This window comes from Dryobates pubescens, chromosome 24 (genome assembly GCF_014839835.1).
Source record: "Dryobates pubescens isolate bDryPub1 chromosome 24, bDryPub1.pri, whole genome shotgun sequence".
Taxonomy (NCBI): domain Eukaryota; kingdom Metazoa; phylum Chordata; class Aves; order Piciformes; family Picidae; genus Dryobates; species Dryobates pubescens.
In genome coordinates, this window is record NC_071635.1 from 7302409 (window position 1) to 7374497 (window position 72089).

At 43.1% G+C, this 72089-nt stretch overlaps 1 protein-coding gene across 1 annotated transcript; it reads right to left on the reverse strand.

Moving 5' to 3' along the window:
- Nucleotides 1-5888: 5888 nt before the first annotated feature.
- Nucleotides 5889-50152, reverse strand: ANKRD50 (ankyrin repeat domain containing 50). Its single transcript, XM_009895948.2, has 4 exons — nucleotides 49651-50152; nucleotides 26619-26848; nucleotides 11451-14998; nucleotides 5889-8007 (listed from the first exon to the last, which is right to left on the reverse strand). The coding sequence occupies exons 1-3, from the start codon at nucleotides 50127-50129 to the stop codon at nucleotides 11454-11456; spliced, it is 4254 nt and encodes a 1417-aa protein (XP_009894250.1). The 5' UTR covers nucleotides 50130-50152; the 3' UTR covers nucleotides 5889-8007; nucleotides 11451-11453.
- Nucleotides 50153-72089: the final 21937 nt, after the last annotated feature.

Here is a 72089-nt window from a genome sequence, read left to right on the forward strand (position 1 = left end):
ACACAACTCCCCAAACAAACTCAAAACTCCACCAGCTTATTATGTTTTGTCCCCCAGACTCTGCTGTCTGGAATCTTGGATCTTGAATTAATCAAGAAATCTTTAATGCCATCAGGAACGAGGAGATTCCTTTGCTCCTGTAATAAAGCCTCCAAGCATCTTCCAGGGAATGTCTAAAAATTTCCTGTCCTCTCCAGCAGTTCCCAATTAGACTTTCTCAATACAGAGCACCAGAACAAGAGGACACAGTCTCAAGCTGCACCAGGGGAGGTTTAGACTGGATGTTGGGAAGAAATTCTTCATAGAGAGAGTGATTAGCCATTGGAATGGTCTGGCCAGGGAGGTGGTGAGTTGATTAGATAGTGTTGGATGATGGGTTGGACACGATGATCTTGAAGGTCTCTTCCAAACTGGTCCCTTCTCGTCTCGTCTCTTCTCTTCTTCTTCTCTTCTCTTCCATTCCCTTTTCTCTTCTCTCCTCTTCCCTCTTCTCTTCCCTTTTCTCTTCTCTCCTCTTCTCTTCCCTCTTCTCTTCCCTTCCCTTCTCTCTTCTCTTCTCTTCCCTTCTCTTCTCTTCTCCTGTTTCTGTTCTATTCTATTCTATCTAGAAATAGACATGCTCATCACCATTCTAGTAATGAAAAAACAACAAAACAACAACAACAAAAAAGAAGGAAATGGTCAAATGAAACATTGTGAATTTCCACTTTCACTCCCCCTGCCTCAGCACTTCTGCTACACCTCTCACAGGCTAACTCTACCTTTTTTTTTGGGGTGTAGTTTCACCTCTCTTGCATGCAGAAAAGAAAAAGACCAAATTTATCATCCTATGTGCAGGTGCTGCTCCCCAGCAGGAAGCATTTATGATCTGCTCCAGGTTTGTAATGTGCAAAACCTAAATTAGAAATCCAACCATATCTTGAAATCAAATCATAGTCCAACTGCCAGGCTTTGAGTGGAGAAACTGCAGTAGGTGGCTGGGACAGCTTTCAAACATTGTGCATTTTTATTTGCTCTCAAACCAACTCATGAATCAAAAATTTCGAGCCACTGCCTTCTCCAGCTGAAATTCTGGAGTTGCAGTTTCCATGCTTTTTTGATTTGCAAATGCCTAAGGCCCCTTTATGAATTCCAGTCATTCTGGATTTTTTTTTTTGTTACATTTTTATGAATCCCTTAAAAATTCATTCATGATTCATGAGGGTATTGCAGACTAGAGTTGGGAAAACACAGTGCATGGGGCAATGGCTTGCCCACGTTACATGAATCAGACTTCTCATCTTAACTCTGTGACCCTACCAGCATTTAAAAGCCAAAATAGTAATAAAATTACTAAACAGACTGAGAAGATGATTTTTGAAACCTGGGATACTTAGCACAGAGCAGCAGCAAGTCAGCAGAACCTCTGTAGCAGACTTACGTGCAGCAAGGCAGGGGAGACCTGAAAGGTGGTTGTAGCCAGGAGGTGGTTGGTCTCTTCCCCCAGGCAACCAGCACCAGAACAAGAGGACACAGTCTCAAGCTGCACCAGGGGAAGTTTAGGCTTGAGGTGAGGAGAAAGTTGGTCACAGAGAGAGTTGTTAACCATCAGAATGTGCTGCCCAGGGAGGTGGTGGAGTCACTGTCCCTGGAGGTGTTCAAGAGGGGACTGGATGTGGCACTTGGTGCCATGGTGTAGTAGTCATGAGGTGTTGGGTGACAGGTTGGACTTGATGATCTTTGAGGTCTTTTCCAACCTTATTGATTCTATGAGTCTATGTTTCTATTCTGAACACCATGGCTGACTTGGAAGCTGAAGAGTTTAGTCCCCCACAAACAAGTTAGTCAACTGGGTTGTGAAACTATTTTCTTCATGGGGTTTCTTGCAAAGAATAAATATTTCTTCCCAGAGAGAGCAGATTCTGTTCTGAATTAATACAGCCCTTCAGCAAAGATCAGCCCTTACTTGAAACACTCATCTCCCTGGTAAAACCAGCAGCACTGGGTCAGCTCCCCTCACCCTTCTGCAGTGGGCTGTGGGGAATTTAAGCTTAAAGTCTGTATTGTTTCAGCTGAAAGAAACCAAAGATAACCACTTTAAATCTTCCAGATTTGGAGAAGTGACAATTGTACTTCTGATTAGCTCTATCTGGCACAGCCATTTCCTGCATCACAGAACAGTTTGGATTGGAAGTGATCTTTGAGATTATCTAGTTCCACCCCCTGCCATGAGCAAAGACACTAGACCAGGCTGCTCAAAGTGCCATCCAGCCTGGTCTTGAACACTTCCAGGGAGAGGGCACCCCCAACCTGTCCCTGTGTCTCACCACTCTCACAGTAAAGAACTCCATCTTTACATCTGATTTAAATTTACTCCTCCTCATCTCCCAGTTTTTCAAGGACATGCAGAAACAATGGTCAAAGCCACTGTAGCTCTAGCAGCTAAATGATGGAGCAAGCCCCAAAAGTCAACTGCCAAGCAGACTGGGGAGTCCAAGATGAAAAAGGTCCCCAAACAAATCACAAACTCCACAAAACACAAACTCTTCCATCAGAAACAGCTGCAGGATGCAAACTAAATTCCTGAAGATGAAAGACAAATCCAGTACATGAAGGGGACCTCCAAAAATGCTGGGAAAGAACTTTCACAAGCGTTTCACAAGGGTTTGTAGTGACTGGATGAGAGGGAATGGATTTAAGCCTGAGGAAGGTAGATTTAGACTGGCTATAAAGAAGAACTTCTTTACAGTGAGGATGGTGTGACAATGAAACAGATTGCCCAGGGAGCTCACGGTTGCTCCCTCCCTGGAGGTGTCCTAGGCCAAGATTAGAGAGGAGGAAGAGAGGAGGAAGAGAGGAGGAAGAGAGGAGGAAGAGAGGAGGAAGAGAGGAGGAAGAGAGGAGGAAGAGAGGAGGAAGAGAGGAGGAAGAGAGGAGGAAGAGAGGAGGAAGAGAGGAGGAAGAGAGGAGGAAGAGAGGAGGAAGAGAGGAGGAAGAGAGGAGGAAGAGAGGAGGATTAACTAGGTTGGAAAAGACCTGTGAGATCATCGAGTCCAACCAATCATCTAACACCATCTAATCAACTAAACCATGGCACCAAGTGCCCCATCCAGTCTCTTCCTAAGCAACCTGGCCTAGTGAAGAGTGTCCCTGCCATGAGGTTGGAACTAGATGATCTTCAAGGCCCCTTCCAACCTAAACCATTCTATGAACCTATTAAGATTTGACCACAGCAGTCCATTAGGAATTGCATTTCTCTAGTCTAAATCCTACCTGCAATTGCAGTTCTGTGACTTGGCTGGACTGAGACACACTTAGAAACATCAAAGGAAGAAGAGCAAATTAGATTTCCATTCCAAAGGTCAATTTGTTTTCTACCACTGACATACAAATGTGAAGGCTTCTCTAATACGATGATTTGCCAAGTTGATTTCTCAGTCCCATCCCCTTTGTAGCATACAACGATCAGGATTTAGCTCAACGCCAAATGCTTGTCGCTCTCTCTCAAAAGGCCTCCAACTGCAGAGCTTCAGCTCCCCGTGCCAACTCGTCCCAGCTTTCTTTTGGACAACCCCTGTAATACACATGCCAAATTGCTGTAGAGGTCTCAGAGAAGATGTGAGGCATTATTCAAGGCGACTGTTTATATTCCATCGAATGAGAGATTAAAAGCAGGTGTTGCATAATTTTATTGCAATTTTGTTACAGTGATTAGCTGCAGAAAAGGTCTCGGAACCGCTGGAGAGCTTACTCAAAGATTAATTCAGGGAGAAGTGTTCTTTGCCTCAATGAAAAATAGCCACTGAACTGGTGCCATTTCACAGTTTGTTATTTCAGACATGAAGAGTTCAACAAAAGAGGATCAATAATTACTGTGAGAAACCACAGGAACAGACAGAAAACAAGTCGACAGCTACTGGCAATTTTGTCTGTCCCTCTCCTCATCTTAGGAATCAGTCCAGCCATGAGCACCGACAGCTGGAAGCAACATTGAGCCAGAACACATGGAGGTAAACCTGAACCAGCACATGCAGCAGGTACAGCCAAGCAATCCCTTCACACTCAGCAACTCTCTGCAGAGAAATCCCCATGGGTATGTGATGGAGAGCAGGAGTGAGTCAGTGGGGCAAACAGGATTATTGCCATGACTGGAAAACTCCTCTCCCCCACTTTGTTTTTAATCACAAGAAAAACGAGAAGCAACCATGATCGAATGAGCTTCTGCTTACACTGAAAATCCTGCAGAGAAACACTGATCAAATAGATAATTGAAAAAAAAAAGTATCATTTGCAGTTCAAAAGAGCTTAGAATTTGGAACTGATTTGCCCTCATGGGCTATACAGCCTGTAATGGTCATCTGAAACCAAAGAATGTGCAGCAAACTTTCTCCTGCAGCTGCTCAGGGCTGATTCAGATCAACGTGACTCGGATCAACGAGGTCAGTGATGAGCTGGGTCACAGGAATTAATATTTTGCCAGCCAAGACTGCCCACTGGACACATACCTTGTGTTCTACTGAGTCCTACACCAACATTTAATGAAGTCTAATAACCTTTTTCCCCCCCCGAGATGTCCCAGGAAACGAGGTAGCAAAATGAAAACAAGTTAGATGGCTGCTGAAAAGCAAATATATTTATTACGCACTTTCATATACACAGGGATTTTTGCTTAATATAATACAAGGAATAAAATAAACATTTTACAATGTGAAATTCATTCAATGTACATTAAAGGCTATTTACAACCCACTCCAGGAAGAGGAGAAAAAAACAAACCAAAACAACAAACCAAAACAACAAACAAACCCAACAGTCAGTCTGCAAACCGAGTTAACTGAGGAGTTCAGATGGGGAGTATTAAGCATAACAGACATTTGCATAGCAGAGTAACTGATGAGGGGGGAAAATACCTTTTCGTGTTTTAAATAGATGCTAATGGTTTCAATACTGATCACTGAGAAGGCAAAAAAAAAAACAACAAATGCATCAGTTGTGCCTCTGTCTCTCGATGCATTTCTCTTCTGAGGAGGTTTTCCACCTGCAGACAGTATTGACAGCCCTGTCCGCACAAGTCTTCTCCCCTAGCTCTCCCATCAAGAATTTTACGTGTCTTGTGGAGATGACCGTGGAAGGACCAGTGAAAGGGGATTCATGGATTATTCTGTGTTGCTTGGGGTTTAATCTTGGGGTTGTTTTTTTCAGGTTTTGAAAACTGTTATGCTGCCAGGAGAAACCGTGCTGAGTCACAGCTATGCAACTCCATTCACCTCCACTTGACTGTACAGATGGGAAAGAGCAGAGCAGGACAGAGCAAATAACCGGGGCGGGGAGGGGGGAACAGCAACTTCTCTTGGTATGCAAAACTCTCACAAATGATGGTACTAAAAAATAAAATAAAAAATAATCTCATACAACAGCAATGTGGAATTACACAGACCTTCAGGCAACCAGCACCAGAACAAGAGGACACAGTCTCAAGCTGTGCCAGGGGAGATTTAGGTTGGATGTTAGGAAGAAGTTCTTCATAGAAAGAGTGATTGGCCATTGGAATGGGCTGCCCAGGGAGGTGGTGGAGTCACCATCCCTGGAGGTGTTTAGGAAGAGATTAGAGTTGATTAGATAGTGTTGGATGATAGGTTGGACTCGATGATCTCAAAGGTCTCTTCCAACCTGGTTAATTCTATTCTATTCAGGTGTTTTATGCAGCAAATGTTGCAAAGCAATTCGTGCTCTGTTCTGAAGTGATACTCAGAATCTGTAAGAACTGCCCTTCTGAAAACATTTCCAACAGGTCTACTTCTTTCTGCTGATTTGGATGGAAGGTTTCCCCCAGCAACTGTTTCAACTGTATACACTATTCACACAAAACCCATCAGGCTATCTCTAAGATGTGGCCCCTTGCAAAGCCGGCCATGGTTCTATATCCTCTGCCCACAAGGTGCAATTAATAACAGCACAATAAAATTAAATAAATACAATCCCAATGACAGTCAAGGTCAGCAGAACAAGGTCAGCATTCAGGGATCCCTTTCTACAGAACAAAACATACACCTAGGAACATAGGGAAGCTGCGTTGCTTGCACAGTATTGCAAACGTACTGCCACTTGAGGTTTGGAACAAGTCTGGCTGAGAACATTTTGGTGCTTTCTCTTCACTGAGCCACTAACCCTCTTAAGGCCATTCTGCCAGCCTCCTGTTGTGTTTATTTTATAATTGTCCCACAGGGACAAGAAATTCAATACGTGAAACGTTCAGAATAATCAATATTGCCATGTGTCAACTCGTAACATCTAATTCTACTATGTGCTGAATGCCTGACTAGGAAGAAAAAAAGTCTTTTTACATTTAGTAACAAGCAAGTAAGAAGGGAGGTGCAAGGTATTAAAACAAAGCAACAAAACCCAAATGTTCTGATGATTGTTAATCATAGTAACAAGACACAGAGCCCTTCAGTGCCTCAGAATATGCACTGCATCTACATCCAGGGGCCATTTATCAAAGATGAAGGATAGCCATACATTTAATTAATCCTCTATGAAAAATAACCTCAGCTTTCTCTCATCTGACCTGTGGAACAGTCAGAGTTGGAGTAAGAAAAAGATGAAATCCGGGTCTTTAGAAGAAATACTCACATACAAAAATAGGCTCACTTTCTAAAGAGCAAGGCTGTGTAATGGTGAAGAGTAGAATATAGCTCGCATTCAGAGGAGAAAATAACCCACTTGTTTCATTTTATCACTTGCAGAGCTGTGCAAGTAAGATGTGCACAAAGGAAAAATTCATACTGTTCACTTTCACAACAATGGCCTTGATTTTGCTCTCTTTTGTAGAAGTCAAATTCTTCTGCTGTGAGAGTGGGAAACCAGCTTTCCATTACCCGTAGATGGGACTATCCAGACTGCCAGCTAACTGTGCTCCAGGTACAGAGATACTTACACTGGCTCTACCTAACCCATCTGAAGCAGTAACCACATTCATACAAGTTTGTGCTTTAAAGAATTATTGTCTCAGGACGGGGCTAACTCAGTAATCTCTGTACTCCCCAGACAAGGGTTTTACTAGTAGTTTGCTCTTCCACTGTACTCTCACTACAAATTCTCTCAGCCTCATTAACAAAGCATCTGCATCTTCCATGGTTTTACTGATATGTTCAGTACAGTCTTTTTGCCTTGGAAAAAAAGAAAAAGCTGTTTCTAACATATAAAGGTATACATGAAAGCAGGATCAGACCTTTTACTTTAGCACCTAAAACATACCCATATTATGTTACCTCATCATTGTAACAATAATGGAGGCGACTTAAGATCAAGTGTCCAAGAGCAAATCTGCCTGTCGCTTTCAGTGGTCACCACCTGCCATCCAGATTTGGTGCTGTAGTACCAGAGAGTGGATTTTGCCTCTAAAAGAAATCCCAAAGATACTGCAGATACTTGCAGTCCAACCCCTTTGCCACCACTGAACAGCTATTACACAGACAGAACACACAAGTACAGTATTTATAAAATACTGCTACCAGACTTGAATCTCTGGAGAGAACTTTTAAGTACACAGGGAACTGACCATACATTACAACAATGCAAATGTGACAAACTGTTTGCTTGTTTTCTTTAGCCACAGGAAAATAAATACAAAAAGCACTGCCTTTCCATACACAGTTCACTGTGGCACATGCACCTCTGCCAAGCGTTCTGGAATAGGATGTCAGAATTCCTTGCTCTTACCGTGTTCAGCTGTTGTCAAGGAAATACAGCATGGATCTTTCTGCAGTTGTAACCAAAAAAAAAAAAGTGCTCATTCTGTGTATTAAATACAAAGTACACAAAACAAATTGTTGAAGCACAGAGGGTTATACTGAGAAGGCAGCCTGAAAATGTAGGCACGTTACAGTAATTAAGGTAACTGTACTGTGGTAATCACATTCTTGAATTTCTAGGTGGACTAATGCAAGCATTGTTTGCTTCCATCCCAGCCAGCTGATGAATCATTCAGAAGAGAAGAGCTTCTGGTCGTAGCATCGTGGAGTTGGCCTAAAAGCACAAAATAAAAACACTTGAGTGGTTTTTTTAATGCTCTGTAATATGAACAAGCAGTGTCAGAAAGAGAGCTACAGCGGTTCTAATTACAGTTAAAAGCACACAATATACTGATGATTACAAGTTTTTCCCTGCCTAACTCAAATCCCGTGACTGATTCCTAGCGTGCTCTCTCTCTCCCATCCAAAGCAGTTAGGTCCCCACAGCAGGAATGCTTCCCAAAGAGAGCACGGAAGCAGCAGCCAGGGAAGGAAAGCTACTCCTCAGGTGCTCCAGTAGAGTATTTCTGAAGCGTTTCTCCACAGGTGACTACTTTGTTCACTGGTCAGGGAAATTACTGGGCTTTTGTGCTCAATACTTGGCAAAAAGGGAGGTGAATTATAGCCTTTGCCAAGTAATCCATAATCCACACCAAATGGTTTTAAACTTCCATATTTAAAATGAAGCTATGCCAAATCATTAGAGAAAAAGCAGAAGAAGCCATTTAGTTATCCACCACCTCATGTGCTTAGCCACTTGCAAAACCCAAGCATTTCACTGAGAAAACTCCTGAAGTTTCAAATAAAGCATACATTTACTCCACTTTATATTTTTAAGCTCAGCAAAGATGGAAAACTCATCACAACCAATCCTTTGACAGCAGGTCAGGTCAAGTCAATGCATTCCAGGTCAGAACCGTAAGAGAGACTTACATGAAAGCGTAACATGAAAGCAAGCACTGAGCATCAGGTGAAGGTACAGAAGAGTTAGGAAATACAGTTCTTAATTATACATTTGAATGCTTTATGACGGCTGGGAAAAAAACATTACAAACTGATTTAAATCCTGTTCGGACATGATGTAGAACTGTGAGACTCTCAAGCTCTTTCATGAAGATTTAGGGCCAATTATCATAGAATCATAGAATCAATAAGGCTGGAAAAGACTTCAGAGATCATCAAACCCAACCTGTCACCCAACACCTCATGACTACTAAACCATGGCACCAAGTGCCATGTCCAGTCCCCTCTTGAACACCTCCAGGGACGTTGACTCCACCACCTCCCTGGGCAGCACATTCCAATGGCTAACAATTCTCTCTGGGAAGAACTTTCTCCTCACCTCAAGCCTAAACTTCCCCTGGTGCAGCTTGAGACTGTGTCCTCTTGTTCTGGTGCTGGCTGCCTGGGAGAAGAGAGCAGCTCCCTCCTGGCTGCAACCACCCTTCAGGTAGTTGTAGACAGCAATAAGGTCTGCCCTGAGCCTCCTCTTCTCCAGGCTAAACAATCCCAGCTGCCTCAGCCTCTCCTCATAGGGCTTATGCTTGAGGCATCTCCCCAGCCTCGTTGCCCTTCTGTGGACACATTCAAGAGTCTCAATGTCCTTCTTCTCTCACATGCTTGCTTCTCTCTGTGCCTGCTCCTGTTGCCCTGCCTCTTTTTTGCCTGCCCTACAGCTCCTCTGAGCCTTTGCTAATGATTGCATTTTACAGATGTGGAGGGTGTAGTGTGGAGCTTTTTGAAGCGTTAAAATATCTGCAACAATCAAAATTCCAACCACAAGGAAAGATCTCAGAGCTCTGCATGATATTCTGACACTCTGCACTTCACACCTAGGCGGATGCTCTCCATCTAGTGAGACGCATTCCATTTCCAGGATGGTTTGGGAAAAACCTTGTCTGTCTGTTTTCTGGCAAGTGAAAAGCTCCCATTTGTGGATTCTGCACCACCTGCACATGTCCTAGAAACCTGCAGTCTTTGATGACTTGCAGCAGAACTGAGTCAGCTAGAGAGGATGTTCTTGTTCCAGCGAGAGGCAGCCCGAGCTGTCAGAAAGGCAGCATTTGCACAAACAAAAAATGTGGATAGAAAGAAATGAAGAAGCAATAAGAGCTGTGCATAAATTTCATAAAGATGCTGCTTCTTTGAAATTCAAATCAAAAATATATTAATTATTAACACATCCCTGATATTCCAAAAAAGATAAACCTCCTGAAAGAGGGAGAAAAATAGTTCTCTCTTAGCTGAGTCACTGACAACTCAGGTCTGAAAAAACTACATAAAATCCCTTTTTTTTTCATCCTAAAATTCAGCATGGGAGAGAAAGTAAGAGCTCTCAATGAATCCCTCTGATTCACAACTACAGAATGGTCATAACTGATAACATAACATTGATTAGAATAGAATAGAATAGACATTGCTGGGTAGGCATCTCCCACAGTAATGTATTTGGTGTGTATGCACAGTGAATGTAAATTAATAGTAGAATAGAATAGAACAGAATAGAATAAACCAGGTTGGAAAAGATCTTTGAGATCATCAAGTCCAACCTCTCACCCAACACTATCTGATCAAGTAAACCATGGCACCAAGCACCCCATCCAGTCTCTTCCTAAACACCTCCAGTGATGGTGACTCCACCACCCTGGGCAGCACATTCCAAAGGCCAATTACTCTTTCTACGAAGGACAACTTCCTCACCTCCAGCCTAAAGCTCCCCTGGTGCAGCTTGAGACTGTGTCCTCTTGTTCTGGTGCTGGTTGCCTGGGAGAAGAGAGCAGCTCCCACCTGGCTACAACCTCCCTTCAGGTAGTTGTAGACAGCAATAAGGTCTGCCCTGAGCCTCCTCTTCTCCAGGCTAACCAACCCCAGCTCCCTCAGCCTCTTGCTTTGAGGAATGCCACCTCTTTTACAGGATGGTCACTTCTCCAGTAACAGAAATATCAAAGCTTGAGCATTTTAAGCTTTTAACTTGTAAATCATTATGCTGCTGAGATTTTGCCTTTGAAATCCAAATTCGCAAAAGCAGTTGCTGGTAATTTAAAAGAATCTTCTGAAGCTTCCTGTAAAAGAAAAACCCAAACATTTTACTAAATAATGAAATAACTACTGTATCTGAAAATAGCACAAATTCAAATTCCCAACTGCCTTGATGCTTGAAGGGAAAATTGCAAATCAATGGCCACTGGAATGGGCTGCCCAGGGAGGTGCTGGAGTCACCATCACTGGAGGTGTTTAGGAAGAGACTGGATGGGGCCCTTGGTGCCATGGTTCAGTTGATTAGATGGTGTTGGATGACAGGTTGGACTTGAAGACCTCGAAGGTCTTTCCCAACTCGGTCCATTCCATTCCATTCCATTCCATTCCATTCCATTCCATTCATCTGTGATTTGAACATTACATGAAACTTGCTTCTTTATTCAGTCACCTACCAAAGACAGTGAGGTACAAGTTGAGCAGCCAGAATTCAACTGAAAATATGAGGGTGAGCCAATCCCTCTACAACTGACACTTCTAAATGACAACAAGACAAGTACTTGTCAGGTTAAAATTTTACCATTCATGGTTTTCATTAAGAAAGGATTTGGGTTAAATAACAACGAAATGCAATTTTAGCATATTTAACATGCACAGGATGGAAACAGAAGCAGTTGCTCCCACTGTGTCTGGAAAGGTTACCTTTTATAATGGTGTTTCCTTCTTGTAGTTGAAACTTGGGTCGCTACCTTCAATCTGCAATTTTAAGGCTTGCTTAAGGCTGAGTTCTGTCTCTGCGGGAGGATAACCCTCTAGAACCTCCTGGTGCCCTCTGTCCTGCACTGTGCGTGGGACGGAAACCCTACCGAGGAAAACCTGATTGCTCTGAAGATGGTAATTTGGATTTGTCATGATTCCATTTCTCTTTTTCTGTTCTCCACCCTGTTGGTGAATCAGGAACTGCTGCTGAGATCGACCAACTTCTTGCTGAGCTGGGGGGACCAAAATTTTGCACTGTGTCTCTGTGGGCATTGATTTAAGTGGCACACCTGTCCCGGATTTGGCAATAGGTACTCGTTTATCAAACTGAGTCATTTCATACTCTAACACTTTTGGTTGGGAGGAACTGCTTTGTTTTATTTTTCTCCCAGCTGACCCAGACTTGCTGGAGTTGTCCGTTTTCCCCCCTTTGTTAGCTTTAGTCGATTTTAAGCTAGGCTTTACTTGGCTCCACTCAAACTCACTGCTCGGTGAATTATGATTTTGACTTAGGGAATGAGTTGTGGAGGAAGGAGAAACGATAGACTGCCTACTCCTGCTGCGTGGTAGGGAATGCTGCTGGATTTGCTCGGTGAACGACAGGCTGTGGAAGCTATCGATGGGCACTGTCTGAGCGGTCGCTGTTGAGGACGTGGTGCGGAGAGAGGAGTTTTTGGAACTTTTCAGGGAGTTATTTGATAAAGATGATTTCTGACGGTCAACTGTGGAATCAGGAGACTCCGAAGGAGAACTGAAGGCGTGAGCAGGTCCGTTAGATAAGCCACGCATACTAGGCTGCATATCCCCACCAGTGCTCCCTGAACTATTGGACTTCATTGTCAGTGACTGCATTTTAGAGGAGACTGACTGCAAGGGTTTTTGCTCCATGGTGTGGACTGGAGATGGAGTGCAACCATTCAGAGTAGACGCACCGTATTTTTCCAGTAATTTGATAATCTGAGAGTGTCCGTTTTTAGCCGCAACGCGCATAGCGGTGCGCCCAAACTGGTCAGCGTGATTTGGATCAGCACCATGCTCTAGCAATATTTGGACAACGTCAATGTGCCCTTCTTGGGCTGCAATGCAGAGTCCAGTAGCACCTTGATTACATGTATGGTCAACCAGAGCTCCATGCTCAATGAGAAGCTGCACTACTTTCACGTGACCTTGCCATGCAGCAGACTGCAGAGCAGATCTCTTCTCATTGTCGGCAGCATTCACATCAGCATGGTATGTTATCAGCACCTGTACCATCTCCACGTGGCCCTGCCAGCAGGAAACATGGAGTGCTGTTCTTCCTTCAGCATCACTTGCTTCTACGTTTGCACCATTTTCTAAAAAATACTCAGCCATTGTAAGCTGGTTTTCTAATGCTAAGATGTAAAGTGTTGGCCGCCCATCAGCATCTTTGTAGTTTACATCTGCTCCGTGGCTGAGCAGTAGCTCAACTATATCTCTGTGACCTTCTAAAGCAGCAACCCGGAGAGCGTTTCTCCCATCATAGCCTCTCTGATCAATGTTGGATTTGTTTTCCAGTAATATCTGCACACAATCATAGTGACCTTCTTGTGCAGCTAATATGAAAGGTATACGTCCATCGTTATCAATTTCATTTGTTCTAGCACCTTGTTCTATAAGAGCTTCACAGATCAACCTGTGACCTTCAAAAGCTGCCATATGCAAAGGTGTCCAGCCTGCATCATCTCTATGATTTTCATCTAGCCCCCTGTCCAGCAGAGTCCGTACTACTTCAACATTGCCTTGTGCAGAGGCTATGCTCAGAACTGTTCTCCCTTCACTATCAATGCTATCAACAGCTGCACCCCAAAATAAAAGAGTATTTACAACCGAAGCGTGGCCCATGGAGGCTGCTGCTAGAAGCGGTGTACGGCCATTGTTGTCTGTATGATCAACATCAGCTCCTCCTTCTAGAAGCAGATCAACAACATCTACATGTCCTTCATAAGCAGCTACCAGCAGCGGAGTCATGCCATCCTTATCGCAATGGTCAACTTCAGCACCACGGTCAATTAGAAGACTAACCACTGAGGCATGGCCCTTGCTGGCCGGCACACAAAGCGCAGCGACGGACAGTGCAGTCCTTCCATCTACATCCTCGTGGTTTACCTCTGCACCATGATCCAGCAGGTGCTCCACGATCTCTTTGTGCCCCATGTACGCGGCTGCGATCAAAGCCGTCCTGCCCTCATTATCAGCTTTATTCACCTCAGCACCGTGTTGAAGCAGATTCAGCACAATATCTTCGTGTCCTCCCCAGGCTGCTGCTCTCAGGGCCGTGCGACTGTCGGCATCTGCGCAGTCCACTTTGACTCCAGCGTAAAGCAGAGCGGAGACCACCTCGGTGTGCCCACCCCAGGCTGCGGACCGCAGAGCCGTCCAGCCGTCATGATCCGTATGGTTGACATTAGCCCCACATCCAATCAAGCAGTTGACGACCTTGGTATGTCCCTGCCGAGCAGCTAAGGTAAGTGCTGTTTGCCCATGAGTATCTTCGATCTCTAGATCTGCTCCCCTGGAGACCAGCAAGTTCACAACATCAAGATTGCCACTGTAGGCTGCGTTGGCCAGGAGCGTTCTCCCGTTGGAATCACACTGGTTCACCGACGCGCCGTTGTCTAACAAGGTGCGGATGGAATCCTCTCTCTCCAGAGCCTGCCGAACGATGCAAGACGTGCGGTCATCTTCACTGTTGACGTGGGCACCGGCTTTGACCAGCAGCTGTAACACTTCTTGTTCCTTAGGAATTAAGGTTGACAGGGAGTCTTTGACAGGTGTGCCGTTCCAGATCATCCACAAAGCCAGCTCGGAAGTCTCTAACTGCAAATTTGAATTAATTAGGTGCAAGGCAAACTCTTGAGCTTCTAAGGGCGTTAAATCCTTTGCTCGGCAGGTGTAACTCATGGCCAGCATCCTGTGTCCCTCTGCTGCATTACACAAGTATTTCTGAGTACAGTGCTTCACATCCAGCAACCACTCTGCAAAGCTGTAGTGGAACAAGATTTTTGTATTTCCAAGCCCATCCACAAGGACTTTTGAGAGGACATCCAACTTGCGCTGAAAGTCTTCCATCGTCAGCGTCATATTTTTGGTCCACACTGCATGATACAATTCTGTGGTGGTTAGCGGCCTACAGGCTGCAAGGATGACATTGAGAATAGGCTGGACTTTGGCAAACTGTTTTCTCACAAAAAGTCTCTGGCAGAGCCAGAGGTAGAGGCCGTTCAACGTGCCCGGAATATCACGGATCTCTCGCAACATAATAAAGTTCTCCACGACTCCATCGAGGACACGTTCCAGATACAAAAAGCAGCCGCTGCTTTTGATGTGAAGCTGGTTCAGCATTTCTGCAGTTTCTTTTGTGAGGTGTTGCCGCAGTGCCTCTTCCTGGTCTAAGCGATGAAGAATGTATTGCTGCACATCTTTCACTATGTAAGCCTTCCGGAGATCATCCAGACTGATTTTCCGAAAACCTGTGAAAAAGAGGGGAGAAACCTGTTAGCAATTTAAACCCAGTTTCACTTAATGCTAAAAAAGAGAATTAAATGTAAGACAGACATTGCTGGGTAGGCAACTTCCACAGTAATGTATTTGGTGTGTATGCACAGTGAATGTAAATTAATAGTAGAGTAGGAGTAGAGGTAGCATTAACCAGGTTGGAAGAGACCTTTGAGATTGAGTCCAACCTATCATCCAACGCTATCTAATCAACTAAACCGTGGCACCAAGCTCCCCATCCAATCTCTTCCTAAACACCTCCAGGGATGGTGATTCCACCACCTCCCTGGGCAGCACATTCCGATGGTCAATCACTCTTTCTATGAAGAACTTCTTCCTAGCATCCAGCCTAAACCTCCCCTGGCACAGCTTGAGACTGTGTCCTCTTGTCCTGGTGCTGGTTGCCTGGGAGAAGAGACCATCCCCCACCTGGCTACAACCTCCCTTCAGGTAGTTGTAGACAGCAATAAGGTTTGCCCTGAGCCTCCTCTTCTCCAGGCTAAGCAACCCCAGCTCCCTCAGCCTCTCCTCATAGGGCTTGTGCTCCAAACCCCTAATAGCTGAGAACTTTGGTAATAGATGTTTTTGTCTACTGCAAGAAGCAAACATGCTACTAACGAAGAGCAGAGGGATGGAGGACCTTCCCCAGGAACAGATTGTGAGAGTTGGGGCTGTTCAGCCTGAAGAAATGAAGGCTATGGGGAGGTCCTAAGATGTACTTGAAGGGCGTCTGCCAGAAAGCCCTAAGGGGCTTTTTACAAGGGCTTGTAGTGATAAGGACAAGAGGGAATGGATTGAAGCCTGAGGAGGGTAGGTTTAGACTGGATATTAGGAAGAAATTATTTACAGTGAGGGTGATGAGACTTTGGAACAGGTTTGCCCAGGGAAGTCATGAATGTCCCCTCCCTGAAGGTGTTCAAGGCCAGGTTGGATGGGGCCTTGAGCAATGCAGTCTATGTGAAGGTGTCCCGGCCCATGAGGGGGTGTTGGAATTAGATGACCTTTAAGATCTCTCCCAAGTTCAACCATTCTATGAATCTCTAAATCTATGAAAAGGTCAAAAAGAATTAAATAACTTTGAACCAGGCATTGTGACTTGGACAATACTTAACACCTAAGCAAAACCACCACAATTGCAACCAAAATAAGACTATTAAGTATTATTATATTATTCAAGGAATGATCCCTTCTCCAATGTGGTTAACAGTAGAATTCCAAATAATTTTCAGCTATTTGGATTGAGACAACTATTCCATTAATATAATTACAGAAGAGGTTATTCACACCTGCTGCATATGCATGATGCAATCAAATAAATTACTTCATCTTGGTCACCTTAGTTTCTTTTAAAAGCTTTTAAGATATAGGAGAGGGAGAGAGACTCAACAACAGTTTTACACATCTTAACATCTCTGTGCACTGAACATTGCCTACTTTTTTTTCAAGACTGAATTTCAGATAAAAAGCCCAGTTCTTTTTATGTGCCACATCATATAAGGAAACAGGTTTTCCCACAGTCATACAATCTCATTGTTTCTCCAGCCTGTTTACACTTCAGAGAAAGAAGGGAAATCACTCCATACACACACCGTGTCTACCTCCTCCCTACACATGCACACCCCATCCCCAAAGCAAACAGCGCCATTCTCAGCAACACTTGTGAAAAAGTCCCTAGGACAACCTCTGTGGCCACAAGGCTCTCAAGCAAAAGGCAGAATGAAGATACAGCTGTGTGGATGACCCAGCTATGTCTGTCATTTAAAGCACTTGCTTTGGTAGTGTAAAGTCAAGCATCTGATGAGGATCTACCCTCTGTGATTAATGACACATTATACTGCTTGAACACTACTTTTCCAGAAGCTATGGGAAAACCACAAACGTCACAGACACAGCAGCTCAAACTGCCACGTTTTAGGCCAGAACTGTGCCTCACCTCTCCAGGGCCAGGCTGCAATGCTCCTCCAGTGCAGCAGATTGCACACATTTCCTTACAATCAGCTCAGCTAGTTGTAAGAGCCGCCCCCAGCAAGGCTTTTCAAACTAATCCAGTTACTAACCTCCAGACTATACTGAAGAAAAAGCAAGCAGAGAGCAATGCATTCAATGTCACAGTGGCCCCATCTCCACAGAACAAAGAATTTTAAGGGAGACTCTGAAAAATGTTGCTTTCAGATTTGTGCTTTTATTGCAGTTAAGCATTCTGCTTATCAGACCACTTGTCTGTGAGGTTGTTCTGACTGAGAATTCAGCTTGATAACAACAGAGCTGTGCGTTTTGTTCCCAAGCATTTTCAACAGAGGTTCTGAATGTCACACTAAGCTCGCTGTTAATTGTTTAGTCTCCATGGGCATTGTGCAAACACAGCAGACTAGAACTGAGGGGCAAACTATGGCAGTGTTACTAAAATACTTCTGCTTCCATTATTCTGGTAGCATTACAAATCTAACATGACTAAATCAACAGAATACCTAAACCAAAACCAAACCATGGTTATTCCAAAATTCATCACCAGCTAGAACACCTTTACATAGTTCCACCTTGGGTTAAGGCTTCACTAACGAGACTCTCTACTTGAAGATGTTTGAGTAAGACCAAAATAATTATTTTGGGGGAGGATCTTTCCTTATCCACAGGGGTCCTGTTTTTTCCCCCCTTCATTCTCTCAAAAGAAAGCCAGAACCACCTTTATCCATCAAAATTTCTCACAGCTTCAAAAAATGTCCCAACCTGACCTGCAGAATGGTTTAGTCTGGAGGAGGCTCAGGGGAGACCTTATTGCTCTCTACAACTACCTGAAGAGAGGATGTAGCCAGGAGGAGGTTGGTCTCTTCTCCCAGGCAACCAGCACCAGAACAAGAGGACACAGTCTCAAGCTGCACCAGGGGAAATTTAGGCTTGAAGTGAGGAGAAAGTTCTTCCCAGAGAGAGTTGTTAGCCATTGGAATGTGCTGCCCAGGGAGGTGGTGGAGTCCCCATCCCTGGAGGTGTTCAAGAGGGGACTGAACGTGGCACTTTGTGCCATGGTTTAGTAGTCATGAAGTGTTGGGTGACAGGTTGGACTTGATGATCTTTGAGGTCTTTTCCAACCTTATTGATTCTATGATTGTAATTCATCAATTCACTATATTTAATGTAGTCAATATATGTTAATATTTGATTAAAATACTCTGTATGTAACTTTACAAAGCCCTTAATTCTTGCACACAAGTCAAAAAAGGAAACTTTGCTGAGTAAGAACAGACAGGGCCTTGCAACTCTGCAGATCCCAGGCCTCTATTTCAAGTACAAGTCTGTTTCTGCATTACTGTAATTCAGAAGATAGAGAAGTGAAAACAGAGGCACTAAACCCAGGGCACTGCACATGCAGCACTGTCATCAGACAAGTATCCCTCTGGGTGTTTCATGTGTGCAGGGAACAGATCTGTTTTGCTCAGTTCAGAGGAAATGCAACTTCTGCATTCACTCACCTTCCAGGTCTTTGAACCTCTCTGCTTCTCCTACTCAGATCTGTACCTGCTGCCAACATTTGGACTCACTGATCTTAAAGGTCTTTTCCAACCTAAATGATTCTATCACCCATCTGAAGAATAGGTACAGAGCTCCACAAAGTCCTTCTCAATGTGTTTAGTCATATGTTACTCTGCTCACAAGATCCCCAGTCGGCACATTAATCCCCTGCTCACATCCTCACACCCAATCCACATCTGCAAATATAAGCCATTTTTAATTAACTTTGGTTTTTCTTTTTTTCCCAGGAATTTTATTTCCCTCATTCAGGCGACCCTGACTGACTCATGTAACAGCAATCCTGAGATTTCAGCTCATGTTCAGTGTTGCCTGACTAATAACTACACTTCACCTCCTCTGACCCCCAGCCTTCACACAAAACCTTGCAGAGTGATAACTGTTTAAGCGTTTCAGCCTCTCTGTGTGCTTCAGAAGCGAAAGATTTGCTTATCTTGCACTGGCCTTTGAACACCATTTTTCATTTTGCTGCCCAAAATGGGTGGCAAAGTGAACAAAACCACTTTGGATGTCACAGAAAGACTCAAGCTCTCAAAAAAAAAGAAGTGAAAAAATACAGGGCTTGTGTATTTGTTTGTTCATTTGGGTCCCCCCCCCCACACACACCTTTTAATGAGGCTGCATTATTATTTTTGTTCCACATCAGGGTTAAAAATACTGCTCTGTTCTGTACTTACCTAAGCACTTCAGACAAGCAAATAAATTTCAGAAGACTTCAGAGCAGTGAATATTCCAGAAGTCAGTGAAACAAATGTATTGGCTGTATGTTCACACAAGCTAAAAATGGCTTAATTTATTTTGCTGCATTTCCAAATATTCCTTGTTAACGAGATTCTCTACCCCACAGCTAAAGGCAAGTTTGCATAGCATGCAGCACACCACACATCCAGGGATAACGCGCTCTCTAAAGGCTGGGATTAACAAACTGCCATTATAACAGACTTCTGAACAGAAATAGGTTGTTAATTTTAACCACTGCACCACACCATCCTATAATAAGCAAATAATTTCAAAAAGGACTTCTGGATGGAATGTGGATTTTAAACCTCAAATTCTTTTTGCTAGCTTGAAGGAGAAGAACAAAGCAGTGGGGTGGTTTTTTTTTTGCCGAGACATCTATCTAAATGAGGTCGTTTTACATTTCCAAACAAAGATCCTGCAAACTTGCTCTTCAACCCCACCAGATACAATAAGTCACTTTCATGCACAAGAAGCACCAAAACATTAAGAGAAAGCTCATTTTGTTTCAGCTGCATTCCCATGAACTATTTAAGCTCAGCAGAACAGGGGTGCAGTAGACAGAACTCAACAGTCCCACGACCCTGCATTTTGCATTGTTAAAATTCTTCTTACAACACATCACTTTCAACCCAATGGGAGCTCCAGTATGGATTTTCCTGATTTATTAAATTCCTGGCAGCTCTGTAAACAAATCAGTTCCAAATGTATTTCTTGGCAAGATCTAGGGTCATTCAAAAGAAAAAGGGGGAAAAAAAAACCCAACCCGAAGTATCTTGGCTATAGACAAACTTCTACAGTATGTCAACCTCTTCAAACTTCAATAGTAAAAAATAAGCCATTAAGTAGTGGGTTCCAGTAAATACCTATCTATAAAATAGATGAAAGTAGCTATTTTTTATAAGATATAAAGTATCTATCTATATCTACCCTATAAAATATCTATTTTCGTACCTTTAAATAAATTGACATAGGTAAATTAGTGAAGTTTTTAATCATAGAATCATAGTATCATAGTATCAGTCAGGGTTGGAAGGGACCACAAGGATCATCTAGTTCCAACACCCCCCTGCCATGGGCAGGGACACCTCACACTACATCAGGCTGGCCAGAGCCTCATCCAGCCTGGGCTTAAAACAGCTCCAGGGATGGGGCCTCAACCACCTCCCTGGACAATCCATTCCAGGGCTTCACCACTCTCACAGTGAAGAACTTCTTCCTCACATCCAGCCTGAATCTCCCCACCTCCAGCTTCATTCCATTCCCCCTAGTCCTATCACTACCTGATATCCTAAGAAGTCCCTCCCCAGCCTTCTTGTAGGCCCCCTTCAGATACTGGAAGGCCGCAATAAGGTCACCTCAGAGCCTTCTTTTCTCCAGACTGAACAGCCCCAACTCTTTCAGTCTGTTAATGCATTTCAGTACATCTCATTTAACTGAACTGTTAACTTCAAGTGATTTAAAACATGGTAATGTTCTGGAATTAGTGATTTCCACTCCTGGTCTAATTAGGTATTTCTAAGGCCATTTATGCACACCTGCTTAAAAAGGATAAACCCTATCCAAGAGAGTCAAATGCCCCTGAAAACTCCAGCAGCACACTTAGCTTTTAGTGCATTAAACACTACAAATGTCACTGAATCTACCCCAGATGCAAAGAGATGCTGAGGCTGAAATCTGCTGCTCTCACTGTTCCGTGTCATTGCCCAGAAGAACATGTAGTTAGATTCACAGGTAATAGCCCATTTAACACAATTTAGTCTTCCCTCTTTAATTACAAAGCAAGTAAGTTAAAAATTCACACACAACTTTTTACTAGGAAATATGAAATTCCACACTATCATGCTTTCAAAGTGGTAATCAGAAGACAGTGGCAGTGTGACGAAAGGAAGCTAATTAAAAGCTCCCTGTTTATTTCCCAAGCTTTCTAAATAATTTTTCCCCCTCCCAAACCTAAACCCAAACAACAAATAAACTTTTTTCAGAGCTTTAACGTTACAGATGTAACTTTTACAACGACACAAATACATGGAAACTGTCTTTTGCAGTGAAAATCCAACCCCCAGAAAGACTCCAAAGTAACATGAAACCACTCAAATCCCGACCTACAATGAAGCAAACAAAAAAATCAGAGCACAACTTAGATCATTTTTTAAGCTATCTCTCTTGAAGTGGTCTCATGCCATTTACTTTCTGGAATGGAAGCTAATGAGAAAAGGTTCTGTTCCAAATCAGGCAACCAATTTGATTTGGGGATTCAGCAATACAGCTGCCTAAGTAGGTTCAATTACCAAACCATGTGAGTTTTCTCAGGTTGCTGGATAGCTGCGTTGTGATCTGTGCTGCATTCTATCTCTCTGAAGTTTTCACATTTTTGCCTTTTAATTTCTGTTTTCAATTACTTCTCTTTCTTTTTCTATGTTAGGAAAGGCTACAAGAAAAGCAACTCTCCACATCTATGCAGAACAGAATAAGCAAACAGCAGAATCTGAGAAAGACTTCTGCTCCCAAGATTTCTAATCCAGAATAAATTTGGATAAATATCAGCTCTTAATTACAGAAAGGTTTGGGTTGGAAGAGACCTTTAAAGATCACCTAGTTCCAACTCCCCTGCCATAGGCACCTCCTACTAGAGCAGGTTGCTCAAGACCCCATCAAACCTGGCTTTGACTACTTCCAGGCTTGAAGCCACCACAGCTTCCTTGGGCAACCTGCTCCAGTGCCTCACCACCCTTGTGGTGAAGAATTTCTGCCTCATGTCTAGTCTAAATCCATTTTCTTCCAGTTTGAAGCCACCACCCCTCCACCTGTAACTCCATGCCTTTGTAAAAAGTCCATCCCCCGCTCTCCTGTAGCCCCCTTCAAATCCTGGTAGGCTGCTCTAAGGTGTCCCCAGAGCCTTCTCTTCTCCAGGCTGAACAACCCCAACTCTCTCAGCCTGTGTTTACAGGAGAGAGCCTTTCCTCCTGCAGTGGAACTTGCACTCCGAGTGATCAAACCAACAAAATGTCTGGCTGTCTGGAACTGAATGACAGATAAAAGAAAGAGTGAAAAATGAATGACAGATTGTCTGCTTTTGCCTATGGATAAGAGGGTGAATGGAGCTCAAGCTGCCTCAGACTAAATCGAGGCCTTTCATGTCCACTTTTGATTCTTTTTGTTGCAGTTTCCAGTATCTCTCTGGTATGTAACATTAACTTTATGGAAACTACAGCTCCCTGAGATGTGACATCTGCATGGGTTGTACCACACTGGTGCACTCATGCCTCACACCTTCTGTTTAATTGAGGGGTATAATCAAGCCATAGATACCTGATTTATGTATGTAGCAGGAAAAAAAATAACAAATTAAGTAAATGCCTGTTGCAAAAAGCTTCTTTAAACCAATACATTGAGCCCTTGTACTTTTGCCTATTTACCTTCATGCTGTTGTGAGAAATTCTCTGCTTTACTTGAACTGATCTAAATAAAGGTGCCTGACTTTAAAAGGCCTCAAAGTAATATAATGGATGTTTGAAAAAGGAATTTAGTTTTTTTAAGCACTACTATGCTTTCAAGACTGAGCCTCATTTTAGAAGCAGCATTTTTATTAGCTGAAATATAGAAGAATGAAATGGTTCTCCCAGGTAAAAGGACTTTTTATTTGTTATTTAGAAAGACCAAGGAACTTGTTCTAACATCACAGAGAGGTCGGAAAGACTGTTCAGTGTCAGTGCTTGACCGTAGCCAAACGAGGACAAATGATGTGGGAGATAATGTGGATCATTATGGGTGCAAAACAGAAAATTGTTAAATTCAGGGGGAAATTCTGCAAGAAAAATGAACAGGCCTGATGTGGCAGTTGGTGACAGTTCACATGTAAAAGAAGGCAGGAGGACAGGCATTATTTGCTCCCTTTCTTTTTCACTCAATTGTCTGGCTTTTGCTCGCTGTGGAGGAACACCACAGACTCATGCAGGCATCATTTTACATTTGGTTCATATTTTTGAGGTTTCCTCTGCAGCCACAAGAGGCAAAAACTTTTTTTTCACCCTTTTAATTAATGAAAGCTGAGAATCTGAGTTGGGGGGGTGAGGGGGGAGAAATCTGTAGCACATTGTGCTACTACAGCATCTGGTAATACAGAAGGGCCCAGGACACAAGCTGCAGCAGAAGGAGGCACAACTATTCAACGTTGGTAAATAAGTCATCAACAAAAGCAAAGGAACAAAGAGGACCAGAAGAAACAGCCCTCCCCATTTTCTCATTGTTAGGAGTGGTAGGGATGTTGTATTCACCACTGACAGCATTGAGATGGCAGCAGATGAGAAAGAGTGGACTCTTTTCCATATCATCACTGGATTTGGCTAGAGAGGCCACAGCATGGTTTGGGTTGGACAGGACATTTAAAGGTCATCTAGTCTGACCCCTTTGCAGTCAGCAGGGTTATCTTTAACTAGAGCAGGTTACTCAGAGCCCTGTCCACCCTGGCCTGAAATGTTTCCAGGGATGAGGCATCTACCACCTCTCTGGATAATCTATGCCAGTGTTTCACCACCCTCAGAGTGAAAATTTCTTCTTTGCATCTAGTCTGAATCGCCACTTTTTTACTTTTACAACCATTACCTCATGCTGTCACCACACTCCCAGACAGAGTCCCTCTTCATCTTTCACATAGGCCCCCTTTAGGTACTGAAAGGCTGCAGGCCTCCCCAGAGCCTTCTCTTCTCTAGGCTGAACAACCCAATTCCCTCAGCTTTTCAGAATTCTCATCTGTACTGAACACCCAAAGAAGAGCATCATCAGGACCAGGTTGCAGCAGCAATCTTGCTCCCATTCATTGATAACTCTTTCTGATAAACATGTTTAGAATAGAATAGAATTAACCAGATTGGAAAAGACCTTTGAGATCATCAAGTCCAACCTATCATCTAACACTATCTAATCATCTAATCAAGCTCCCCATCCAATCTCTTCCTAAACACCTCCGGGGATGGTGACTACCACCTCCCTGGGCAGCCCATTCCAATGGCCACTCTCTCTTTCTGTGAAGAACTTCTTCCTAACATCCAGCCTAAACCTCCCCTGGTGCAGCTTGAGACTGTGTCCTCTTGTTCTGGTGCTGGTTGCCTGGGAGAAGAGACCAACCCCCTCCTAGCTACAACCTCCTTTCAGGTAGTTGTAGACAGCAATAAGGTCTGCCTTGAGCCTCCTCTTCTCCAGGCTAAACGACCCCAGCCCCAGCTCCCTCAGCCTCTTCTCACAGGGCTTGTGCTCCAAACCCCTCCCCAGCTTTGTTGCCCTTCTCTGGACACCTTCCAGCAAGTCAACATCTCTCCTAGACTGAGAGGCCCAGAACTGGACACAGGACTCAAGGTGTGGCCTAACCAGTGCTGAGTACAGGGGCACAATGACTTCCCCGCTCCTGACTTTCCTGCTTTCATTTGAGCAGATACCTGCAAGAAACATTCAGTGCATGGAAAGTTCAAGTGAAAACTTCTGTAAACCAACTGTAAGCAAATGAACACTGATTGATGTACACTTTATAATGTACCCTCAAATTTTTAGCAGAACAAAATACAGATGGGATGCATTTTCCTAAAATAACCCTAGAAGGGTTCCCATCCAAGTTGCAGTGAAACTGATCTTTTGGGGGTTTTGTGGCTACAACTTAAAGCATACTTGAAGAAAACATACACTGACTATGTTATCATTATGGTTGCAAACATTTATTTGCTGGCAATCTGGCATCGTTGGAAATCCAGTACAGCTTCTTCAGTCGTGAGTGCTAAAAAAACCTACTTTCAATACCACAAAGGAGGAGAAGGGTTTGCCCCAGTGAAAGTGTTAATGACAGTGTATCCTTTGTAGGCTAGAAACAGCAATCAAACTTATTTCAAGTTTTACAACACAAATTTGCAATGGAGCTGAAGTTGAGGGGAACTCCGGCCAGGCTCCTCACATTCTGCCTGTTCCTTTCACAAACTTGAAACAGGAAAGCTAGCTGACAATGTATTAAGTGGGCAGCCATCAAGTTGCCTGAAATGTCCCAATTTTCCTCCATAATGGATAAAACACCACTTCCTCCAAACAGACCCTGAAATTCCTTCTCCATTCAGATTCAATTATTCTGGGCTTCAGTCTCTCTTTGCTGTACCTTTTGCACAATGAAGATGGGATTATAATATCCCAAGCCAGCTTCCTTCGTGCTATTCATCAAGTCATTCTCTGTGGAAATGAGAAATTAACTCATTCAAATTAAATTTCTTTTAAAGGCACATCCATTAGTTCTGCTGATTTTTCCTGTCAGGAATTCCATCTGGAAACATACTTAAAGACAACAGCCATTTTTTTTAGGACCACTCTGCAAGATGATATGATTCAATGGAAAGGAAATAAAACCGCTCCGATGAAAGTTCTGTCTGCTTTTTCAGCCACGACAACCTATCAAATCAGCCAAACTCTGACAAAACTATGGTCCAAAGGAGCCCTGTGAAGCCCTAAGTTTCCTTTAGTTCTCAAATACTCTCAAATACCAATCTTCATGTCTGCCACTGATTAATACAGTACCTCATTCCAAAATGCAATTATCTCATTGACCTTTTGCTACTGGGGAAGCGAGGAAGCCTATGAGGCTCTGTTCCATAATCACATTTTTGTCCTAATTGTTTCCTTAATACACACAAGCTCTATACATAGGCCTGGCATCCAGTCTAGATATTGCCCTTTATTACATTTCAGAGAACTTCCATTAACAATGCCATGATAGTGAAGAAATGTTATCAAGACATGGTACAGCCTAGATGAAGAAACTGCAAAGAATTTTCTTTGTTACTGTTCAACTTTGCCAAAAGCATGCTTGAAGAATCCACAACTACATTGCTTCCCTCTCAAGTTCCACCTTCAAAGGTGCTTTCTGCAAATATGGGGAGAGATTTTAATGGGAGATAAAAAAACAAACCAAAAAACAACCCCAAACCCCACTATCTTTTGATAGTTTTGAGGTTGTAAGGAATGGGTGTATGCAGCCGACATCCTTATGTACTTACACATCACCTACACCATTTCAAAGCTTCCTGAAACCAGAAAAGCAAGAGGAAAACTCAAAGCAGCCATGCTCTTCACAGATGCATTGCAAAGGTAAAAATCACCTGTAAAATACTTGGCTGATCTAAGCTTTCTACACTCCTCCGTGAACTGGAATGTGTGTTTTTAACAGTGACCATTTTTGTGACTGCCAGTTTTTAGCACTAAGCATGCACCAGTCCTTCCAGTCCCACTGAGAGTATTCTAGACTCCCTCCTAGCTACAGGCACAGGCAATGAACACCCACTTCTGATGTTTTGTACTCACCTGTAAACATTTTTGTAACAGCCTTACTCTGCTTGCGGGCAGAACACAAGAGGAGCAGCCAGGGAGGGAAGAACTCAAAGTGGCCAGCTAAAAGCTCTGCTATTGTTCCAGATAGACTTGTAGAAGTCTGTTCACCCTCAGAAACGTTACAGCCCTCATCAACCGAATCTACCAGCAGGAAGAGGCTCTGCTGAGGGGGCTTCATCCCCAGGAGAGGGAGCAGAATGCACCTGTAAGGAATACAAAACAAAAGTTACATTTAACAATGCATAGACTCTCAAGCTGAAGCTATGATCAACTTAAAACACACAGTTGTTTTTTCAACATTTTAAAGGTTTTTTTTTTTAAGTAGTCACCACAGAAAATGATGAGATAGACTGAACTAACAGAGATGGTTTGGGCAGTCACAGAATCACCAAGGTTGGAAGAGACCTCCAAGATCATCAAGTCCAACCTGACACCACAGACCTCATGACTAAACCATGGCACCAAGTGCCACATCCAATCCCCTCTTGAACACCTCCAGGGATGGGGACTCCACCACCTCCCTGGGCAGCACATTCCAATGGCTAACAACTGTCTCTGTGAAGAGCTTTCTCCTCACCTCGAGCCTAAATTTCCCCTGGCACAGCTTGAGACTGTGTCCTCTTGTTCTGGTGCTGGTTGCCTGGGAGAAGAGACCAACCCCCTCCTGGCTACAACCACCCTTCAGGTCAGTGATGTAATTTCTAACTGGGAGAACACATCCCCCTTCAGCATTGCTCCATAAGCCCTGCTGGTGAAAGGTTTGTTATTTTCTGGTATTCTGAGTGAGAAAAATGCGAAAAGGAGACAGAGTTGTGTACCTTCCACCTCTGACAGTACCAACAGAACCTAGCAGAGCAGACTAGGTGATATAATACACTTGGAGAAGTCTCCCCAAAGGTGTAAAAAGGAAGTAAAAAACTACTCCTGTCCTGAAACTATTGGAAACTAGATGGATTTTAAATGCGTAATGCTGGCTGCCCTCGTTGGCTTTTTTTTCAGGTGCTCAGGACTACTGGGACTTCTTTGGTGCTTCCAGAAGTAGTTAATCTTACAGAAGATGTCTGAAGTACAACTAAAAATTACTGCTCACTAAGCTGAGAAGTTAAGCAGCTACCAATTTACAGAACAGGAAATTAAAGTAGCCATAAGGTTAAAATTACTTTCCCAAGTGATGCCAATCCCACAATGAAAGAAGGCAGTTGGAAGTGACCACATTTTCCACCCCTTCCCCCACCAGAATGCTGCCTTGCACCCTCAGCTATTTATGTCAAAGCATTTTCCCTGCAACATTTCTTTCTCTATCAAAACCAATTTTCACTGCACACAGTTCCCTGTATGAAGTTATTTTCTGAGTGTGACTCTTACAGGAGATATGAAGAAATAGTATCCTGAATTAAAATCTCACTTAAAACACCTATAAAAATACCTTAGGAGCATCTGACAATGTTCTTTTGTTACTATCTACCTGTTGGGAATGCCACCAGGAAAACCTAACTGTCATGTCTGGGAAAAGACCCAAATCCTTCTGCTTAATTCCTGCAGTAGGTCAAATCAAAAGGTTCACCCTGCCTCCAGACAGGGTTGAAAGCAGATGCCTGAGGAGTAACGTAAGCACTGGGCAAGCCCAAAACCACATTTTCCCAGAACTCTCAGGGACCATAGCAAAAACTGCTTCCAGGGATTTTCTGAACCACAGAGTCACTCTTTGCATTTAGAATCCCTTAACTGACCACACTTCCACAGGTTGGTCCAAGTCTTCTGTGAACTGATTTAAGCCTCTGGAACCCACAACACAGAAACCATCCCCCTTCCTTCAAATGTCCTTGCTTCATTTGATACCCTTCAGGCTCTCTACTGGAGGGGACAGGTGAGCAATTCTGTCATAGACACCTTCTTCAGGGCATCTGTAACCTTCTGACTTGTACCACAGCCTCTTCTGAGCCATTCCTTTCCAGGCAGATGAGTTCTAGATGGTACTTCATAAAAATATGTTCCACAGACCCTGATCTATTTGTGCTCTCCATTTTTCCTCATCACAACAGTTGTATTTCTGAATCTTACATAACTTAAATCCCACTAGGAAAAACAGATACAGAAATACACCTATAGAATCAGAGAATTATTTGAGTTGGAAAAGACCCCTAGGATCATCACAGAGTCCAACCATATATATCATTGTATACAAGAAATGAGGCACAATGACTTCTGCCAGCAATATTATCAAGTCTGGCATTGACTCAACATTCAGAGACTCATAGAATGGTTTGGGTTGGAAGGGATCTTAAAGATCATCTAGTTTCAACTCCCCTGCCATGGGCAGAGATACCTTCCACTAGAACAGATTGCTCAAGACCTCATTCAACGTGGCCCTGAACACCTCCAAGAAAGAAGCATCCACAACCTCCCTTGGCAACCTGTCCCAGTGTCTTGTCACCCTCACTGTCAGGAATTTCTTCCTAATATCCAGCCTAAATTTGCTATCCTCAAGCTTAAAGCTATTCCACTCTCATACTATCACTAGAAGCCTTTGTAAAAAGTCTCTTCCTGGCTTTCTTGTAGGCCCCCTTCAGTTACTGGAAGGCTGCTCTTAAGGTCTCCCCAGAGCCTTCTTTTCTCCAGGCTGAACAGCCCCAACTCTCTCAGCCTGTCCCCCATAGGGGAGGTTTCTCCAGCCCTGTGACAGAACAAGAAGACACAATCTCAAATTGTGCCAGGGGAGGTTTAGGCTGGATGTTAGGAAGTTCTTCATAGAAAGAGTGATTGGCCATTGGAATGTGCTGCCCAGGGAGGTGGTGGAGTCACCATCACTGGAGGTGTTTAGGAAGAGACCTGATGGGGCACTTGGTGCCATGGTTTAGTTGATTAGATAGCGTTGGATGACAGGTTGGATGCGATGATCTTGAAGGTCTTTTCCAACCTGGTTAGTTCTATTCTGTTAGTAAAATCTGGAATCTCCACAGAAAAGAGCACAATTAGATATTTTAAATAATGGAACTCATTGTAATGGCCATGCCTTGTAATGTAATGACTTTATTTATGCAGGGTGTAGATGTTTTACACGCTCTCTAACAAATAAAGAGTCCTCAGAACAATGAGCCATCCCACAGCATTCCTCAGGATTGCTACTGAGTTGACTGAACCCACGCAAACACCATTTCCCCACATATGGAAGGAATATACACAGGCTGGGCTGGAGTTCTGCTTATGATTATCCTTGAGATTTTTAGATTGGCTCCACACAAAAAAAACACCCAAGACACAACAGAACAAAGTCAAAAGATAGCAGCACTGGCCACAAAGGCTGCAGAGACTCACAGTGGAACGCACATACTTGCTAAAAACAGGGGGGGGAAAGCCATCACAAAAAGACAAACACCCATGCCAAACAATGAGTGCTTCTGGGAGCAAAAGAAACCCTAGTTTCTTATGAATGTGTTCCTCATATTTGATTGCCTCTGGTGTATAGGAAATTTGGTTGTCCCCCCACTTGAACAGTTTGATGGCTGTGGCGGTGTGAAGGTCGCTTACCCCTAAAACGGCTTCCTCTTGCCTGTTCAGCTGCTGGCATTCACTACTGATGAACCCACAAAGTAAGTGTGTAAAACTTACCTCCTAAGCAAGCCTGAGAAGCAAAGGGGAGAGGGGGAGTGAGGGGAAACCCAAACCAACTAAACAAAAAACCCCAACCAACAAACCCAGCAAAAAACCTCCAAAGAACCAACACACAAAACCAAACAGCCTTCACTTCTCAGACTCCAAGTGCTGCCACTTTTAGTGAAAAACAGTCCATACTTCAAATTTCATGATGGAAATGACTGGTTTGGAAATCCTCTTTACTACTGCTACTACAGCCCTAATGTTTCTTCTTCTGCATCAGCATGACAACGGTTTAACGCATTGCCTTTTGAGTCACCTTCTCACCAAAACCTTAGAGTGTAGCATTTGTATTTCAGCTACAGCCATGGAAGCCAAGAAGCATCATTCCAGAGGTCTGTGTCAGGAATTTACAAGCTCTGCTCTTTGCAGTTAAAGCCTGCAAAAGAGCAGACAGTACCATCCACACAGAGCCTTTTTCATTCTCTCCTCCTGCTTTTATGCCAACGCTTCTACACCACGTTCCTTGAGCAAATTCATCAGCCACATGTCATATTCTTAATCCCTGCATTCGTTTCTTTCCTCTCCTTAACTATTGAGGCTTTCCTCCAAACATTTTTATGCAGAGGAAAGATTCTCTGCAAGCTACAGCCAGGGATCCAGCTTCAGGATTTGCCAAAAGCATGCACACACTCTTGCAAAGACGGAATGCAAAACTCATCTTGCATCTGCAGACCAAAACAGCAACATTTGCACCACTGCTAGGGAATGAAGCCTGCTGTCTTCTTCCAAGCTTGGCCAAGCCTGTGGTTAGCCTCTGAAATAGTGTAAATGCAATCAGAGCAGTACAGTGCTCTGCAGTGCCCAAGAAGCAGGAGCACAGCACAGCCTGGCAGACCCTCAGCCCAGGCAGCAGGACCCCAGTGCAGCCTGGCACACTCTCAGCCCGTGGATCACACGCTTATCTACACCAGGCCACCTCTATTGAATGCATCAAGGATACACTTCTACCCCATACACAATTTTGGGGGGGGGGACTGGCTAGCAAGGACAGACTCATATTAGCCCCTAAGCACACAAGCAGCAACTACTTTTCAACTGGCAGTCAGACTTCACTTATGTTGTCCTTTCTCTCCCATTCTGCCTGCTTAGGTTTTCCTTGCATACCCAGAGAAAAGCACCATGCCATGTACTTGTTCTGGTTTGGACCATGTGCAATGTCATCACTCTGAAAGTGGCTGCATCTGCTGTTTGAGTTATTTTCACTGCTGCATTTTTGTCAGGTTGGAAAAACCACATTGGAAGTGCTGCTGGTTAAAATCCACCACTACAGGACAGGAAGAGGAGGAAAATTAAGGCAAACATCCCAAAGTGATTTATAAGAGAGTACTAAAAGCTCCCAATGATGTTTACTTCTGTCAGGTAAGGTTGCCCTCAGGTTTTGAGGCAGTTCATCCATCTCTCTCTGTTCTGGGAAGTTCTGAAGCATTAGGAAGCTGGCACTCCCCGGCTTGAGTTCACCTGCATGCCAAGACCCCCACAGAATGTCTTTGCTCCTAAATCCTACTCACCTTTGAAAAAGGCAAGCAATATTCACTGTCAGTGAGGCAGCTCGGATGCAATATATACAATCACATCAATAATAATGTCACCACTGGCCAATTGGCCATTGGAATGGGCTGCCCAGGGAGGTGGTGGAGTCACCATCCCTGGAGGTGTTCAAGAGGGGATTGGACGTGGCACTTGAAGCCATGGTTTAGTCATGAGGTGTTGGGTGATAGGTTGGACTTGATGATCTCTGAAGTCTTTTCCAACCTTATTGATGCTATGATTCCATTCCCAGTCACAACAAACAGTAGTAGGCAACCACATGAGTAACAGAAATTTCATGAGGACTGTAATTGCTTGGAATTGAAGGAATTCCCTGGAGGTTGTAAGCATATGCTGAAAAAAACAAACATATTCAGAACACCCCATATGAAAAGGTTTGGTGATTACTGGCAAGGTGGTGGAGCTGATCAACTGCTATTAGCAACCAAGGTTACACTGAGTTTTACATGAATTTATAGTTCTGTTGGCAAAAAAATTGCCAGAACTTCATAAACCATTCACTTTACAAGAGAGGGACAACGCAGTGCTGCCCTCTATGAGATCTGAATGCCTCAGAGACTTTACAAAGGAATTGCTCATTTGCACATTTAATCCAAAGAACTACTGAAGATTAATGTAATGGAGGACTCTGCCTATGTGTATTAGATGGAATTATATATCTATATATTTACACAGAGAGTTTAACAATACTTAGTGCATAACAAACCAGACAATTCTCCAAACACTGGTCTCAAGCTTCAGAGAAACAAGCAAGCATCTTCCTCCTTATAGGCAGCCTGCAGTGTGACACACTGTAATTTTTAGGACACTCATTTCCATTTCTGTTGCATCAGAAATTAGAGAAAGTTAAGTAAACAGTGAAACTGTAAATAAGCCAACTCCATTCACATGATGTTGGAGGCATTTTTGCCAGCAACCTAAGAAACAGTGGGATTTCTGCTTAAAACAAAAATAAGTATCACAAAATCTAGCAAAAATTCAAACCAGTAAGTGGAAAGCTGATGCTGCCTTGGTCTGAATGAGGTGGAGCGGAAGCTCCATCCTCCCCAGCCCACTGCAGGGGGTCTCTTTAGGGCAGTTAAGAGCTGGAAGTGCTGCATGACAGCAAAAGATGGGAGTTATGTTATACAGAGATCAGAGAGGAGCCCAGGCCTTCACAAGATACTAGGGAGACAGGCACCTAAAGGCACCAATCTGTACACAGATTTTCACTACTTCCACTACTAACACAGAGCAAACATGAAAATGTTAACATTGTAAGACTTGAAAAGCAATGCAAAATTCCACATTTTTTTAAAACCTCATCTGTCCTTAAATTCTCACAAGTGACAGCAAATCCTCCACCCTGCTCCCCATTGCCTCATGAGAAATTTTTTACAGTAAGGGTGGTGAGACACTGGAACAGCTTGCCCAGGGAAGTCGTGGATGCTTCCTCCCAGGAGGTGTTCAAGGCCAGGCTGGATGAGGCCTCAAGCAACCTGGTCTAGTGGAATATGTCCCTCCCTGTGCCAGGGGGCTTGGAAGTAGCTGATCTTCCAGCTCCCTTCCTACCCAAACCATCTATGAATCTGTGAGGTCACAGACACATGGTCACTTGTATATTGTCATAACCCAGAGGCTGGTTAGCAGAGCACAACCCCTTAAGGCTGTTCCATGCCTCCAGTTTACAATTTGCACATTGGAGAATGCAGCCAGCGAAGATAAAGCTGCTGAAGAGCATTAGAAGCTCCAAAGACAAATGGATCCCAATAGCTGCTTTATTCTCTTTTGTTTTCCAAACTGCATGTGGGACCCAGGCCACTGTAAAGGAAGGTAAATTTCACTTATAATAAAATTGTCACTTTCTGCTGCTCAGCTGATGAAATACCACCCTCCTTCCCAGAAGGCTTTCAGCAGCTGTAGTCAGAAAGAAAAAACAGAGCATCCTTACAAATGACTTCCAGTGCTGTTTACAGATTAGTGAGTTTTAGCTTGTCCTATGACAAGGCATTTACGTCTTATGGGTGACTGGCAGTAAACATTTTGTTTACCTGTCCCATAACACATTCTGGCCAATGATTAAAAGGGAAATTCTGCTGCTCAGGTCCCATAGCTGTTTTCTGTCCAGTATCACCCCAATTCTTGGAACAAGAGACATGTGTAACATTGCTTCTTACTGATCACTCATACAGATAACAACATCCTGGAAAACACACACACAGGACCCTTAACAGTGGGAACAGAAGAGAACAGAAGAGAACAGAAGAGAACAGAAGAGAACAGAAGAGAACAGAAGAGAACAGAAGAGAACAGAAGAGAACAGAAGAGAACAGAAGAGAACAGAAGAGAACAGAAGAGAACAGAAGAGAACAGAAGAGAACAGAAGAGAACACTTCCAAAGCTGCAAAACTAAACATATGGCTAAGGATGGCAAAAGTGTAGTGACCCAGTTTGCTGTGTGCACAGCTGTGTACATAATCCATCAGGTTACTGAGGTACCTGCTCTGTAATTTTTCAGAGTGATAAAAGTGCACTGCAACTGATTATGACTTTCTGAGGGGGTGGAATACTGGAATGATACATACTCATGGACTGGAGTATAATATAGATTATTGTTTCTTGTAAATTGCTCATTTACAGGCTGCACAGAAAGACAAACTGCCTCTAGGAGTTCAGTTAGTTTTATAAAGAAAGAGCAGAAAGCAGGGGGGGGAAAAAAACCACCACAACAACAAATCAAATCCTGAGAATCACCTATTGGGAAAGCTCCAGGCAGAACACATGGATGTAAATCTCAGGTCTGGTCTTTTCAGGAGTGAATTAGGAAGAGCAGGCAAGCCTTATGCAATTCAGTACCTGATTTTGCAATGTCTTGTAGCAACGTGGATTTTATCTGTAATTGTATAGCAGACTTGCAGTCCCACAAGGAAAGCACAAAAGCTAGCTCTAGGGCGTCAGGCCAGACAAAGGTAGCGTTTGTGGCAGACCCAGCGCCACCGGTCACACACAGACAGCGCAAGATGAACCTCTGCGTGTTGATTATAGACCTCCTACTGCCTCATACAAACAGATGGGTGGTTTGTGTTTTTTCTTTCTATAAAGCATTGCCAGCAGATCTGCTGGGGGATTTACTCAAAACCTTAGAAAACAGAAACCTTAAACCCCAATCTTTTGGTGTAACAGTTGGACTGCCTAGAACAGTTTGCAAACTACTCAGCTATGGTAATGGACAGAAAAGTGTAGCTGAAAAACATTCACACCTGGTACCATGACCAGGGTTGACTCTCTATACATTTTTAAACAGAATCTACTTGCCATGTGTGCTAACATATACAACATGCTCTGAACTAGTCAGAGCCTGACATGCAGAAATCTGCATCCTTACCAAGGTCAACGAGGAGAAGAGTACAGGAAACAATGCAAATATACTCCTGAACATGCAGTATACAATAGTAATTTCACAGAATCACCCAGAATCACCAAGGTTGGAAGAGACCTCCAAGATCAAGTCCAACCTGACACCACAGACCTCATGACTAAACCATGGCACCAAGTGCCACGTCCAATCCCCTCTTGAACACCTCCAGGGATGGGGACTCCACCACCTCCCTGGGCAGCACATTCCAATGGCGAACAGTTCTCTCTGTGAAGAACTTTCTCCTCACCTCGAGCCTAAATTTCCCCTGGTGCAGCCTGAGACTGTGTCCTCTTGTTCTGGTGCTGGTTGCCTGGGAGAAGAGACCAACCACCTCCTGGCTACAACCTCCCTTCAGGTAGTTGTAGACAGCAATAAGGTCTCCCCTGAGCCTCCTCTTCTCCAGGCTAAACAACCCCAGCTCCCTCAGCCTCTCCTCATAGGGTTTGTGCTCAAGGCCTCTCCCCAGCCTTGTTGCCCTTCTCTGGACACATTCAAGAGTCTCAATGTCCTTCTTAAATTGAGGGGCCCAGAACTGGACACAGGACTCAAGGTGTGGCCTAACCAGTGCTGAGTACAGGGGCACAATGACTTCCCTGCTCCTGCTGGCCACACCATTCTTGATGCATGCCAGGATGGCATATTCTAGACAAACCCTCCTAGCTCTGATCTTCAGTAATGGAGAGGTCATCTAGTCCACTTCCCCACCTATACATCTGACATCCCCGACAGATACTAGTCTAGGCACTCCTAGAGACTTCCACTCATCAATACTCTGCCTCCCCAAGCAATCTATTCAGTGCTTCAATATTCTTGCAGCTGGGATGTGTTCCCCTTTCCCTGTGTATCTAACTTTAACCCTTTTTCCTGGAATTCGAATCTTTTACTTCTTGCCCTATTACTTGTGTCCCAGGGATAACACAGTTGTCATTACAAGGACATCAGTAGTTGTTACAATTTCTCTCTGCTCAGTCAGCCAGACCATTAAGGAGTATGCTGGAAAGAGGCAGACACCACGTGCTGTGTCAGTGTGAAAATGAACTACTGATAATTACTCTCTAAGTACTGTCACTACATTTTTGCACATAGCCAGATGAGTTTTACCTTCCATGCAGCCTCTTTGCATGAGTCTTGCATCAAGGCCTTCCTGCAGTCACAACTGACATTTATGGTTATCCCTTACCCACAAACACTATTCTCCTCTGTCTCTTACAAAAAGAGGTTAGATTTGATTTGCCAAAATGAAGCCACATCATACCACATTCATTGTTTGTTTCAACTCTGTCACCTTCCAGCTGCTTGAATGCAGTTTGATTATTTGTTCTGGCTTTTTTTTTTTCCCCCATTTCAGCTGACACTTCTAATCCCCCAAAGCCTTTCTGTCCCCTTTTTAAAGAAAGGCACTAAACATGAATCTTTCAAGTCTGAGTTTTCAGCCAGCCTGATAAAGATAACCTGTCCTTTGAAGATAATCAGTATGGTTCATAGGTTGAACAGTTTGAAAACATCTCACCTGTTTATGTTTTGGGTTGTCTTGTCTAGACCATGTTTTTCTGTAATCTCATTTCTTTGTTGCCACTTTTAATTGTGTTAGCTGACTACAAAATGACTGGTTCTAAGAAAGGGCAATATAGATTCACAGATTGCACGGGGTTAGAAAGGACCCTCAAAGGTTATCTCATCCAGCTGCCCAGCAGTCAGCAGGGACACCTCCAACTAGAGCAGGCAGCCCAGGGCCACATCGAGTCTGATCTTGAAAGTCTCCAGGGATGGGACCTCAACTATATATCTGGGCAACTTGTTGCAGTATTTCACCACTCTCACTGTAAAGAACTTCCTCATGCCCAGTCTAAATCTACCCTGCTCCAGTTTCAAACCACTGCTCCACATCCTATCGCTACAAGGCCTTCAAAATGGTCCTTCCTCCTCCAGCCTTACTGTACGTTCCTCTTCAGCTACTGAAGTGTAGCTACAAGGTCTCCCTGAAGCCTTTTCTTCTCAACAGCCCCAATTCTTTCAGCCTGTCTTCATACAAGAGATGCTCCAGCCCTCTGATCATCTTTGTGGCCCTCCAGCAGGTCCATGTGTCTCTGGTGGTGGGGAGCCCAGAGCCTGACACAGTACTCCAGATGAGGCCTTATGAGTAGAGAGGCAGTATCACATCTCTAACACAGGCAGTGAACATTTTGGCTTCCCCAGTGACACCAGTTTTAACTCTCCAATGAATAGCAGACCAGCACTTGTGATGCTGCCTTCCCTCTGCTAACACACATGCAGAATTATTTCTTATTAGCAGAAAAACACACCTCTCAGGAAACATGAACAATGCCCCTTGAACTCTCAGTTTTGCCTTCATTTTCACACTGCTCATTTACTCTCACGTTCAGCAGCCGATCCACTGTCTTTCTGCAGTCTTCCTTCTAATGTTTAACACATGAATGATGAGGAGTTCAGTTTCACTAAGCTGGACATTTAATATACTGCTTTCAGACATCTTTCCAGCTAATTATTTTCTTTCATTGTAGTTCCCTTCATGCAGTCTTACCCACAAATTATCTGAGGTCACCAGTATCTCCCCTACTTTGAGTTCATTCTTTCTCATCTTCTAGGCATCATGCATTTAAGATTATTTTAGTCACTATCTCCCCAAGTTGCCTTGCTTTTTCTCGGCTAGTTTTCTCCCCATCTGACTGAAGTAAATTCATATCCTCCCACGAGCTATTTTCTCCTCTTTGACATCAGAAATATGGTCACTGACAGACTCCTGCTCATCGCATGCTTTCCCAGAAGATGTTTATCTCTTGTTTTGTTATTCAAATTTTTCAGCTATGTAAACATTACTGTCCAAATTCTATGTCTTAGACGAGTCCATGTTGTATCTTAAGCTTAGCTTACTTAATCTTGATGTTCTGATAGAGTTAAATATTTGCATTTTAGGAGAAGTTATGACTCAGAGAATCTCTCCTAGCTGCTGTCAACTATTATGCTTTGCCAAAGCAGGTAAACTTTTAGATACACAAGGGTAGTTGTAGGTACACAGAAAATAACCCTTTTACCAAGTAGATATCAGACATAAAACTATCACCATATGTAGTGTAGCTCTTTTATTTGCAGATGTTTCAGTGGCTTTAACTTTGATTTACTCTAGAACTACAAGCAAGCATAGGATACACAAAGCAACTCCTAAACAATCTACTTTTTGTCTCAACATACCAGTCATACAAGTTATCCTGACAGACCTTTTAGAGCATTTAAATCAAGCTTGACTGTGTACTAATATTTCCAGTTCTGCCTGTTCATTCCATATCTTTTTTCCATTAGTATGAAGACACCTAAGGCATTTGATTACTACCTCACTTATATTCCTCGCTGTCTGTCTCATGACCCTATATGAATAACCCTATTACCTCTCCTCCTCCACCCCCAGGTTTTGAGCTGTTGTCTAAGTTGCTGTTATTTATATTTACCCCTGGGATTTGTCATCAACAGGGTGCTGTTTACAAGCTCTCTTTTATTAGTGTCAAACCCCACTGTTTTTCTTTGTATTAAGCATCAGTTGGATTGCCACTGTTTGTTTCTCCACAATTCAATCTCTTATTTTAAGAAAGAAAAAGGTACAAAGAGAGAAAGTGCATTTTAAATCAAATGCATGAGATGAAAGCATCAAATCAAGACTCACTGAAAACTATCATTACTTGAAATGAGAGAATTACCCACACTACACCTTATTTTCCCTTCCTCTAAAGTTAGGGATAATAACTAACTTTGTAAATACTCAGAAGCCTGTGGTTGAAATGGGATGCCACAATAAGAAAACTAACAAGTTTATACATACAACACAGGGCATTAAAATTACAAAGTTAGTTTTAAATCACTCATGAAACCAAAGGTTGAGGCAAAGTGAAACACACAGTGCTTTCAGCTTGCTTTAACAACTACCTGGTTCTTCAGCCACATAAAAAAAATCATTTCATTGAACAAAAATGCATCTTCTTCTATGAGCACTGCTATCTGAACACACTGATACACACCTGACTCAAAATTCTTGTAGCTTCACAGGCATTTGAATTTATTGGTATCATTTTATGTTCTGGAGACAGAGAAAATCCATTTCTCTCTGCTGCCTTGATTTATGCAGAGCATAAGCACAACTGAAGAAACAGATATTGCTTTCCATGTGTACGATTTGATTTGTGGACATGAGAAATGCTAGCCACAAAAAAGAAACAAAACCCCAACTCTCAGATGAGGCTGGCAAAAAACTGCACTGCAGGAGAAAGTCCTTCACAGAGAGTGTGGTTAGCCATTGGAATGGGCTGCCCAGGGAGGTGGTGGAGTCACCGTCCCTGGAGGTGTTCAAGAGGGGACTGGACGTGGCACTTGGTACATTGGTTTAGTAGTCATGAGGTCTTGAGTGACAGGTTGGACTTGATGATCACTGAGGTCTTTTCCAACCTTACTGATTCTATGAATACATTCAGTTGGGTGGCTTTCATCAGGCTATATTCTCATTTACTGTACAGCCAGCTCTACGTGCTATTATTCCATGACTCTCTTTAAAAAGACAACAGCATAATGTGCATGAAACAAAAACTGTCACCACTACTACTGCAGTTCAGTCTGACAATCCCCAAGTTAATTGTATTTTCCTCATAGAGTCAATTCCAGAGGAACAAAACAACCCATCACTGACAGGGCAAGCACAAAGAGGAGGTGCTGCAGTGGCTATTTCAGCAGTGAGCTGTTTCTTCAGAACAGGGGGCTCCTGAATTGCCTGCCTGGAGGAATCGGGATAAACAAGAACAAACGTTTTGAAAATCAGCACTCCCCAACCGAGTTGCCCTATAGCTGCCTTTCTCATTTCTGGCACATTATCATAAAGCACCCTACACTTCAACTGCTGAACTGATTGCAGGATTACACTGTCCAACCTCATTTTCAGAAAATCCTCTGCACAAATACCAGATGAAAAGCAGTTAACATTTTCCCTTACTAGTCAAGCTCTTAAGACAGCTTTCCTCCTATGTTTGCGTTACCACGTATCTTTTCCCATCCCATTTTCACAAATAAAAGGGATTATCCTAACCTTTAATTGCACTGTCTTAGTTGAAGAGGTAACAGATGGAGCAGCTTTCATGTGTCCCATTCAAAATTATTCTCCCATACTCCCCAAAGTAGAATCCATAGCATATGTTCCTCATGCATCACTCTGGATCCACATTCGCTAACTCCTGGCTTGGTTCGTTCTTTCCTTCCCCAGCCCCAAGCAGACAGAGTTGCTCTCAGTTTGACTATAAATCTATTGATCCTTTCTGTATCTTCTCTACAAATTACTTTAAAAAACACTGTCAGGTCAGCACCACGTGAACCTGATGAGGGTATCTGCAAACATGTAACATGGGAAGGACTTGGATTGTAATTGTTTTGCCCCTTCCCCTTGGTCAGCTCTGCCAATTTCTGTTTGCCACCTTTTCCTGATCTGATTTTCAGTTCTTCTTTCTTGCTATTCCCTCACATTTGTATGTCATCAAGTGCACCCAGCACCTACCTGTGTTCCTTGCAGCACCTCCTCTGCAACACCTCTGAACACCAGAACCCTTATTTCAACATCATTATTTCCTTAATTTTCCTTTCCTCCCGTGTCCTAATTATTTCTTTTCAATCATGAAACGTTTCTGCATTAACTATTCAAAACATTCCTGCTCCTGCACAAAGAGAAAAGATTTCTCACCATTCCCAGCGTATTCCACACATCATGACACCAAAGCAAGTGAAACTTCACTAACACTTTCAGGAGGTGATACTTCAAATACTATCTTTCCCAGTATATTAGACACACAAAGTCCTTTCTACTTCACAATCCACCAAATCCTTTCCCCCCCCCCCCATTAAAAAGGAAGAAAAGAAACTTAAACCCTTGCACAAGCTATGAACATGTGCATAGAAAACTGGAAGCAAGGGAAATAATTAACAAGTGAGAACTGCTATGAAGGTCCATCTAACTAAACAGCTTATAGGAAAACCTGTAAGGTTTAAGACTGAGCCACACAGATTAAAGGCAAAATGTTAATGCCCATAGAAGTAGAAGACAAAAAGGTCTATGTAAGTTGTCATTATTAAAATGCCTCAGGGAAACTTTCTTATGGTAATTTAAACTGAAAAGGTTAAAACCTTAAATGGTATTATGTTCAGTCTGCATGCAGTGCTTCCATACAATGAAAAGAAGAACATACAACTTGCTCTTGCAGAAACACTAACTTGTTGTTATGTGACCTGTTAACTCTACAGATTTCAGGGAAAAGCCTAAAGAGAAACATGCCACAAAGTGCTTAAGCTTCAGGCAATGCTTAGCTTTCTAACAGTCCAGAGAGCACCAGAATACATATCTACAAAACCCAGTATCAGAAGTCTAAAGCATCAGTTACACCTCACATGTAACCAGTCAGAATTCAAAGCTCCATCAGAGTCAAGAAGCTCTCAAAAGAGCAAGTTTATGGAGTACAAATTTACCTGCTGAAACTTTTACTTCCCCTGAGGTGGAAATACAAGCCAAGTTGGCAGATTCTGTTTAACCTCTCGTGTGTGCTCTTACAAAAGTGACTCTCTCATCTCACCCATGGTAGGATTTCCAGTTGGCAGCCTGCCTTTATCACAGGATGTTAGAGGTTGGAAGGCACCTCGGGAGATCAGCGAGTCCAACCCCACCGCCAGAGCAGGGCCATCGAATCTAGCGCAGGTCACAGAATGCATCCAAGATGGGTCTCGAAAACCTCCAGGGAAAGAGACTACACAACCCCTCTGGGGAGCCTGTTCCAGTGCTCCGTGACCCCCCTGTGACTATAAAGTAAAGCATGTTACTGAGTAATTAAAATGTAGACAAATATTGGATTTACTAGAAGTTCCTGTAATAGAATCATAGAATCAATAAGGTTGGAAAAGACCTCAAGGATCATCAAGTCCAACCTGTCACCCAAGACCTCATGACTTCTACAGAATCAATAAGGTTGGAAAAGACCTCACACAGGACAAACATGTAAATACTTAGAAACTAACACTCATACCTGACCAAAGGGAAAGTCAGCACAGAAACTGTATTCAGGATTACTTGCACTGCTGTAAGTCACACTGAAGACAAAACAGCATTTCACCACACATTTAGCATTAATACTGTAGTTCACATCTTCACAGTACATCACCACGTGGGAGCCAGTATTAAGGGTCAGTGCAACACATTGTTTTTGTATTGTTCCTTACTTCTTTCACACAGACTCTCTTGGTCACTTTCTTCATCGGCTCTCAGAAGGTATTTTGAGCTTGTTGATACCAGCTTACATGTAGCTGCTTCCTATAAAGAGCCCTAAAAGGCTCTGTGCTGTGAAGTCTGCCTGCTACTTTTAATATTTTATGTCTCTTACTACACTATCACTATGCTTCCACAGTATGAAGATCAATCTAATGGGGAGCTAAAGACTGTAAAGCTGTCCAGTCTTTGATGAAATCCATAGGAGCAACTTTCTTTAGATTAAAAAAGCCATTCAGCCACTTGATGTTGACAGTAGATATTTTTAACATAGTTTTTCTTCACCAGAAATAAGATACTACAAATCCAACTGTAGTTATTCCATGAGTGAGCACAGAGTGCTTTCAATAATGAAGGCACATGCTCCTTACTTTTTTGGCATCACTGCTTGACAGCCTTAAGTTTTTCAATAAGCAGAGGGACTTAAATCCTTTCATGAAATCCTTAAATCACACAGCATGAGAGCTTCTCATTCCAACACTCAACTTCTGTGGACTCTCCAAATGAGACTGGAAACAGGTAGAAGACTACATGGGAGACACCAATGGGACCCTCCCTTGCCAGAGCACTGCTTGGACATTTCCTTTGGCATGTTGCACGTGCTGAGATCTTGAATAAGCCATCAGTGCACTAAAGGATGTCTACAACTAGGTACCTAACACGAAACATCTCACTTCCAACTGAAAATGGTTATGACTTCCACTAAAAGCAGAACTGAATCTTGCACCAGATCAAGCTCTTCTGGGCTGGGGTCCAACTAGGTTCTAGCCAAGCATAAGTGAAAGATGCAGGAATGGACAAAAAGCTGGGAAATTACCTTGCAAATTTACACATCTAAAAGCTTGCTAAGAAAAATTCCCTTTAGATACAGAAAACTTTATTTAACTCAGGGATTTGTTTAATGTCACATTCTTAGGTGTGACCTCTGAGAAAGATCTAACTAATTCTGACTAACAAGTTGGAATTCTTTAATTTAAAGATGAGATGAAAGAGCACAAAGCAGCATTCAAGTATGCAAAAGGCTGTCCCAAAAAGGAAAGAATCTGTTCTCCAGGTCTCTGGAGAACACCATTAAGTAGTAACAAGATTAGGGAGGGGAAAAAAAAAAAAAGAAACAAACAAAAAACCCTCAGCCCTTAGGTTAAACAGATGAGTTCTTTTTCTGGTAAGAATTGTGAAGTGCAAAAGCAGATAAAGCAAGCATCTCTCAGACTCTTGTTTTCTTCTGCTTGAGGAAGAAGATGGTGGACCTCAGTTTCTGAGGTCCCCTTGCAACCTCCTCTCATGAGGTTCAAATCAGTCACTTGCACATTTGAACTGTGCCTGTGGGTAAATGAATAAACACAGTGGAAATTTAACAACTTTCTTCTCCAAAGGGTCTTGTAAATGAATTCATTATGCATTCAGATCTTCACATGGAACTGGATACAGTTAGTCCTTGGCTTTGTTTCCAGCATTTATAGCTCTACAAAATTAGAGAGTCTGACATGATCTGTGATCACATCATTCTTGTAACTGTTGCAAAGCTACAGCTACCAAGACTACACTGGAGCTACAGAAGCAGAGGAAAAGGCTGTGTAGCAGCTCTTTCCAGAAGGAAGGAGAAGATAAAAGATGTACATCACTTTCAGTCTTTGAGACTTGGGTGAGAAAAGTGAAGGCATTTCGCTCCTGTTAGAAGATTAAGACTGAATTACTAATGTCTTACAGAATAAATTGATGGAAATCTCAGCAGCTTTCAAGTTTCCAGCAGCCCAAGCTCAAATATCTCTGATGTGCTGTTTCTTACTGTATCTTTTATTTCAGTCCTTCCTAAGCTCGTGGTAAAAACAGACTTTTAGTAAATGTATTTCACGTAAGAGACAGAAAAGTTGCCTGAATACAACATACTACAACCTCCAAAGCAAAAGTAACACTGCTTATTTTCACAGCAGCCATGGATATTTGGGGACTGCAAACAGCAGTAGAAGCATGTTCTGTAGGTAATTCACTAGGAAGGAAAAATCATTTTGTAGGGTAGGGAATTAAAAACTAACCCCATGAAGGTCAGGATACTCTAAAATCTGTCCTCAATCATTTGGAGCTTTCTGTTAGCCAAAGACAATGCAAAAGTAAACAGTTCAAAGAGGAAAAAGAGATAAAGGGGAGAACTAAGGAGGAGCTGAGGTTCTACACACTTGAGTTTCCTCAATTAAGAAGCAGCTACTCCAAAACAGTGAAAAGCTCACTAATTAGTTGTTTAATAAAGCCTACATGATCCCTGATAATTTTAATTATATTACTGGCTTCAGAGATTGTACAAGGAGTTCTAAAAAGAGCAGCTTCTTCACACTTCATCTGTTACTGCATACAACTCAATTTCTAAACCTGTTTCTTCATCTATCTTAAGTAAGTGGCAAGCAAGCTGGCATCTCAGCACTGCAGATTTAAAGTCCTCACACAGCAGTCACAGAACATTCTCTGAACAAAATTGTGTTTTCCTACATTGTCAGGCAAACAATCCAGAACGTGAAACAAAACTTACTTCTCCAGGCTAAACAACCCCAGCTCCTTCAGCCTCTCCTCATAGGGCTTTGCTCAAGGCCTCTTCCCCAGCCTCATTGCCCTTCTCTGGACATGTTCAAGAGTCTCAATGTCCTTAACTTGAGGAGCCCAGAACTGGACACAGGACTCAAGGTGTGGCCTAACCAGTGCTGAGTACAGGGGCACAATGATTTCCCTGCTCCTGCTGGCCACACTATTCTTGATACAGGCCAGGATGCCATCGGCCTTCTTGGCCACCTGGGCACACTGCTAGATAAGGGTGAAAGCTTTCTCAGTCAGCTGCAGTTTGCAACTTTTTGATGATCCACCACTCTTAAGGGAATCTGGGAAGGAAAAAACCAAATTAAAAAAAAAAAAACAGGTTGCATGGAAAACCAATACAGGTGAAGGGCCAGGGCAGTGGAGGAAATGTTTGCTAGCACTGATTTACAGTCCTAGTGCTTTTACTCTGAATTCTGCTGCTTCTGAGATTTCCACCATACAGCCAAACATGAAACACCAGAGCCTTTGGAGCGCTGCTCCAAACAGGTGAAAGTTAACTTTACACAGATAACGGCTACTGGCACAAGATTTGTTGTATTTTAATGCTGTCCAAACAAATGAGTCACACAAGAAAGCAACAGAGACCCCTGCTTCAAGCTTGTGGTCAGCATAAAACCTGACATAACCTCTCACACTTCTCACAATCAAGTCTACAGATCTAGTTTAGAGACCTATAAAACTACTTCACTTTTTACACCACTTAACATTATTGGTTGTGTTCCACTGCAATGCAACTCTGTTGTGCATGCCAGCGTATAGGAACTATACCACAGACAGCACAGCTTCACAACATCCAACAATTCTTTACTGCCATAACATTTCAGTGTGAATGCTTCTCATCACCTGTCCAGCTTAGTTAACTCTCTGAGGTTTCCCTCTCTAAATAGGATTAGCACACACCAGGAATTAGAAAAGCAGTTGTGATTGTGTGTTAAGCTGCAAAAAGAACCATGACAATGAACTCGGCACCAGTGTGCATATACTTTCTGCTCCACTTTCACCTGAATCTGAATGATAGGCTTCAGCATTCTCCCTTAGATTTAAGATAGCTCTCTGCTCCAGGACTGTGTGAGAAAAGTACCTCAGAAGCCCCGCTGTAAGGAGCAGGTCTTTCAGCTGTCAGTGCAGCAACAAATGCTTCTTAAATACATTTGTATAGATCAACCCTTCCAGCTCTTCAGATCTGGTTCTGCCTGAAAGAATTTTTAGAATAGAATATTTAGAATAGAATTAACCAGGTTGGAAGAGACCTTTGAGATCATTGAGTTCAACCTATCATCCAACACTATCTGATCAACTAAACCATGGCACCAAGCACCCCATCCAGCCTCTTCCTAAACATCTCCAGTGACGTTTAATAAACATACAAGAAGTTAAGAAAAGACATTCAAACAGGAGAAGTCTCCTGTTTGAGCTCTCCTGGCTCATCACTTGCATGTGGATCACCAGGACCATCAGGATGGCTGAAAGCCCACTTGAAAAAACTCTCAGATGAAGATTCACTATTTTAACTCATGAACTTTATATTGTTCGTGAAGTGGCATGTTACAACACATCAGAAACTTCTCCTTTCTTACTCTTTGTAGACCAGTTAGCAAAACCAGCATGGTGTAATTTCACAGAATCACCAAGGTTGGAAGAGACCTCAAAGAGCATCAAGTCCAACCTGGCACCACAGACCTCATGACTAAACCATGGCACCAAGTGCCACATCCAATCCCCTGTTGAACACCTCCAGGGATGGGGACTTGACCACCTCACTGGGCAGCACATTCCAATGGCTAACAACTCTCTCTGTGAACAACTTTCTCCTCACCTCCAGCCTAAACTTCCTCTGGTGCAGCTTGTGTCCTCTTGTTCTGGTGCTGGTTGCCTGGGAGAAGGGACCAACCCCTTCCTGGCTACTACCTCCCTTCAGGCAGCTGTAGAGAGCAGTAAGGTCTCCCCTGAGCCTCCTCTTCTCCAGGCTAAACAATCCCAGCTCCCTCAGCCTCTCCTCATAGGGCTGTGCTCGAAGCCTCTCCCCAGCCTCGTTGCCCTTCTCTGGACACGTTCAATAGTCTCAACGTCCAAGTCTTGCCATTTTAGGCCATGAGCACACAGCTGTGTCTGGAGCAGACACATAGAGCAAAAATTTGACAGTGTCTTTGAAGAATGATCTTTCCCATCTTCTACTGAATCAATTAAAATCAGGCCAAAATCAATGGAGCACTGTGACAAGAGCTTTATGCTGTTTCAGTGCCTTTGCACAATGTGAAAGGCAACCAGCTGACAAGTCTTTCTAGAACTCATTTCACATTACAGCAACTTTCACTTAACAGAAAGCATAAACACACCACACCAGCATGCTGAAGGGCTCAGCCTTAGAAATCATGAAAAATACTAACTTGTCAAGCATTTCTTGCATGTTTTATACATCAACAAAAGTCCAATTAACAAATGATTGAGGTACTTGAAGGTAGGAAGAGGGTGGCCAAGTCCCTCTTTTGTGGACAGTAACTGTGTCATACAAGCAGGAGTACAAGCTTATGGTACTGCTGTCAACAGCCACCTCCTGGTCCCCTGCCACAGTGCTGAAAACTTTTACTTCCAGTACAGCACCTTGTCTCCAGCACCTCATCTCCCTTAAAGCAGAAATATGAGAAGGAAGAGTACCTACCACAGCTGCTTTTGAAAGCAGATCAGGGTAGGTGGGCAAAAAGGGAACAGATGAAGGGCCAAAAAACCCCTTCACCTCCTTGACTGAAGCTGTTGTACTACAGCCTGAGTATTTTTAGTGTTTTAGTGCAATAACAAAACAGTTCACAATCACTGCTGTGAAACTGAAGAAGGAAAGACTAGTACCAAATGTTGTGTCATATTTTATTTTTCCAGTACAAAGCCAAGCACCCTGTGTATTGACCTAAGTACTCAAACATCACACAAAAAGTGGTCTTCCTTAAAAGCTGACTCACAGGTATCTTTAACGTTCCTATATTGCATTGTTGTCTAAAGATACTGACCTAACTCCTTTGGAGTAAGAGGAAGGATTCCAGCTCCTGAGAGCACCTGCCTCCACTCTGTTAGTACGATTTCACTGTAACAGTCTTCTAAAACATAAACAGGCTTTTGCTCACCAGATTAACCCACTTCCAGGATTCTAAGAGACTGCCGGTCTGCTCTTCCATTTATAGACACTTAACTTCACCCAGTTTTCAGTCATTAGAAATTGAGAGGGCTGAACACTTCTGAAATTGGGACTTTAAGAGCTGCTACCAAACAAACAAACAAAAATAATCCAGAATTAACCTTGGTTTAGACTATTTGTTTTAAGACACTACGCCGAGAACAATGTAGGCATGTATCCTGTTTATTCAGCGGACAAGGACGTAACTGGAAGGCTCTTTTACACCACAATATGAGCAAGCACTACCTTTCACCCTCAGTACTTGTTTACCCAGTCACAGTAGTCAGGAAAGAAATTAAAAAGGAAAAAAAAACCAAACCCCAACAAAACCAACAGCCAGGATTTTGTTTACATACTGCAAACATCACCCAATAAACCCTTAAGTACCAAAGAAAGTGACATCACTACACAGTACTAAAAAACTTCAGTTTAAGTAATATTCCAGGGAAGTTTTATACTGACAACACAATTAATTAAGGCTTGGCTCTAGGAACAGAGCTTTATCCTTTCTCAATTTTCCTTCACTGTGACTCATTGAATGAAGAGTGACAGACAAGTTCTGGGTGAAGACTCAAGGTAACACATTGTTCCAGGTGATCAGTGGCTCTACACTCTTGCATACACAACAGCATCCTTACAGAAACACAAGTTCTTAGTAACATACTGAAGACACTTCAGTTTCCTGGGGCACACTAGGTAAAATATTTAATGTTTTCCTTCAGCTCATCTAGCTGACAAACCTTCTGAAGGGCATGGTAAGCCCTCTTGATAAAATTCTGATCCACCACTTTGGAGAACATATGAAAGAAGTAGCAATAAAGATTTCATATAATCTGTGCATATTGTGTGAGAAGCAACAGAAGGAGTTAATTGACATTTTCCTAGCACATATTTTTAGACAAACATAAAACTGATGTGCTGGACCAGACCCAGAGATCCATTAGTCCAGTTTCCTCTTACAGCACAATATTGGAAGCTTTTCTGTTTCAGGTCCATGAAGGACAACTGCCCTACCTCTATGACAGAAGAAGGCCACTAGCCAGTTATCTTCCACTCTGAAGACAGTAACTTGGAAGTCTTTCCAAGACATTGGTTACAACTGAAGATGTTAATATAAAAATGGAAATGAATTCACTATTAATATTTACTTTTTAAACAAAATTATTTAAGTCAGCTCTGAAGACAAACTTAGATTTTTCCATGGTAGGTCTGCAAGCTCTGACAGAGGTAAGAAGCCACAAAAGAAACATGTTTTAAGCCATCTGCACTGTGGACTCTTTGAAAGGAAGACCTAAAGAGAAGACTATGATTATTTATTTGTTTTCCCTTTTGACAGGGTTTGATTTGGTTTTACCTTTTAAATGCTTCAGCAGGGTTCCTCTCACATTCCCCAGGTTGCAAGAGACTTTGAATGGCAGGATCTCTTAGTTTGTCCTCATATCCCGGGATCAGTCCACTGCGGCAGATCTGTGCAACTAAACCTCTAATAAAACCTCCAACACACAGCGTGTCAGAGTCCTGGGCCCTGCAGAAATGGAAAGCTAGAGCCTGCCGATGTAAGCCTCTCTGCAGGTTCGCAGGTGAGCTTGGCCACAGTAACTCAGTACAGAGGGCTGTCTTCCCACTACCAGGCCCTCCTACCAACAATACACCCCAGGCAGCTCCTTTTCCAGAGACACCACCAGTATTATTCCCAGAATTCGCTACAAGAGATGGTTTGTTGGCAGCACTACTGCTGCAGTTAGCTTTCTCCTGGAGGCAGTGCTGAAGCTTGTGGAAAACCCACTCCCTACAGTAAAACTGCTTTCCTTGCAGCAAGCTGGTTTGAGCCATTTTATAAAGTTTCTTCTCCTGGATTTGTCATAAGCAGCAGGACACCTTCAGCATCTCAGGGTGGGGAGAGACACCGTCCTCTTGCGCTGAAGAATCTTCTGCACGGAACTTGACAGAGGTTGTGGTAATCAGTCAACCTGCCTCTCAGAACTTAACAGCCTCTCCTCAGGAAGGGTGTCACTCCATTTGTGTGCTTTATCGTGATTAGCATAACACAATCACAGTTCAGCTGACATCATGAAGCGGCGTCTGATACCAGCGCTCAGAAATACTTTTCATATGGCTCAGAAGTCCACACAGCTCCATGGCTGCATCTGCAGTTTATGCAGTTGTGTGCGTTCCCAGTATACAGGGGAGACAATACATCTGGAAAAACTGAGGGAAAGCCAACTTTTCAGTGTATACTAAATGCCTTTCAACTCCAAGCATTAATCTCTCTGGATATACATCCAGTATAAGATGTCCATAATAAAATGTTCCTTCTGGAAACTGTGTAGAGAAGGTGATTTTTCTTCAGAATACTACACACATACCACAACCTTACTAAGGAACGGTCAGTTTGGACAGCAAGCTTTGCAGGCTTCATACATCTGGACAAGTGTCTGAGAAGTGCTTCAGATTATGGTTTCTTAAGCAGTAGAGACAACAGGAAAAGAAATAACGTTTACAGCTTCTTATTTCAATAAATTCGTGAGGGTCTTCCTTAGGAACTTGGATTCTTACTGAACCTGTTCTCAGGGATCTCAATCGCAAGATGTCAGGAGAGACAACATCTTCCCCTAGAGCTCTGAAATAAAGAAGACAGCACTTTTAACCCTACATGCAAGTCACAGCTGAGTCAATTCCAAACGCAGCAACAAAGAGTAAAGCCGTGGGGTCTTACTCTCTGTTTCTGCATCGCTATTAATTAATCTAAAAAGCTGCCTTAAAGAGATCTGTTGCTACAAGGTACGATCAGCCATGTATAAAATAAACCCCAAACATAAACAGATGTGACAGTGGCCTCAGAACCACAGGAGCACCAATTCTCACATTTTCTCCTAAGGAGACCTGAATATACCGTATCATCTTTCCCGACAAGGCTTCATCCTCGAATATTCTCTTCACCCTCGTTTTCTGCACTGCTGGGTACATACTGGTGGGGTTTTGAAGTTTATTTCAGAGGGGAGAGCTGCCCTCGGCTCTCCGCACACTTCTTTGTTCGCGACTCGGCGGCAGCGGGGCGCCAGCAGCCTCCCGGGTCCCGGTGTAACACCGCCGCCGCCGCCTCGATGCCCTTGTCACCGCTCCCACCCCTCGGTGCTCCCACCGGGATACCCCACTCCGTGTGTGTCCCCCAGACAAACCCCTTCATCCCAGGCTAGGCTTTAACGCCACGCTCCAGCTTCCTTCAGCCGAGGCAGACACACAGAGACACGGCTCAAAAGTCACTTCGGCAGCGCCCGACCGTGTCTCAGAAAAAAACACCGAGTCAAGCGAGCAGCCGGGAAGCTCCCCCCTCCCCGCCCGCCCTTCATCTGCTCCTCACACCCCCGGCGCCGAGCACACCCGCCCTGTCCCCCGCTCCCCTCCCCCCGAGCACACACACACCCGGCTCCGCACAAAGATCCCGGGCACCCCGCCGCGGCACCCCGCTGCCAGCCCGCCGGCAGACAGCCCCTCCCTTCCCTCCCAACCCCGCGCACCGGTGTCAGTCCCCTGCCCAGCTCAGGCGGCAGGTATGGTACGGCGCAGCCCGCCCCGCCGCCAACCGCCGCCCCGCCGGGGACAGACGGACCGGCCGCCGCCGCCTCCCCAGCGGCCGGGCGAGGGGCCTCCCCACCGCTGCTCGCTCACCTCCGCCGCCCGCCCCAGCGGCTGCTGCTCCTCCAGGCTTTGGCGGCGGCGGCGCCGCGCCCCTTCCTCTTCCTCCAGGCCCCCGGGCTCCCGCCCTCCGGGCCGCCGCCGTGCCAGGGCCGCGGCCACCCCGGTCCGCGGCTGCTTCAGCCCCTTTGGTTACTCTCCTCGGCGCCTCCTTGACCCCCCTCCGCCCGGCCCCGCCCGCCGCCCCGCCCCGCCCCGCCCACTCCAGCGCCCGCCCCGCCCTCTGCCTCTCCAGCGCGTGCGGCGGCGAGGGCGGGGGCAGATGCTGCTCGACATCTGGGGCGAAGTAGTCCTAGGCGGAGGAAGACGCCGCCGCGGCCCCGCCGCCGCTCATTCGCCCGTTCACCGTCGCCTCGGGGCTTTGTCCCGGTCTCTGTCGGCCGCCTGCCCGTTTTTCCTCGGCGGGACCCTCCCGGCGCGGCCCTGCAGGGGGCGGCAGCGAGGCTCCCTCAGGGCAGGGCCACGGCTACCGCCCCGGGTGGTGCCGGTCCGCATGAAGCCGAGCGCGGAGCCTGCGTGCACGGCCCCTGCTGACCTGGCCCGGCCTTACCCGGCCGCCCTTCCAGAGCTGGGGAACTTGGCAGAGAAAGGTCCTGGTGTGGGAGAAAACAGTCCTTAAACCGGCCCCGGGACGCCTTGCTTGCGATCCCGGCTCCGGCACAGGCACAACGTGCGTGGGTCCTTCCTTCTGTGCAAGTCCTTACTTGATACCTTTTTAACCAGGCACAGCCTTGTTCACCCTTTTTTTTTGCCTTTCATTTTGCCCCGAACTGACTCAGTTTAGACAGAATTTGATTGCACAGAGGGAGGATTATTTAACCCCCTCAAGGTGATGCACAGAAGCAAAAAATTCCTGGAAGGCTTAGCCACAGGGCAGGGCACAGGCCGAGGGGCAGGGAGCAGTCCACACCCTTCCCTCACAGCGCATTAATAGAGCGATCCTGCGGCTCTACAGTTAGTGGATCTCTGCAGACCATTGTAAATGCGGTGTACCACTTGGGCCTGGACGCTAGCAGGAGGCCCCTGTGAAGCCCCCTCCACCCATGACAAGAGCCTCTGTTTTGGCTGCATGACAGCAAGCAAGGGGAGGGTTTTCATTAAAATTTCCTCCCCTTGGAGCTGCCAGGATTATTTGTGATAACACACTTCTCTATTAACTCTTTGATCAAGGTCTTTGTGATTACTAAACTGTGCCTTCATTTTAGCATGGCTCGGTGTGGTTTCGTACGCCAGGTTAATTAAAGTATTGTGCAGTACACACTGAATATATCCACATGATACAAGAGAGTGGTTTAGAGCCCTTCAAGGAGCGTCCTGGGCTTCCTTTGCAGGAGCAACATGAAAAATTAAATAAAATCAGTTGGTATACTGAAGAGCTTAGAAAAACGAGTCTGCCTGCTTCTGAAAACCAGTAGAACGAGTTTGAAGAACCTTTGGAAGCAGTGAATTACAAATTTGCAAAGCAAGGTGGGGGGGGGGGGTGGAGAAAGAGAAATAAGATTCAGTAGGAAGAAAAAACATTGTGTGGTGGTTGTAGTTTAGGCAGTTTTATTACATAGTATTACTTGGTTGGGTTTTTTTTCCAACCATGCACTTTAGGCAAATAGTCAGCTTGAGGCTTCCCCCCTCCCCTCACTGTACCATCCTTCCATCTTGAAACGTTGTGGAAACACAAGATTTCCAAAACTGATGCTAATAAAAGTTCCAAGAGGCTTTGAACTGTAAAGTCTTTTGTGTTTGTTTTATTTATTTTTTTTTCTTTTAACAGCCAAGGAATATAAATGGATAATAGTTGGAGTGATGGAACTGCAGATCTAGTCAGCTAAGCTGGCTTTAGACAAAACAGAGCTTGACAGGGGGAGAGAAAGTGCTTAAAAAGCTACAAGAAGGTGTTGAATCTGCAGTTATTTAAGATACATTAAACTGGTGATCAAGGAAAAGAAAAATACATGAATTGGACGATGGTTGTACCCAAGGGAAAGTGCAAAGGAAAACCCAATTCACATGGGGTGCTGTCAGCTTTCACAATATGCAATGGGAGTCTTTTGCAACAAGAGGAATAATGACACAGCTTGCTAAAATCAGAGATATTTAAATGTAATCATGACAGGGTTCTAGGTAGTAATAGTGAAAAATACTTAACTTTTCCACACTAATATAAAAATCTTACAGCTGGCAGCTTGTTTTTAGCATGGGACATAAAATAACTGCTCCTGCAAAACTAACTTCTGGGTGCTGTGTCTGAGCAAAGCTTCCCTTCAGGATATCACTTCTACAGCTAACCTCAGGAGTGTTAAGTACTCGTGGGAATGATAAGGGGAAGGAGGAAAGGGGAAGAGAACAGGGAGTAGAAGTAGGAAAAAAATGTGGCAGGCGTACAGTATCATTACCCCCTCATCACTGATAGGATAGTTAGTCCCTTACTCAAAAGAAGGCAGAATTTTGCAAGATCTGAAGTACCACCCGCACACTTCTTTTCCCCAAAAAATATATGGCCCAAAGGTGAAGATTGGCAGTGGCCTTGCAGTGACCCTCCTGAGTTAGTATTGGGAAGCAAAAGCATATAGACACTTTCGATGGCAAGCCCTAAAAAAAAACAAGTTCAAAGGATTAAAAAGATGGGATTGTCATGGAGAGGTGCAGCCGCTTAGGCTGGGATCTTTCATCAGCACACAAAAAACTTAAGACCCCGAAGTCAGCCTTCAAAAGCAAGGAAAGCGTTTTGTAATCAAGTTTATTTGCATAGTACCTCCTGTATGTAACATGACGGCTTTGATGACATCATCCCGGTGAATTATTATAGCTAAGGGTCAGATATTACAGATACAATTGTGCAATGTTGTAGTTAATGAGACGGTATCAGGATAAGAACCAAACCTGATTTTGTGGTTTTGTATAACTTAGTTTGACAGAGTTAGCAAACCAGCCATGATGTAATTGGATGCAACCTTGCAGCCTACAAGACTGACAGATAAGACCTAAGAGAGACACAAAAGATGAAACAGATTAAAATTTCCCATCAGAAAGAAACCCCCTCTATTTTTGTACTTCAGCTGTCTGAAGCTGTAGTAGCCTTCGTGCTTAGCCTGAGCCATGTTACAGCACCTGGTATTAAAATAGGATGGGAGTTCTGTGTCACACACAGTTTTAGGCACTGGTTTTATATTTAAATACTAGTTGAAACTAAGAAAATTCTGCTTTTTAGTAAAAAAGTGGCACAGAAAGTCATGACATGAACTGAAAACCCGGAAGGGAGCGGGTTAAAAAAACCTTGTTATGCTTTGGAAGTTATTTGCTGCATCCTTTTCAAAATAGAAGAGACCATTGTGTGGTGGTCGATCATTTTAACAGTTTCAGGATGATCTCGTTGGGAGATGAAAGGAGTCACTCCTGAAGGGCAGGAGAACGCAGTCGATTACAATGAGAAAGGCAGCATGAGCCTGATACTTAAAGTCATCAAAACTGGAACTGTCATCTGCATAAGTAAACTTTTGTTTGCTTTGTGTGTAGTTTGAAGTGCTGCTATCAGTTTGTCTCTTTTCTGTGCGGTGCATGACTCTGGATGAGCCGTGGGATGCACCGTTCCAGCCAGTTTGGAGCCAGCTCTGCGTGCGAAGGGAGGGGAGCTGCAAATCCTTGCAAGCTCGTCATGTCTTTGGTAAAGCTTTTGGTAGAGAATGATTCACGACCAAAAAAATAAATGTTTTGCAAGGGTGGGCCTGAGGCATAATTATCTACTTAAATGTTACTTATGATTACTTGAAGCAGTCATTTTAACTGCTTTCTTAAATTTAGGTTACTGATTTTCATGCATAATTATGTATTAATTAAGATGCTTTCATTCTCTTGACAGGTAAAATTAGCAAAGTCGATGGTAAATAGATAGTGTAGATTTTGTATAACATAAGAGCATTAAGAAGGAAAAAAAATAACTCCCAAGGAAATATTGAAAGTCTTACCACATGAAACATTTAGGCAGAGGCATTTCTCTGATACTGATGTTTCAGGTCCCAGTCCTAAAAATCTGTCTAGGGCGAGATGTACTTCCACTTTGGGCCTCTCAGTATCACGAGATGCTTCCACAAAACCATCTGGAAGTCCTATACATGGGCAGCCCACATTCATCCTGGAATGCACCACAATGTTTGTGGGCCCCTTTTAGCAGAGCTGCTGCTCCACTGGTTGTTTCTCATCCTGGGAATATGCCTGGGGTTGCTCTGTCCCAAACACAGAATGCTGTGCCTCTCTGTATTGACCTTCACGAGGCTGCTGTTGGGCCAGTTCTGAATTTCAACAACCTGCCTCTACTAAAGTTTGCTGCTTGCCATGCCTGACTTTCCCTGTGCAGTACAATGCCTTCTACGAGTTGCACTCCATGTTGTCATCTAGGCTAGCAATGAACATGCTGGAAAGCATCACCCCTCACTACTGATTTTGAAGCCTTATGCTAATGACTGGCTGCCACAGGGATGTCATGCCACTAGTTGCAATTCTTTGAACCAAGTTGTTCAGATAGTTTCCAGTTTGCAACCTGCTTGTTTGCCTGTTCCTCTGGATAATAATTCCTCAACAATTCCTCAAGTGAGAATGCTACAGGTGATGTCAAAAGTGTCACTATGGTCTGGTTAGATCCTGTCTACCACTTTGTGCTGATCAACCACAGAGTTAGGCATAGGCAGCTGTGCTGGTAAAGCCCAGTTTGCCCTACTACTTTGTCATGTGGTGGGAATGAACTCCAAGATGATGTACTTGCTGAGCTCCTCAGAAACTGAGGTGAGGCTGACCATCTAGTTCCCTGAGTCCTCCTGTAAAGAGGAACATAATGCCTCCCTCCTCCCCCCCCCCCGGGTTTTCAGGGACTTACCCTCATCATTGTGATTTTCAATAGATGAAGGCAATAGTGTTCTTTTACATAAGAATATAGCTAGGAAGTATAATAGTTCCTTTCATCTCCTTCCTCAAGCCTTCCTCATTACCCAGTAATTTGGGTCGGAGTACTATCTATCCCATCTATTGAAACTGGATCTCTGTGAACAAAGGACACAAGAATGACTGAGCCAAAGCAAAAATCAAACAAAAGATCCTGGATAGGATAATGTGGTGGCTGGAACACTTGCCCAGGAGAAGAGGGAGCTGTATTCTCATTCCCCCTGAAAAGGAAATTGTTCCCATTTCCAGGCTGACAGCATTAATTTCTAGGTCATTACAGAACTGCCACCACAACATATTCCAGTTGCACTGTGTTAGAAAAATGGTTACTGTGCTTTGAGTTAGAAAAGGCAATTATCTGCTCCTTGATAAAACCAGGGCCAACATCTATGCCCTCTTTCAAATAATAGTATCTGTACCTGTAGCCACAGAAGAGGGAAGGGAGGAGGAGGGCATTCACATGTCCTAATCCTTTCAGCAAATAGATGTGTGCATCCAGCACCCCAGCGATGGTGGATGGTCATGTTGGAGCTTAACAATGGAATCAAGGCAAACTCAAAAGACCTGTTGCCTGTGCCTGGAAAAGATCAGAGGTGATAAGAGAAGGCATGTGGGGAAAGGCACCCACACTGCCTGGTGTAAAGGAGCAGATCATCTGCGACCATGGCACAGGAGCTAAGAGGCAGGGCAGGTAGGACTGCCCGAGGTGGAGAACCAACAAGAAGGAATTCACCAAAGTACAGCCAACCTGAGCTGCCAGAAACAGAGCAAAACACAACAGCATGCTTTCATGCTTCTTTGACAAAACCCCAGGTATGTGCTTTCAAGAGCTGCTGCATATTTTTTAATCTATTTATCTATATCTATATATATATACACACACATACATACACACACAAAAGTACACATCTGCATAGAATTAGGAAGAGGTGACTCTCTAATTATTAATACTAAACCTCCAGTCATTATTAGATGTGGGTTTAGCTGACTGTCTGGAAAATTCATTGCAATTTTTAGTCAAGTTAAACAAGAAATTAAATCCCAAACCATTGCTTTTAGCATCTGAAAACTGTGTGTTGATGTAGTGCTCTGGAGTGCTATAGTCTGTCCAGCCTGTGTAGAATTGAATCATAGAAGAATAATAATAATAGAATAAACCAGGTTGGAAGAGACCTTCGAGATCATCGTGTCCAACCTATTATCCAACCCACCTAATCAACTAAACCATGCAACCAAGCATCCTATCAAGTCTTCTCCTGAACACCTCCAGGGATGGTGACTCCACCACCTCCCCGAGCAGCCCATTCCAATGGGCAATCACTCTCTCTGTGTAGAATTTCTTCCTAACCTCCAGCCTAAACCTCCCCTGGCGCAGCTTGAGACTGTGTCCTCTTGTTCTGGTGCTGGTTGCCTGGGAGAAGAGACCAACCTCCGCCTGCCTACAGCCTCCCTTCAGGTAGTTGTAGAGAGCATGTATGCAGGATCATGAATGTTCTTCAGCTTCCTCCTCCCTTGAAGTAACATGCTACCCACTCTTTGTGCAGTAAGAATTACAGTATAACATTACCATTCCGTTTAATGACAGTTGACAAAGCACAAGGCCAGTCAAAATTGAAGTATAATATTCTGGCAAGCAGGTGCTGCAGTTAATAACTAGGTCTGTTGGATGAAAGTGTTTGAGGAACTGGGAAGAATTTAGATGCCATTAAATGAGGACATGAAAATGTCTATTAGTGGAAAGGAGGAAAAAAAAAGGAATCTACTGCAGTAAGCCATAAAAGAGAAAACTAAATCAAGATAGTGACCTTTTGTGTGAGTTGAACTAGAAATATATTCAGTATCCATCTGAAACTGGGTATGAAAAAGAATCAGTTGCCTAGGAATATAATACTCCTATGAATAATACACTACATTAATAAAACATACTATAGGAACAAAATGCAACAAAACCAGAAGACTTCATACTGGCACAAGATTTTGTATAAACTCAGTGAGATCTAACACAATATTTATGTGAGAAATGAATCAGCTGTGTACAAATAGCTGATGTACATACGATCTACTCCTCCTGGAACCTCCCTCTCTTCCTCCTTTGTGTTACAAGCAGTGCCTGAATGCCTGCCCCGACCTGCTGTGGTCTTGAGCAACTCGTGTCACCTTACCTGCTTCTATTTCCCCATCAACACAACAGAAATAGTAAATATTTCCTATCTCCTTTTTATGCCTAGTCAAATAGTGAGCTGAAGCAAAATTTGCCGTAACACAAGGTAGCCACAAACTTGTTCTATGGCTCAGCTTGACTGATATGTCATTGAATTAGTGTAAACTATCCAGGAGAAACCATAAGCATACTTTTTGCTGTGTGCTCTTACAAACTTCTGCCTTAAGCCTGGCATAGCCCATAAGCTTTTCTACAAGAAGTCATGCTGGCATACAAGAAATAGTTGAACTCGTTTTCTCTCCATGCAGTTTACCTTTACTTCAAGACAGTTTCTTGTCATTTGTGACTTCATACATTTTAAACACTACACTTGTGCAGGCAAGCTGTCTGTCTGACAGAATCTCCCAGGTCAGTAAGCACTTGATGTTGCACTTCTGCTCTTCTTAATTTGTGAGTGCTCCATAAGTTATTATTTTAGAGGGGAGTGGAAATGGAAGAGTTGAATTTTGCTTGGCCTTTTAAGCAAACTTCACACAAACAGGGAGCAACCTGCTCCATGGGAAGCTGGGGAGGTAGTCTGCCATTCAGTACATCAGCTGCAAGACTATTGCATCAATCACATGCAAATTTGGTTTATCTGCAAGCTACAGTTTCCAGAGTTCTAAGCATTTTGGAAACTAATAAAACACAATCATGCACATCTTTGATTGAAATGGCAAATACAGATCCTCCTTTCTTACAAGGAGACTGAAGTAACACAAAGCATGTACAACTGGAGGAGCCAGGAGCAGGAAGGAGCAAGCTCAGAGCTATCTTACACTACCTTGCTGACAATGTTGGTCATAGAGCAGCTCTAGCCCTTGCCCTACCCAGGTTAAGACAGGGAAGAAAGAAGATGCTGAAGATGCTTTAACATCACCACACTGAAAACTCACTCCTGTTGCTCATAGAATTATTTTTATGCTTCCAAAGATCATAAATACAAATAAACAGTATAATAACATAATAAACAGTATAATCTTAAGCTTTATATTTGATTTCTTTCTTTTTTTTCTCCTTCCAGACTAAAGCTGTTAGGATGTTATAGACACTCAAACCCAGAAATTATTAGTAATCAACAGGGATAAAGATAGAAGAGACAGTTTTAAATCTGTTTCACTGCATCTGTGAAATCACTTCATTAGTCCTTTCTCAACATGTTTCAAAACAGAGAAAATGCATACTGAGATAGAATAGAATAGACCTTCGAGATCATCATGTCCAACCCATCACCCAACACCATCTAATCAACTAAACCATGGCACCAAGCACCCCATCAAGTCTCCTCCTAAACACCTCCAGAGATGGCAACTCCACCACCTCCCTAGGCAGCCCATTCCAATGGGCAATCACTCCCTCTATGAAGAATTTCTTCCTAACATCCAGTCTAAACCTCCCCTGGCACAGCTTGAGACTGTCTCCTCTTGTTGCATGGTTTACTTGATTAGGTGGGTTGGATAATAGGTTGGACGCTATGATCTCAAAGGTCTCTTCCAGCCTGGTCTATTCTATGCTATTCTGGTGCTGGTTGCCTGGGAGAAGAGACCAGCCCCCACCTGGCTACAACCTCCCTTCAGGTAGTTGTAGACAGCAATAAGGTTTGCCCTGAGCCTCCTCTTCTCCAGGCTAAGCAACCGCAGCTCCCTCAGCTTCTTCTCCTAGGGTTTGTGCTCCAAACCCCTCCCCAGCTTTGTTGCCCTTCTCTGGACACCTTCCAGCAAGTCAATATCTCTCCTAAACTGAGAGGCCCAGAACTGGACACAGGACTCAAGATGATGAGTTTTAGACCATGTTTTGGATATGTTTGCTCAGAATGACTGCAGAGCTTCTGGACCTAGAGGAGGAAGCTAAAATATATTCCTAGAAATGTCCTATTGGCCTTTGAAAATAAGACAAATCAATGTTGGTTGAAAAGCAGAGTTACATTTTGTGTGGCAGTGAGTTTGCTTTGATCATTCATGTCCTTTGATAAGCAGAATTTCCTGCAATTCCCCTAAATAAGAAATTCACTGCATTTTCCATCTTCCACGCTGTCTGAGCAGATTTAATTTAAAACTCCAGAATTCCCTTTTATAAAGGGAATAAGGAGGAGAGAATCAAATTGTTTCCCCATGCAACACAGCAATTCAGAAATCCTGGAAATGAAAAGGCTTATATCAAAGCAACTAACCTTTCCACATGCTATTTTCCAACATGACAAAACTGGTGGGGTATGGGCTAAAATTCAGTTTGCCATGCCATCATAATACTAAAACTAGATATTTTTTCCCCTGCTCTTACCAAACTCAGATGTCACTTGGCTTACAGTTTACAAGCTGAAGGTAACACAGAAGATACTTAGAAAGCACACAAAGTTGAACCAGAGCAGATACTGATTTGGGGTATTAAATGGTATTTGTAGAAATTCACAAACCCCACTGTTCTGCAAGGGGCAATGACTGCAGATGCTTGGCAGCAGTGTAGATGTATGTAAAGCTGCATTAAAGACTGCAATATGAAATAGAAGATTTGGGTAGCTGTCCTTCAGAGAAGCAACAGTCAGAGCAGAGTATTCTTTTCTGTGCCTGTGAAGCATGCAGCAAGCCACTGCAACCTGAACAGTAGTAGCAATACCAATAACAGCAACAGCCTCCACAGATGCCCTTTTGGATGGTAGTTGGCAAAAGGTTGTCCCAAATTGACAGATACAGATTTTTTTTCCAAAGTAATTTGGATTTCAGTGTCATTTGTTTTGGACCAGTCAGCACACTGGGAACTGTGAAAACAAACGTGATGATGCCTTTGAAGCAGCTCCTCAGCAGCGTTGAGTGGGATGATACAGTACTGAACATCTTACTGTGCACTGTTAACTATCTCCTGCTGTTCAACTTGCATTCCCAAATACCCTGCCTTTTCTGCATTGCATTAGCACATAGCAGAAATCCAAACTGAAGTCAAAAATCCAGGCCACATCTTTAAAGCTCAAAGGGTTTGGGTACAGGTTCTTTCCATGAGTGCCTCATTTTCATCAAGTCCTGTTAACACTCTCACGAAGCAGACAATGAAATTGAAACTTGTGAGAAGAGATAGAGATCTGCCTTAAGTAGCAGATGGTTTATGACTATGGAATACACTGCCCAAAAGGATTAAAGGATATTTAAATATAGATCAAGGCTCATATTATTTTAGCTTTCTCCTGGAAGCAATTTGCATGAAAATAAGTATTAAGGAAAATAATAATAAATAGAGTTGAGGTTAAAAGAGAAAAAAGGAAAAGCAAAGGGAAAAAAGAAAAACTGGTAGTCTTTGGTGAAAATGGTCTATCAAACTAACCAGATTGCCAGTCTGACCTATTTACCTCCTTATAGGTGAACTCCTGTGATCCTGAACCTGCAGGAAGACTGGAAAAAAGGCACAAAGTCCATTTTGTTGCATAGTCATGAGCAGCAGACAAAGGGCGGAAGATAAATTGTCTTTGCCGGCTCTGCTGAGTCTTAGCAAGAACACTCCAGTACCTTAGTGCTGGATATACTTAGAAACATTGAGAGATGGCACATAGGACCTTGAAGCTGAGGATTTAGCAGAAGGGAGAGGAAAAAAAATAATAATGGAAGGATTTAAATGGATTATGTGGGTGATGGGACTCAGGCAGAAGGAGGTGGAGATAACTTTAGCAGGTCCAGTAAATGAGAAGAGGTAGGGATGATAAATGGAGTCCTGAAGCCTCCACAGATTACATTATCTGGGTGGGAGGCAGGTGTGAATTACTGGTGAAGTGCAGGGACTAAAGGGATTTTTCTATTTGCCTGTGTTAAGATAAGTTCCCCTTTGTGTGACAGGGTCACAGTGGTGGAAATGCTTGGAGCCATATCTACCCATATACATACTGTCTAAAGACCGGGGAGTAATTCTCAATACAAAAAGAGAAGAAACCTTTGGTGTCTCACTAGAGATTCAGTGAAGTGAAGCAGAAGGACAGCAGGAAGATCAACCTTGGCATACATAGGAAAAAGTCATTAGTCACCATGCCAAAGACAATCTTGCTATAGTGGGAAGGACTGAAAGTAGTGTGAAGACGACTGAGGAAGCTGCCTGTAGAGCAGAGAGACACACTGCAAATGTTGCTAGAAATCAATTACATATTCATGGTGTCAACAGGTTTTCCATTTCATTGCCAAAACTTCTGTTTAAAAATACTTTTGCAACTATTTTCAAATCAATCTGTATTTCTCAAGTGGTAAGAATCGGTTTGGTGGCTCTGACTCCATTATGATATCTACCATGTCTTGCTACAGTTTTTAACATGAGCTTATTTGCTTCCCCTTTGACCACTAATCAAGAGGGTAATCACTGTTACCCTTACAGTAAATCAAAATCAACAGCTTAGAGCCAGGTTTATCAGAAGCTCTGTCAGAATTTGTCAGTAAAACAGAAAATAAAGTCAATGACTTTCTAATTAAGAATGACAAATTATGTCTCTATATTAAGCCACTATATTAACTCCCCATGTTAAGACTAATTAATGTCATTGCCACAATAGAGAAGGGGAAAAAAAAGGCAGTAATTGTTTCCCTCCTTTGACAAGCGCTCCAGATTGCAGAACTCACTGAAAGCCAAGTAGATATTTTCTGCTTTGCACATTAAGGAAAGTTTAACTGGCTGTTTTCAAGGAGTTTCAGACTCATTTGTAATTTTTTTCTTGCACTCTCTTCACAGCAGTAAACTCAGTGGAAGAGGATTAGGTGTTTTACTACTAATTCAGAGCCTTACAGCTGGAGGTAGTAGCATTCATGAGTATCAACTGCTTTATAATCCTATGGACAGAGACCAAAATCAGATGCAAGTGGTATAGAAGCATGGTGGTGACTGCAGTGGTTGTCCCAGCGCTGTCACCCAGTGAGACCCGACACTCTCATTCAGCAGAAATATTTTCAGCTATTTCATACATAGATTATCTTCCTGTTTAAGCCATGAGCCCTAACTGTGTGCATAGGTCGGGTGCGTTCTTGAGTGTTTAGAATAGAATTAACCAGGTTGGAAAAGACCTTTGAGATCAAGTCCAACCCATCACCCAACACTATCTAATCAACTAAACCATGCAACCAAGCACCCCATCCAGTCTCCTCCTAAACACCTTCAGTGATGGCGACTCCACCACCTTCCTGGGCAGCACATTCCAATGGCCAATCACTCTTTCTATAAAGAATTTCTTCCTAACATCCAGCCTGAACCTTCCCTGGCACAGCTTGAGACTGTGTCCTCTTGTTCTGGTGCTGGTTGCCTGGGAGAAGAGACCAACCCCCACCTGGCTACAACCTCCCTTCAGGCAGTTGTAGACAGCCATAAGGTCTCCCCTGAGCCTCCTCTTCTCCAGGCTAAACAATCCCAGCTCCCTCAGCCTCTCTTCATAGGGCTTGTGCTCGAGGCCTCTCCCCAGCCTCATTGCCCTTCCCTGGACATGTTCAAGTGTCTCAATGCCCTGCTTAAACTGAGGGGCCCTGAACTGGACACAGTACTCAAGGTGTGGCCTAACCACTGCTGAGTAGACAGAATGACTTCCCTGCTCCTGCTGGCCACACTATTTCTTTGGATGCATTCTCAGAGGGTTGCAACCACTAAATCCCCCACTAGCTCCTTAAGTAGCTAGCTTGGTTTTTCTGAACGCTCCTCGCAGTCCACCCACACCACGAAGAGTAATTCCCTCCACATGAAATCAAATTCTATTTAATCGGGAAATTTAATTATGCCACGGCAATGGGTAATTTTTTGAATGCCATAGATTAGATGGATTAATCAGATGCTCAGGAGGTAGGCGGCTGATATTGAAAAGGCAAAATTTGTTTGCGCTGCATGTACAGACAATTCCGAGACTGCCAGCCAAATCAGAAAGGAGAGATTTGCATTGGGACTTGTCATGAGAAGTAGATCAGTAGAAGCTGTGCAGTTCAAAACAAAAGAAACCAAGAACCAATCACCATTCTAAGCCAGGCAGAAGAGCACGAGAACAGTGTGGATTTTTAATATGCAGCATCAATGATCTCCAAGGTCTTTTCCAACCTGATTAATTCTATTCTATCACCAGATGCTTACTGACCGCTTCAGTATTGTCTCACCATAAAGGTAGAACAATTAGTTGGGGAGTCCAGCTTTCTGAGGAGCATTATTAAATTCTATGAGAATTGCAATCAGCTCAGGAAATCAGACTTCTAAATACACTGAAGCCACTGCCTGTTTCTATAGGCAGCATCTGGGAGAAAGGAGCACAAGGGGAGTTAAGACAACACCACGCAAGTATTTTAGGAACCTCCATCCAGCTTTTCCTGAGTTTATGTCTGAACTAGAACTGTTTCCAGTTCCACAGTAAGGCAAGACCTCAACATGAAAGCAGTCCCTGCCCTGGAAACAGCATGCAGCCAGGGTAGGAGGTGGCCCAAACTGCTGCAAGGAGAGCACAGCGACAGCAGCCTTACGAGACAGAGGCAGAGGAGTGTGTATGTGTGTATATAATTATATTCATGTTCTGATTATATAGCCAGATGACTCAAACACATGTTGCTGCTGTTCCTAGGAGCATAGAAAATTTAGACCACACCAGTCACCACCCAAAAAAAAAAGAAGAAAAAGAAATGTAATGGCTGTCATCACGCTGGTTTGTAAGCAAGACACATTGTCACCTTTAGGAAAATCCACTTCATTAAGAAAAACATCACTGTGACATTTTCATTTAATCTTAACAACTGGATGATTATTAATTACAGTAGCTGCAGAAGCAAAATCCCAGGGAGGCTGGAATCTCAGTCATGTTCTTTACAGTTGCCAGGGACTTTTGGATTACTCTACCCGGAAACAACCATCGTGACTATAGAAATTCTGCCACAGCCACTGAAAATGCTTCTGTCAGGCTGAAAAGCAAGAATTATGAGCAGCATTTCCATGTAAAAAAAAAGTCATGTCCTGAGAATTCAGCTTAGTCAAATGACACCCTGAAGTTGTCAATATATTGAACATACACACCAAGTAATATTGTTCAGCGTTGGACTAAATCCTGACAAGTTAATCACTGTCAGGTAGTGATAGGACAAGGGGGAATGGAATGAAGCTGGAGGTGGGGAGATTCAGACTGGATGTGAGGAAGTAGTTCTTCACCATGAGAGTGGTGAAGCCCTGGAATGGGTTGTCCAGGGAGGTGGTAGAGGCCCCATCCCTGGAGGTGTTTAAGACCAGGCTGGATGAGGCTCTGGCCAGCCTGATGTAGTGCAAGGCGTCCCTGCCCATGGCAGGGAGGGGTTGGAACTAGGTGATTCTTGTGGTCCCTTCCAACCCTGACTGATTCTATATATAGTTCTCATTGTCAGCGAGTTACAAACTTGTACTACTAAGAGCATCTATGCCAATTTAAATCTGCTTTCTCCTATTTAAGCTTTTTGGTACTTCAAATATTTAAGTTAGTGAAATAAAACTAAATTTTGCTTGAGTCACTTTAGGGTTGTTTGAAGTGTACTCATTGCAATTAGAACATCTCCCTTGTTAGGAAGTTGAGGGAGAAAAACTGAAATTGTCCACCACCTAATACAACTTTTTAATGGTTTGGTTTTTCAGACTTACAGGATACCTTGAAAGGAAGAAGGGATTCTGATGCATTTCACACTTGTCAATATTTACACTTATTATTGGTTGTGTTCTTTCTGATGATTAAGCAGATTGTATATTTAGAGGAGGAGTGGAAACAAAGGGGATGGTGGGATGGTGTAACTCCCAAGTACTGAATTAATGAGACAGATTGCAGAAGACAAGGGTAAAAGGGGATGAAAAATGGATTAAGCTACACTAACCATGCTCAGCATGATGGTCTGAAAATGCAAAAAGAGATACCATAAATGCCATTTTTAAAATGAAGTTTTCGCATTAAAATTGACATTTTGAGACCTCTTTGTGGTGTTAATTGTGAAGAATGGCAGCATGAGCCTGAAGTAACCTTCAGCTAACTTTCAAGCTTCCATTTAAGTATTTTAGATAGGCTGCTGAAACATAGCTCTTCTCTTTAGTCCTTACTGAGTTGTCCCTCTGAATAAGTACTCTCACAGAGTCCTATTGAACTACCAGGGTCTTTAAAGCTGTGCATGAGACTCATGCATAAGGTTTTGGACCTGGCTGCCTACCATGAAGAGCTCTGCACATATTTGCCTGTGGAGTAACATCTAGGATTTGGGACTATATATATGTGCATTTCTGCCAGAGGAAGCTATGTGCAGGCAGATATTTAATGCATGCCTGTCTACCAAAAACAACTCTCCATGAGAAGTAAGGTGACCTGTGAAAGGGTACCTATACTGAGGATACTATGGATGACTTAAACACCTTTTACATTTTGATCCTTGAAGCCAAACTGGTTTTATTTTTGGTATTTAGTATATGCAACTATTCAGATTTGTACATACTAAGTATGCTCATAGATAAAATACTATGAATCTTTATTGAAATGCAGAACCCTTTAAAACTTCACTTAATATCAGATTTGTTCTGTTATGGTCTATTAACAATACAAATAGGAAGACTTTACAGGCTGCTTGGCAAAGAGCAAAAGAGTATGAACCAGCAAATCTTTGGTTAAGAATGAGGGCCCATTAACATACCCACATCAGCACTGGGAAATTGAGAAACATTTAGGAACCAGCAGTCAGTGAGCACCAGGACTCCTTTGTTAAATAGATACTGGTAAGCAGGAAATGCTATTAGTGTGCACCCCAGTAAGGCATCAAGGGCAAGGGCATCTTTGAAAGCCATGGGGCTGTAACTGCTGTTAGGGGTCTAGGCAAGCATTTTGAGGAGTTATACAGAAGCCAAAGACAGGAATCTCTGGGGCTTGTGGTCACAAAATGACAAGCAAGTCGGCTACAAGGGTGTCTGGGCAAAAGCAGCACGCAAAAGCTGTTTGCATTCCAAGGGTCTTTGTAGTCAAAAAATTGAGAGAGGAGAAAAATTAGGCAGCCTTGATAAGGAAATGTGAAGTCTATACTAAAGGACATGAATAGATTTGTAAAGCTTTGTTCTAAAGGTGAAAAGAATCATGGTTAATAATAGTAAGAAGCGGAATCCTGGAATAGGGAAATTTAATTACAACACCAATTATACACTCTGTAAAGAGTTCTGGGACATGGAAGACAGTACAGCAATAAAAAGGAGGACAGTGTAGGCTTTAATTAAACACAGAACATGGAACTGGCCTTCTAAATCAATCATTATTTCTAGGAGGCAAGGAAGGATAAGTGCAGAGCTGTGTAAATGTGTGAACAGAATTTTGGGTAACAGCCCTGCAGATTTCTCTGAGGAAAATACTTTGACAGAAGCTGAGTGGGCCTGCTTCTCCTTATGTTGAACCCAAAGGCAACACACCAAAAAAAAATAAAATTAAAATTACTTCATGGTATCCAAGAAAAATCTAAAAGAGCTCTTGATGTGTAAGGCTCAGAGTTTATTTTTTCCCCAGGTCTGGAGTTGAGGTATTGGAAAGAAAACAGAGACTAATGGTCTGATTCAGATAAAACTTCAACACTACTTTTGGCAATTCAGAACAGTTTTCTTCCCATGTAAAGACTAATTCTCTTGCTCTAGTTACACACTTAACCACAATTAAGGCATTGATTCAGCTCTTCATGCAGTTTAAACGTGTCTACATCTATAAACATTCGCAGGAACATGCTTACTCGACTCTAGCCAAGCGTAGTCCACTGCCTTTCGTGATAAGTGGTCTGAAATGGCAGTTTGCCAGAAGAAAGTATGCTTCCTGTATGCAAAATTCACATCTGAACAGAGTTCTCAGTGATAAACTGTCACTGAGTCTTTTCAGGTGAGTTGATAAAAGCATTTATTTTTAAACTATGAAACAACAAGTTCTCAGTGATGACATTTGAAAGTGCCTGGCGTTTGAGTGGCAGGAACACAGTGAAGGTTTGTTATTTGCTAGTCAGCTCTTGGCATCTCACTGGTTTGTGGAGTAATATTCTATTCAGTATTTTTTGTGAACCTTGTCCTAATACAATGTGACAACACCACCATCAGAAGTAGCCAGTGGCCCATGACTTGAGGACATCAACCATGACAGGAACAGACTTTGGACTACGAAGCAGATGAGACTAAGACAAGACAAAATAGTTCTAGTGATGACAGCAGGAGACTAGGCAGATCTTAGCAGATAAACACATCCTTCAATCTTTCAGAAGGTAAGCTCTATATTTAAGGTTTTATATGTAGTGTCTAACATCAGAGAGTGGTGTGGCTCACAATGTCTTTGTTGACTCTCATGTCTGGCTGGCTGCTCAGAGCTAATGTGTGTGTTCAATTTGTGGAGAGAAGAAATTATCTGGGCACAGATTTAAGGTTAAAAACCTGCACATTTTCCAAGAAAGTACTCTATAACACATTACATTGTAGAAGAAATAAATAATTGAGAAACCAGTCAAGTAATTCTACAACATGGTAGTCTTAAACTTGATAAGTATTCCTGGTTACCGTAGGAAGGCTTTGAATCAAATACCTGGAATCAAATCAGTCACAACGTTCCTGCAGCCTCCAGAGCAAAATGCATCACAGTGAAAGATGGGAATGAAAAAATGAAACCTCAGAGAATGAGTTACCCTCTTCCAGTCATCACAAACCCCTGCACTTACTTTGTTCCAGTTGTGCTGGCCTGCACAAACAGCAGGAGTTGTCCCCCGGTACAGACAACCACAGACATGTCACATCTACGTTACAATGCTGTATCTTTATTTCTGCTCATGTGAGGGCACAGATGTTCTGGTACCTGCTGTCTTCCACAGACATTTATTATTCTCTTTGAAAAAGTTCCTGCTTTCAAACCTTTTTATTTTTTTTCCACTAGGGGGAATGGAATTGGAGTGCAAAGCTATCACCTCTGATCAGAGCAACAGCAAGTGTGCCCTGGGTCACTCTGAAGTGGCAGAGACCTATATGATTTAGCAAATCAGAGAATAAATAAGGTTGGAAAAGACCTCAGAGATCATCAAGTCCAACTGTCACCCAAGACCTCATGACTACTAAACCATGGCTTCAAGTGCCATGTCCAATCCCTTTTTGAACACCTCCAGGGATAAATGTGGAGCTTAATAATTTAATGAAGTAGATAACTGCACTTAGATTAATGGAATGGAAGGAGAATATGTGGTTTCCTATGGCTTTGATTTCTAGTAAACTAAAATAATGGTTTCCCCATCAGCTAGACATTCGTGTTTCTTCTGTGTGAGCCACAGGGTTGAATTCATCCTCTAAGCCCTTGCTTCAGCACAGTCATTAAGACTTCATTTGCTGTTTCCACGAAACCTGCAAGAACTTTGTATTTCTAGGGCTGTTGCTCTTCCATCAGATCTGATACAAAGTGGTAAATGATGAACTTGAGGCAGCCATTAAGACTGCCTGATGGCATGAGACATCTTTGTCTTTGGAGGCATCATTAGGAAGAAAGTACCCATGTTCAGAAATGCAGTTCTTCCTTACAAGGCAAGCAGCAAAACAAACTCCCCAGTTCCAATGTCAGTAAAGTATCTGTAGGTAAGGCTAATTTGACACAAGTAATTACATAATATCAAGCTACCATCCAGAGGTACCTCACCTGCAGCCATGGATAGAAGACCGATAGAAGCATTTAAAAGAACATTAGTTTGATAATTGCTTCATTTTCTCCACTTGAATATGGAAGTTAACTGATTTGCTCTGAAATAATATTTTTTTAATGTGATTTACTGGCTTGGCAAGGGTTCTCAAGCTAAATATCCTTAGATCTCTACATTTCCAGGGGATGAAGGCTACACTTAAACCTTTTGATTACTTTTCCCCTGGAGAACTGAATCCAGTCCTTATCGTGTGGCTTGTGACTTAAGCCTCTGTTATGGCTATTAGATTTCCAGCACCATCATTAGACATGGCATTTCTTTTTTTTTCAATAATAACCAAACTAATTCTAATAATTGTATCATATAATGACATTATGTGCAACACAACAGTGACATGAGCTTGCTAAACCATTTAAGATAGGTTAACTGCCCTAAGTCAGGCTTCACTACTACAGTTGCACCTGTGTTTTAAGGGATAAAGAATGAGTCAAGACTACTTTCTACCAAGGAAAAGCCTTGTACCAGCTGAGTAGAACTTCAGAGGAATAATTACACTTCCCTGCCTTGACCCCTTGCATAACAGAGGGCAAAGTATTTCAGACAGAGTATTCTACAGCAATTTTGTTACACTGAGCTGACTAATTTACAAATAAATATTTTCTTCCAATTTGTTGTAATGTCTCCAATCTCCATTGCTAATAGCCTGGGGTTTATGAGTTTACTTGCAGGGACAGGTGATTTAATGCTATTACATGGTGCAAATCCCTCTTCCAGGATGACAAGGATCCCCAGGAAATACCATAACATTCCCTTCCTTCTTTCCATTTGTCCTGTCTTGTTCCTGCAGCAATATAAAGTTTCATTTTTTCACAAGTATGCCTGAGAATAGCTACAAACACATCAGAAATTAATTAAGCTTACACACATATGATTTAGAAGTTCTGCACTTCCAGTACTTGAAGTCTTTTATATCTTCCTGGGGCATACTGGAAAGCCCACTGGAAAAGCAATCCAGAGAAAGTGTTTTCAGATTCTAAAAAAACTCATATCAGAGAACAGATTTTCTCCTCTATCTGCAGAAGCAAGTTTGGAACATGACAACAGCACTTAAAGTACGATTTTAATCATCTTTCTGGCAATAAATTGTATTATCTTCTACAGGTGGTTCCAACTGAAGTGGCATAAAGCACTTTATACTTAGATCTGTCAAACAGGCTGTTAGGCCTTACTCCTACCTCAAAATTTGGAGGAACTCAAGAATTTAAATAGGAGAATTGGAAGGGCCACAACAGAATGCAAGTTAAGCAACTTGGCTTTTCCACTAACAGCATCAATAAGTAATTAACAGAACAGATTTTCAGA

What these genes read in the sequence shown, in the direction of transcription:
- ANKRD50 (XM_009895948.2), bottom strand. Translation starts at nt 50,129, where the DNA reads ATGGCTCAAACCAGCTTGCTGCAAGGAAAGCAGTTTTACTGTAGGGAG. An exon ending in CCTGCTGAAGCATTTAAAAG is followed by an intron (nt 26,849 to 49,650) that starts GTAAAACCAAAT and finishes TATTCCTTACAG; the next exon opens with GTGCATTCTGCTCCCTCTCC. An exon ending in TGTTACAAAAATGTTTACAG is followed by an intron (nt 14,999 to 26,618) that starts GTGAGTACAAAA and finishes TCTTTTTCACAG; the next exon opens with GTTTTCGGAAAATCAGTCTG.